At 44.0% G+C, this 72,089-nt stretch overlaps 1 protein-coding gene across 1 annotated transcript; it reads right to left on the bottom strand.

Moving 5' to 3' along the window:
* Nucleotides 1-2,026: 2,026 nt before the first annotated feature.
* LOC121531783 (fatty acid 2-hydroxylase) lies at nt 2,027-39,294 on the bottom strand. The gene is made up of 7 exons (XM_041837230.2): nt 38,678-39,294; nt 7,753-7,842; nt 5,725-5,867; nt 5,400-5,500; nt 5,106-5,278; nt 4,562-4,814; nt 2,027-4,179 (listed from the first exon to the last, which is right to left on the bottom strand). Exons 1-7 carry the CDS (start codon nt 38,957-38,959, stop codon nt 4,112-4,114), a joined length of 1,110 nt encoding a protein of 369 aa, XP_041693164.1. The 5' UTR covers nt 38,960-39,294; the 3' UTR covers nt 2,027-4,111.
* Nucleotides 39,295-72,089: the final 32,795 nt, after the last annotated feature.

The raw sequence follows: 72,089 nt of genomic DNA on the forward strand, positions 1-72,089 counted from the left end.
GACACGGCCCGTCAGTTCGTCGTGGAAGTGGATGCGTCTGATGTGGGGGTTGGCGCCATCCTGTCCCAGCGATGCTCCACTGACAGGAAACTCCATCCCTGCGCCTACTACTCTCGTCGTCTTTTGTCTGCGGAGAGGAACTACGATGTGGGTAACCGGGAGCTTCTCGCTGTGAAGCTTGCCTTGGAGGAGTGGCACCACTGGTTGGAGGGGGCGGAGCAACCGTTTATTGTCTGGACCGACCACAAGAATCTTGCTTACGTGCAATCGGCTAGACGTCTCAACTCCCGTCAGGCCAGGTGGGCTTTGTTTTTCGGACGCTTTAATTTTTCCCTGACGTTCCGACCTGGGTCTAAGAACGGCAAGGCAGACGCCTTGTCCCGGATGTTCTCCAAGACGGAGGAGAGTGGGGCCAAGACCGAGACGATTCTTCCCCGGAACTGTGTCGTGGGAGCAGTTATGTGCAGGATTGAGGAGGAGGTTATGGCGGCCCTTCGGACGCAGCCCGGTCCGGTATCGGTCCACCCGGTCGTTTGTTTGTGCCTGAGTCTGTTCGTTCTGCTGTCCTCCAATGGTCCCACGCCAGCTGCCGAGCCATTCTTGGATCTACCACTGCACCTCCACCAACTCATCTCCGCCGTCCGCTCTGTCCTCTGGATTATTCTACATCGGGTTTTGAATCTGTTAAATAAATACTCACCTTCGTTTCAACTCACCTTGTCCTGGTCTGCTTCTGGGTTCTGGCTTAGTAAACCGTGACAGCTTCAGTCTGTTTCACACCCACCAGACACTGGGAGAGGAATTCACCTTTCAGCAGAACAATAACCTATAAAACAAGGCCAGATCTACACTGGTGTTGCTTATTAAAAAGACAGTGAATGTTATTTAAGGCCAAGTTACAGTTTTGACTTAAATCTGCTTCAAAATATATGTAAAGACTTGAAAATTGATGTCTAGCCATGATTCCCAACATCGTGACAGAGCTTGAATAATTATGAAAAGAATAATGGGCTAATATTGCACAATTCAGGTGTGTAAAGCTCTATATGTTGACCACACCGCCTGTGTTTCGCGCGGGAGCTTTACAAAATAAATGTACACATACGGTACCAGTCAAAAGTATGGACACACCTACTCTCTCAAGGGTTTTTCACTATTTTCTATATTGTAGAATAATAGTGAAGACATCAAAACTATGAAATAACACATATGGAATCATGTAGTAACCAAAAAATTGTATATATATTTTATATTTGAGATTCTTCAAATAGCCACCCTTTGCCATTATGACAGCTTTGCACACTCTTGGCATTCTCTCAACCAGCTTCAACTGGAATGCTTTTTCAACAGTCTTGAAGGAGTTCCCACATATGGTGAGCACTTTTTGGCTACCTTTCCTTCACTCTGCCATCCGACTCATCCCAAACCATCTCAATTTGGTTGAGGTCGGGGGATTGTGGAGGCCAGGTCATCGGATGCAGCACTCCATCACTCTCCTTCTTGGTAAAATAGCCCTTACACCGCCTGGAGGTGTGTTGGGTCATTGTCCTGTTGAAAAACAAATGACAGTCCCCCTAAGCCCAAACCAGATGGGATTTCCAATTTGGAATTTCCAATTTGGACTCCAGACCAAAGGACACATTTCCACCGGTCTAATGTCCATTGCTCGTGTTTCTTGGCCCAAGCAGGTCTCTTCTTATTATTGATGTCTTTTAGTAGTGGCTTCTTTGCAGCAATTTCGACCATGAAGGCCTGATTTACACAGTCCCTTCTGAACAGTTGATGTTGAGAAGCTTAGCTCTCTGTTGTTTATGACAGCTGGAAGGTCCTCTGTTCTGAGACCAGTGTCTCAGGAGATCCTAGAGGATATGTACAGTATGATGTATGACATCAATCCTTCATTCGCAGCCATTACTAAGGCAAAGAATAACAGAATGATCTACAGTTCACTACTATAAAAAATAAACATAATAGTAGGTTTAGAAGACAACAATGGGCCGGCTCAAAAACAAAATACGACAAGTGATCATCAGAAAGATACAGGCATTTATTTACAGATATATCTGCATTTGCATAGACATTTAAAAACAAAGTTAAAATATATATTATGGTAAACAGATTTGGAAAATTCATTAAATGCATCATTTAGCAGAGATAGTTTCACTTGACAGAATTATAGCTTACAAGTTGTTTATAAATATTTATATGTAGTATTACTTTAACCCAACAGGTGGCACCTTCCTCAGCCAGAAGCTTGAGGGGAGGGCAGGGAAGAGGAGGGGGCATGGCAGGGAGGAGGAAGGGGACATCATCATCAACATTATCCTTATTTTCATCATTATTATCATTATTAACCTCACAACAATTGTTGGTTCTTTATCAAGTCATGTGAAAAGTTCATCATACAAAAGTCATCATCATTATCATAAGCATGAGTACAAATATTGGTTTGAACATGCATCATCTCAGTACTGTAATATGAGTCCTTTATGCTAATCTGGGTATTTTACTGAGCCTCCGCTGACCGTTCTCTGTCTGAACACAGTGTGAACACAACCCAACCCCGACCCCTGACCTGAGTTCCAAACAGACCACTCCCACCGCAATTTTTATACAGTTAAGTACATGCTGGATTATACATAATATTTTTGCAATGAAGAATTACTCTCATCTTATAAATCACCCCAATCAAGCCCCCTTGGAGGTGATAGGAGACTGTGGCCCCCAGAATATTCCCTTACTGCAGCTGTAGTGATATACTATCACTAACATGACCTAACTAATGGTTCAAATCACTGTCTGAGACCACATGGGCTTCGTGAGGAACAGTAGGAGTATTTGGGCTCGTCTGTAGTGGCTTCACCCAAGGGTTCAAACTAAAGAAAATCAAGAAGGGAATTAGGGAATGAACAAAAGCACAGAATGCAGAAGATGGTACAAAGGATAGAAACATTAGGATATAAAACAAGTAGTCAGAACAGCTGAGGATCGACCCGTAACTGAACCAAGGGTCTCCTACACTTTAGTCTGACGCTAGATCGTCATCCTACATGCAGGGAGGATAACGGGCACCTATAGTGAGGACCTAATCTAATCGGCCCCATCCTTTAGCTGTCACACTAGCCATGTGCTGCTTCCTACAGCAGGAGACCTGATAGACCGGCCTCATGCCCTCAGTGTTCTGTCTCTGTATCCATAACAGCACGTATCCAGCCATCCTTCAATTCATCCATCCTCACAAAAATCAGGATGTATACATCCGACTCCATCTCTCTCCACCTAGTAAAACATCAACTAATTCTGAAGCTTCATTTGACATGTCAACAACAAACCAGAGTGTATATGAGAGAGATGGAATGGGAAATGTCCCAGTTTAAGCAAGACACTACAGACTAACCATCATTGGATTCGGTGAGCATATGCTGTCAAAAGCGATTTTCTGTGGTTAGAGCATTAGTAACGCATGACCTCTAGAATAGAGGAGAGCATTCTACAGCATCAACACTCCAGGGATAGAGAAGGGACTTTCCTGAGTTTTCTTAAATGTAAATGTATAAACTTGGACAGCTTCTATAAGGACAAGTGTAATCTCTTTCACCTTTCACCCTCATAAACATCACTCATTCTCCTCTCTCTTCCACATTCACACTCCCTCTCTCACTTTCCAGTCTCTCTCTACTGTCGCTGGTGGGATGTTGACCGTTAGAACCTGGGACTGCATGTAAGTTAATCCTTACTGCATCATAGTCATATACAATCTTAATTGTATCCTTTTGTCCATTATAAACAAAATGTATAAACAATAAAGAAATATAAACATGTGCCCCATCCCCGACCCTCCCTCCCCCAGTTCTGAAAAGATATCTTCCTGCTTTGACTAGCAGGTGGAACATTATGGAGAAGTGTGTTTTGTTTTGTTTTGTTTTGTTTGGAGTGGAGAGTAGCACTGTAGCAGCGAAGCAGTGAACCAGACAGACAGACTGGTTTGTGGTAGTTTATAGGGACATGCTGGGGTCACAGGGTATATGGAGTAATTGAAGGGGTAAGTTGTCAGGTGTAAGAGGGATGGGGAAGGTTGCCCCCCTTTGGAGAGTAGATGAAGTTGGGTCTTCTAAAAGGTCTGTTCAGGGATCACTGTGTTGAACGGATGGTCCCACAATGTGGTGCTGATTCCAAAACCTGCAGAGGGAAACCAATGAATGTCATCATTGAGAGGACCGAGTCATAAGGTATAATAGATATAAGAACCATACACAGAGCTGAACTAATAATAATAATAATAATATGCCATTTAGCAGACGCTTTTATCCAAAGCGACTTACAGTCATGTGTGCATACATTTTTACGTATGGGTGGTCCCGGGGATCGAACCCACTACCCTGGCGTTACAAGCGCCATGCTCTACCAATTGAGCTACAGAGGACCACTACAGGGAATTACAGAGACGTATGAAGAGTCTGAGGTCATATACTTTACATTCTATGTCCCTCATTCTCTCCATCAGAAGTTACTATGCCAACAGAAGTATGGTGATACAAAGAGCTATTCTGGTCCTCCTTACCTGCTCTTTGGTGTTCAAAGTGGTGCTTGACGTGGTATGCCTTGAGGCTGTACAGGTAGGAGTTTCTCTGAGGGGAGCCGTAGTGAAGGTAGTAGTGGATCATATCGTACACCACGTACCCAAACAGCCCCCCCACAAACAGGGACACCCCCAGGGTCTCGGGGAAGGCCTTGGTCAGCAGCAGGTAGAAGCTGCCTATCATCACTGAGGCCAGGCCAGGAGGAAAGACCAGGCGGGAGCCATCATAGGGTGACTGGAGGGAGGAAACAGCAGGGTTAACCATGGTGTTAGTTCAGGAGCACATAGACATTGACTAGTTACTGAAAACGTTGGTTTTGTCAGTCAAGCATATGGCTTGGCCTAGATTTGGAACAAAAATTATATCCTTCTGCAGTTTCCCAAGTTTCTGAATTCCAAATGAATCATAAACAAAAGAGGCATAAAACACATGTAAGTACTTATCCGTTTACAAAAAGACATCAGTGATTTTTAACATTAGTTCCAGAGTATCCTTCACTCTGTTCTGTGTATGACTGTATATCACCTTATGATGCTGTCCGTGCAGCAGGAAGTGAATGGTGATGAGGTAATAGTTGTGGGCGGGTGGGCGCATGTGGAAGACGAAGCGATGGATGCAATATTCGATGAAGGTCCACATGACCATGCCCATTATGAACATGAGGGGAAAGCTGTACTTGTGCACCAAGATGGAGTAGTCTGCAGAGGGAGGTGGTGGGACAGATACACGATATAGATATCTACTAGACAATACATGAGAAAAAGCATGAATTTGCTGGATGGATAGGCAGACAGACAGACATGATTGTGTGTTTGTTACCTGTGCTGGCAAACAGTCTGGTTGTCTCCAGTGCCAAGGTGGTGTAGCAGTACCAGCAGAGATAGAACACCAGTGGCATCCACACAGCAGGGACCATGTACCTACACACAGACAATCAAATGACTTATCATCTAAACCCAAGCTTATCGTTCTGGGGTAAGTGCTTTTCTACACTGTATGGGCCGGTTTCCCAGACAGAGATTAAGCCTAGTTTGGGACTAAAAGTATGCTTCATAGAGAGTCTCCATTGAAATAGCCTTTTAGTCCAGGACTAGGCTTAATCTGTCAGGAAAACCGTCCCGAAGTGTACATTCATCTCTCTTACCAGGATGTTTTAGTGCTGGCCTCTAGAAACTCGTTCCCGAACAGGCGAATGGGCCGGTCCACTGGCTGGTGCACCCAGGTGTCATATTTCTCTCCCAGGTGGCCCACCTGCCAGGCCAGGGGCTTCCGCCAGTCCACCAGGTCCTGCGGGAATAGCAGAGGAGCCACAACTTAGGTTACAACACAGTACAGTAGCTTAAGCCTTACAGCACACAACACAACAGTACAATACATACATACAGCATCATACAATACAAGGTGATTATAATGTGTCAGAACCCCATTAGCACCACTTCTGCCTAAAAGCTTGAATTACTACATCAAACTACATATTTTTCATGTAGAATCGAAATCCAATGGAAATTGGACTGGATAACTTATTTCAGTCATAACTTTATGACAGTGAGATCACGTTGGCTTGGCCCTTCTGACTGATGGTGGTCTGTCCAGCAGGTGGCGGTAGAGAGACTGAGACAGATGTCCAGAGGAAAGAGTCTCCACCACACCACACTTCAGACCCAGGAAGTAGAGGCGTTGTGCAACTCCCTGATAAACATGTGATCCAATCTCTGTGAAGGATCTGCTGATCATATCTCTGTCCATACCCTTTTCTAAACGTCTCCTTTACCCTTTAATGTGACCTTAGAGTCATGGTCTCTTATGCACTGTAATTGATTATAGGGTGGGTCAGGTGGATATAGACTTTATGAAATATCTATTTACTATAGTAGACAAGGTTGGATCTATTTAGAGAAACAAAAATGTAAACAAACCATTCATTGAGGACATCCATTGTCTTGGTGTAGGAGGTTAAAAGTGAGGAATGTGGTTTCAGTCAGGTATGTGTTGAAAAGCAAACCGACAGTTCAATAAGATAACAATGAGTGACAAAAGTATCATGGTATTCATGCCACAGATTCCTCCACTGTATAAGTATGTAGGGCTGAATGAGCCAAGAGAAGAGACGCTGCACTAGGTATGTGACAAGCATCATGCCATCACTCAACGCATCACAATGACCAACACACACAGCTGGCCCTGGCCACCCCTGTTGCAAAGTAAAGGTGACTCGCTGCTATCCACTAGCGACTAGCTAATCCAAAAACATTCCTAAGGCCTGAGAAGGCCTGCCCCTGTTCTGTTAGTGAGAACAGAGGACCCTCTCCCTGCATACAGTAACCTGTCTATCTGTACTGAATACTGATAAACCTTCCACATATCTACATATCTACTAGAGATGGTCATAAGCTATGATTATGAATGCCTCAAAGCGGCTCCCACACTGTCTTCAATAATTAGCTGTGAAAACAGTTGGGCACACATTTTTTTAGCAAAGCTGGGTGAATGACTGAGCGTGGTCACCTCTCTATCCTTCCCAGCTCTCTCTTTCTCTCTCCATCTTCTCCCTTTATGTGTCAACGCAGGAGTGTACTGTAGCTCACAGGCCACAGTCAGAGCAGCAGGACTCTGAACTCAAGGGCCTTGGACCAGACACATTGATGTTGCACAACCCTGACTGCCTGCAACACTGCCTGCTCCTATAGAACAGCAACATAGTGTCACAGTGTTGGGCCAATGACGGCCCAGTACGGCTCTGGGATCTGAGCTCTACTCTGACTTGTAGTTAAACCCCAGAACCATTCCCTGATATGATCACCTGTCACTTCCTGCCTAGCTGACAGCCTGCAGTTGTTGGGTTTTGATGCTCAGCCTGATCAAAGGGAAGTCCAGAGGGCATCCTCTAGATCAGTGGTTCCCAACCAGGGCTACTAGGACCCCTGGGGGTACTTAGCCCATCCAAAGGGGGTACTTGAAAAGACTCATGAGACCATAGGCCTACTGGTAAAATGCACATGAGGGGGTACTTCAGGGGTACTCCGGGCAGAGCAAAATTCAGTTGGTGGTACAGTAACCGAAAAAGGTTGGGAACCACTGCTCTAGCTCTTTCTATCTTACTCTTTTCTTCTTCCAGTTTTTTTTCTGATTCTCTCTCTCCCGCTCACTTTCTCTCAATGTATTTTTCTCTCACCGTCTCCAGGTCGACTTGACTGCATTTGCTGAGGGGTGAAGGCTCCTCGTCCACGGTGTGCTCCTGAGTCTTCCTCCTCTCCCTCACCGTCTGTGGAACAACAGGAGACAGTGGGAGACAATGGTTGTGTGCTCCAATTCAAAATGCAAACATCGGCAGGATATCAATTAAGGCACTCATGCACACTGACACTCCGACACACACACAGAAACACCCACTTCATCTTTTTCCCACTCACACATAATATGCACATACATTTATACTGACTCTACACACACCACGTACACCCAGTCACATACAATTATCATATACACTTGTCAAGCAAATAACTGCCGCTCTCATGGTAATTAACCGTTAATTAACATAAACACATTTAGCATCTCCTGACTTCCACACATACCCTACAAGCAACTGATGCAGACCTTTGAAACATCTACATTGAAAAAAGTCTAATAAATCCATTTAATATAGCCTACACCTTTACATTTTCTTCATAAAAATGGATTTATTGTGGTCTTTTCAGAAGAACAGAATAGCATACTCTGAGTTGTCCTTATGTTAGGGCCTGATCTGGCTATGCCATATGGCTATGGGCTACACTCATTTAGCAGACAAGATTCGCTTAGAATTCTGTGGCATTAATTTATAGTATTTTATGGTATGAAGAATACAATTGAACCAAGCTGAATAAAATAGAAAGTAGATTTCTCCAAACGATTTGAGGGAGTGCACACATGCGGCTATTCTGTGTTGAGCGGTTAACAAAGAAACAGGTACCAGAGGAAAAAAACTCTAGACCACCTTTACTCCACACACAGAGACGCATACAAAGCTCTCCCTCGCCCTCCATTTGGCAAATCTGACCATAACCCTATCCTCCTGATTCCAGCTTATAAGCAAAAACTAAGCACCAGTGACTCGGTTAATAAAAAAGTGGTCAGATGACCCAGATGCTAAGCTACAGGACTGTTTTGCTAGCACAGACTGGAATATGTTCTGGGATTCTTCAGATAGCATTGAGGAGTACACCACATCAGTCACTGGCTTCATCAATAAGTGCATTGATGACGTCGTCCCCACAGTGACCGTACGTACATACCCCAACCAGAAGCCATGGATTACAGGCAACATCTGCACTGAGCTAAAGGGTAGAGCCGCCGCTTTCAAGGAGCGAGACTCTAACCAGGAAGCTTATAAGAAATCCCGCTATGCCCTCCGACGAACCATCAAACAGGCAAAGAGTATATACAGGACTAAGATTGAATCGTACTACACCGGCTCTGACGCTCGTCGGATGTGGCTCGCGAACTGCCCAGTGACACAAGCCTAACAGACGAGCTAAATCACTTCTATGCTCGCTTCGAGGCAAGCAACACTGAAGCATGCATGAGAGCATCAGCTGTTCCGGATGACTATGTGATCACGCTCTCCGTAGCCGATGCGAGTAAGACTTTTAAGCAGGTCAACATTCACAAGGCCACAGGGCCAGACGGATTACCAGGACGTGTATTCCGAGCATGTGCTGACCAACTGGCAAGTGTCTTCACTGACATTTTCAACATGTCCTTGACTGAGTCTGTAATACCAACATGTTTCAAGCAGACCACCATAGTCCCTGTGCCCAAGGACACTAAGATAACCTGCCTAAATGACAACCGACCCGTAGCACTCACGTCTGCAGCCATGAAGTGCTTTGAAAGGCTGTTCATGGCTCACATCAACACCATTATCCCAGAAACCCTAGACCCACTCCAATTTGCATACCGCGCCAACAGATCCACAGATGGTGCATTGTTTCTTGCCTTAAGCTGGGCATCATTCACAAGTGATAATTTATCATTCGCAAGTGATAGGCTAATATTGTCACCCATAAGACTATTCTTGATTTAATCTTGTCTTTACATATACTAAATAATAAACTCAGCAAAAAAAGAAACGTCCCTTTTTCAGGACCCTGTCTTTCAAAGATAATTTGTAAAAATCCAAATAACTTCACAGTTCTTCATTGTAAAGGGTTTAAACACAGTTTCCCATGCTTGTTCAATGAACCATAAATAATTAATGAACATGCACCTGAGGAATGGTCATTAAGACACTAACAGCTTACAGACGGTAGGCAATTAAGGTCACAGTTATGAAAGAGGCCTTTCTACTGACTCTGAAAAACACCAAAAGAAAGATGCCCAGGGTCCCTGCTCATCTGCGTGAATGTGCCTTAGGCATGCTGCAAGGAGGCATGAGGACTGCAGATGTGGCCAGGGCAATAAATTGCAATGTCCGTACTGTGAGATGCCTAAGACAGCGCTACAGGGAAACAGGACGGACAGTTGATCGTCCTCGCAGTGGCAGACCACGTGTAATAACACCTACACAGGATCGGTACATCCGAACATCACACCTGCGGGACAGGATGGCAACAACAACTGCCCGAGTTACACCAGGAACGCACAATCCCTCCATCAGTGCTCAGACTGTCCTCAATAGGCTGAGGGCTTGTAGGCCAGTTGTAGGCCTGTTGTAAGGCAGGTCCTCACCAGACATCACCGGCAACAACGTCGCCTATGGGCACAAACCCACCGTCGCTGGACAAGACAGGACTGGCAAAAAGTGCTCTTCACTGACGAGTCGCGGTTTTGTCTCACCAGGGGTGATGGTCGGATTCGCGTTTATCGACGAAGGAATGAGCGATACCCTGAGGCCTGTACTCTGGAGCGGGATTGATTTGGAGGTGGAGAGTCCGTCATGGTCTGGGGCGGTGTGTCACAGCATCATCGGACTGAGCTTGTTGTCATTGCAGGCAATCTCAACGCTGTGCGTTACAGGGAAGACATCCTCCTGTGACGAGTACTGAGGATACGAAGAGGCAGGACGCAGAGGCAGGAATCAACAAGGTAAAGGTTTACTTAACAATGAGAAAGAAAATAACAAGGAGCGAGTAAATGACACGACGCTAACAATTACACACAACAATGACTGAACAGTCCAGGGCTATATAGTGGTGGTGATGAGATGATGAGGTGCAGGTGCGCTGGAGGTGATTACTTTGCGTTGGGTTTCCATTCCTGTGGTGCTGAGGTGGTGCGCTCAGACCGGTGGCTCAGTAGACCGGCGAATCAGAGCGCCGGAGGGGAGCAACGGGAGGAGACGGGACAATACCCCCCCCCCCCAGATGCGCAGCTCCTGCTGCAGGACATCACCAGCCATGAGGATGACCCCGAGGACGAGGAGCGGGCCGGAGGGGTATTAGCAGGCGCTGGGTCCTCCTGAGCCACCAGGCGGATGTCATCGTCCACATCCCAAACGACAGGTGCAACGATGAGAGACAGGGGCAGGATAGGACCCACCAGATCCTTCCTTTCTCCGGTATGGTGCATCCTGGAGAGTGCGTCGGCTTTCACATTCTGGGATCCTGGGCGGTAGGACAGAATGAACTGAAAGCGAGTAAGAAATTGGGCCCACCTGGCTTGACGAGAGTTCATCCGTTTCACTGCCCGTATGTGCTCCAAATTCCGGTGGTCAGTAAGAATCTGGAATGGATGGACTCCGCTCTCCAGACAGTGTCTCCATTCCTCCAGAGGGAGGACCACCACCAACAGCTCCCTGTCTCCAACTCCATAGTTCCTCAATGTGGGGGTAAGCTTTTTAGAGAAAAAGGCACAGGGATACATTTTCTCTGGCTTACCTTGCCGCTGGGAGAGGACCGCACCCACGCCCTCCTCAGATGCGTCCACCTCCAGGATGAAAGGACAAGATGAATCTGGGTGTTTTAGGATGGGCGCTGTGGTGAACCTCTCCTTCAGCCTCTTGAAGGCAGCGTCAGCCTCAGGGTTCCAGGCCAGCTTCTGAGGTCCACTCTTAAGGAGAGAGGTGAGGGGGGTGGCTATGGAGCTGAAGGACCTGATGAAATGCCGGTAGAAATTGTAGGCCCTTCATGGTGGTGGGGCCCGGCCATGACCTGACGACGTCCGTCTTCTCTCTTTCCATGAACACCCCCTGAGGACTGATCCTGTATCCCAGGAAGGAGATGGCCTGTTGGTGGAATTCGCATTTCTCCCCCTTCACCAATAGGCTGTGTTCCCGGAGGCGGAGTAGGACAGCTCTGACGTCCCTGACGTGCTCCTTGAATGTAGCTGAGTAGATCAGGATATCGTCAATGTACACCACCACCTGTCTACTCAGCATGTCTTGGAGCATGTCATTGACGAAGGACTGGAACACAGAAGGTGCGTTGGCGAGGCCGTATGGCATGACACAGTATTCATAGTGGCCTGAGGTAGTGCTGAATGCCGTCTTCCACTCGTCTCCTTCCCGGATTCGGATCAGGTTGTAGGCATTCCTCAGGTCCAACTTGGTAAAGTACCGGGCCCCTCGTAGCTGCTCGATGGCCGACGGAACCAGAGGGAGGGAGTACCGGTACTTGGTGGTGACTGCGTTCAGCCCCCTGTAGTCAATGCACGGCCTCAGTCCTCCGTCTTTTTTGGCCACGAAGATGAAGCTGGCGGAGGTAGGAGAGGTAGAGCGTCTGATGAACCCCTGTTTCTCCCTATCTATAAGGTTCCCCGCTGATCCGGAATCTATCATTGCAGTGGAAATGGAAGAGAAGGAATAACCAGTCACCGTTATGGGAACTAAAAACAATGGTTTGGTGATAGGAGATGACGTAACGCTCACGGAGCGTTGACGGGAGTCATACCGCCTAGATTGGGAGCCGCCAGGAGATCTGTGGTCCGTGGTGGTGTAGGGGGTGCTGCCCAACTCAGATGGGATGAGCGACAAGGCTCCAGGAGGTTTTGGGAACGCCGTTTGTCTCTCAACATGTCGTCAAGACGGATGGATGTGGTGATGAGGGTATCAAGGTCCATCTCATCTTCCCGACATGCGAGTTCCGTCTTGATGTCCTCCCATAAGCCTCTCCTGAAGGCCGTGCGCAGAGCATGCTCATTCCAGACAGAAGACGCCGCCACCGTGCGAAAGCTCAGAGCGTACTCGGACGCGGGCCCCTCTCCCTGTTGTAGCTGGAGGAGACGCTCACCCCCGTCCTTTCCCTCCATGGGATGATCAAACACCGCCCTGAACCGAGCGAGGAAGGTGGAGTAGGGAAGCGCTGCGGCCTCACCTCCTTCCCAGACTGCCGTGGCCCAATCCAGCGCCTTTCCTTTAAGTAGCGAAACCACCAGCACTATCCTGGCTTGGTCAGATGTATATGCCCCAGGCTGACGCGCCAGATAAAGTGAAACCTGTAGCAGGAAGCCGCTACATTTAGCAGTTTTACCGTCATAGCGCTCCAGTAGGGCGAGGGGTCCCTCAGAAGTTGGTGATAGCATGGGAACAGGTGGACTGGGTGCACTCGCCGTTCACTGAGGTGGAACCGGAGCACTGGGCAGATTATGCAGAGTTTGGAGCACTTCCGGCATGGCGGCGTTCAACTGGGCAAGCTGGTGCTGGTCGAGGCTGATGGGATCCTCCTCTTTTTAATAGAGGCCATCACTCTGTTTTCTCACGCCATTAAATAGCCTATAGAAATGTTGTGCAACATGAGCTCATGGGCTCTCATTAAGTGTTTGATTAGATTTTCGATTACATTTGCATTGATGTTAGAGTGATTAGATGGACAAGAGAGTGCTGAGTACCAGGCAGTTAGCAAGTTTGGTAAGCTACTAATGACCATCGGCAGCATCAGAGCTTGGGGAAGCCCACCGTGACTAAACATAATTTGACTGCCTTCATGACTTGTGACTGCCAGTGTGGCGGTAATATGGTCACCATAACAGCCCTAGCTGCTACTCTGTTTATCATATATCCTGATGCTTAGTCACCCTACCCCTATACATACCTCTATCACTCCAGTATCCCTGCAGATTGTGAATATGGTACTGGAATGGACTGACCGTATATATAGTATGCTTACTTACTTTCTTGTGTTCTTCTTATTTCTTATTTTCATTTATTGTGTGTTTTTGTTCTACCTTATGTTCTTTTTTGTATTACATTGATATTGTTTACTGCATTGTTGGGTTTAGAGCTTGCAAGAAAGGCATTTCACTTTACTTGTGCATGTGACATTAAAACTTGAAACTAAGGCAAATTACCATGTGGACATACAATTTGGTTTAGATGTGTGTGTGGCTAATCATGACAGGTATTTGTTTCTGCACATCCCCATGGCTATACTCCAGATTATTTAATGACATTACAGTATCAGCGTTGCCAACTACTAGTATCAGTGTTGCCACCTGTATGGACTGAGTATGATGTCCAGTGTCCACCATTACACTCATGATGATCAGGTGTTATCTGTATTCACTCACAAACAGGCACGGTACATTCTCCTATTTATTGACTGTATGAGTCAGAGGCATAGAGCATTTAGATCTGCCTTTGCCATTTGCTCTGAAGAATGGGCAGTATGCAACATGGACACAGCCCTGATTATATCATATTGCACATTCTCTTCAGTTCATATGGTTTGATTATATTCCCTATATTAACCCCTGTCTCTCATTGGTACTTTGTGTGTTATTGTTTGTTGTCATTCCGGCAGTTCTTGTATGTACGGGTCTTTGTGCTTTCCTCCCTGTTTGGAGGTTTGTTGTTTTTTGTACGTTGATTTTACTGTGTTCAGTAAAACACGTTGCCAGCCGCTCTGTGTCCTGCTTTTGACTTCGCTACCGCATACACGCCGCGTGACACTTGGTGATATGTGATGTGAAGAGTTTGTACAATTAAAACAAATAGGCAGTGAGGCATGCCTCAGCTTGTAACACAATGCCCTGCATTGGTATTGACTATGGGTGTTGACTATTTACACAAAGTGACAAAGTAACTATTTAACACCTGAACACACCTCCATCCTTTACTATTCAACAATGACTTTTGATTCCATCATTCATTCTTATAAAATGGCATGCGAATATTCCAATATGAATCCCATGCTCATTTCTGAAGGTGAATTTCATAGCTCAAGTTACGAGTGGGGGGTAAGAGATGGTTTTATTGACCCTCTAGTCTAAACCCTCCTATCCCAGAGTTGATCTGTGGTTTCTTGAGCAACAAATTACCTTTTACCTACACTACCTGGTGAAGGTTAGCCTCCTTGTGACCTAGGGGTAGAACCTGTCTTTCAGTGTCATCCCTCCCACCATGTCTGTCCTGTGAGGGTCTTCCCATCCCCCTCCTTTCCCAGGGACAAGGCTAGGCCATCTCATTTCCTCTCCCGTGCATCCCCTCTCAGCTCTCCCTGGCCGAGCCATTTCCTGGCAACTCCTCTCAGAGTCAGAGAGGTGCAACATTAATCAGGTGTAAAGCAGCAGAGCGGCAGCTCTCTCCATCTCTACTCTCCAGCTATACAAATGATTAACCACAATCCTCCTCTACTCCCTTCCTCTTACACACACATCTGCATGGATACGCAACACCTCACATGGAAACCAACCCCAGCACTATCACGCTGTTGTGCCCTAAACGATATAACCACATCTCTCTCTCTCTCTCTCTCTCTCTCTCTCCTGACAACCAGGAGGCAAACAATTGACTATATACAAAATACAGTATATTCAAAGATATCTAAATATCCCTTTGAGCATGGTGAAGTTATTAATTAGGCTTGGATGGTGTATCAATACTAACAATCATAACTCAGTGGCCGGAGAGGAAAGAAACCGCTCAGGGATTTCACCATAAGGCCAATGGTGACTTTAAAACAGTTACAGAGTTGAATGGTTGTGATAGGAGAAAACCGAGGATGGATCAACAACATTGTAGTTACCCCACAATACTAACCTAAATAACAGAGTGAAAAGAAAGAAGCCTGAACATAATACAAATATTCCAAAACATGCATCCTGTTTGCAATATGGTAATAAAGTAAAACTGCAAAAAATGTGGCAAAGAAATTAACTTTATGTCCTGAATACAAAGTGTTATGTTTGTCACTGTCACTGAGTACCACTCTTCATATTTTCAAGCATGGTGGTGGCTGCATCATGTTATGGATATGCTTGTTATCAGGAAAGACTATGGAGTTATTTAGGATAAAAATAAACATAATAGAGCTAAGCACTGGCAACTTCCTAGAGGACAACCTGGTTCAGTCTGCTTTCCAACAGACACTGGGAGGCAAATTCACCTTTCTGCAGGACAATAACCGAAAACACAAGGCCAAATATACACTGGAATTGCTTACCAAGACGACATTGAATGTTCTGGAGTGGCCTAGTTACAGTTTTGACCTAAATTGGCTTGAGAATCTATGGCAAGACTTGAAAATGGCTGTCTAGCAATGATCAACAACCAACTTCACAGAGCTTGAAGAATTTTCAAAATATTGTACAATCCAGGTGTGCAAAGCTCTTAGAGACTTATCCAGAAATACTCACACCTGTAATCGCTGCCAAAGGTGATTCTAACATGTATTGACTCAGGGGTGTGAATACTTATGTAAATGAGATATTTCTGTATTTCATTTTCAATACATTTCAATAAAATACTTTCTGAAGACACTGTAAATGTGTTTCACGAGCTTACATACAGTGGGGGAAAAAAGTATTTAGTCAGCCACCAATTGTGCAAGTTCTCCCACTTAAAAAGATGAGAGAGGCCTGTAATTTTCATCATAGGTACACGTCAACTATGACAGACAAATTGAGAAGAAAAAAAATCCAGAAAATCACATTGTAGGATTTTTTATGAATTTATTTGCAAATTATGGTGGAAAATAAGTATTTGGTCACCTACAAACAAGCAAGATTTCTGGCTTTCACAGACCTGTAACTTCTTCTTTAAGAGGCTCCTCTGTCCTCCACTCATTACCTGTATTAATGGCACCTGTTTGAACTTGTTATCAGTATAAAAGACACCTGTCCACAACCTCAAACAGTCACACTCCAAACTCCACTATGGCCAAGACCAAAGAGCTGTCAAAGGACACCAGAAACAAAATTGTAGACCTGCACCAGGCTGGGAAGACTGAATCTGCAATAGGTAAGCAGCTTGGTTTGAAGAAATCAACTGTGGGAGCAATTATTAGGAAATGGAAGACATACAAGACCACTGATAATCTCCCTCGATCTGGGGCTCCACGCAAGATCTCACCCTGTGGGGTCAAAATGATCACAAAAACGGTGAGCAAAAATCCCAGAACCACACGGGGGACCTAGTGAATGACCTGCAGAGAGCTGGGACCAAAGTAACAAAGCCTACCATCAGTAACACACTACGCCGCCAGGGACTCAAATCCTGCAGTGAAAGACGTGTCCCCCTGCTTAAGCCAGTACATGTCCAGGCCCGTCTGAAGTTTGCTAGAGTGCATTTGGATGATCCAGAAGAGGATTGGGAGAATGTCATATGGTCAGATGAAACCAAAATAGAACTTTTTGGTAAAAACTCAACTCGTCGTGTTTGGAGGACAAAGAATGCTGAGTTGCATCCAAAGAACACCATACCTACTGTGAAGCATGGGGGTGGAAACATCATGCTTTGGGGCTGTTTTTCTGCAAAGGGACCAGGACGATTGATCTGTGTAAAGGAAAGAATGAATGGGGCCATGTATCGTGAGATTTTGAGTGAAAACCTCCTTCCATCAGCAAGCAAAAAAAACATGTAAACTCACATTATGGAAACTCATAATTACATTCATAAATAGAAGCACTAAAAAATACAAAGTTAATGATCTCCTAGGCAGGACTTTTATGGCACCAGAGGCAGACACACCATGTATATGTGAGCTTCTTCATGTTTCAATATTTGGTTCATGACACACCGATATTTCAATTAATTAGTGCAACTGAACTGATTAGCTGTTTTAACAACCAGTTAATTTAATAGCAAAAAATGCAAGATATCTGTTTCAAAATTGGCCTTTGAATATAATATGCTACACTACATTGCACTATTTTCACATTAGGCAACACACGTTAATAAAATAGAAAATCTAATTTCCATAATTTCTATCCCATGTGTGATCATTCACATTCATTGATGCACAAATCCTGTCTTGAGCATTTGGTCATAGGTTCTCACCGACATCGCAGTAAAGCACTTAATGTCCTCATTGTTCATGCACCTTGGGAAAAACCTTTTGGCATGGCGAATCCAAGCCTGACATTCGTTGTATTGATGTCATTGCATGCTTCATCCATGGCCTGAAGGAGTGTGGCATTTGTTTTTTTATAAAAAATAAACATGTCATTTTTTATTGTCACATACACTGGATAGGTGCAGTGAAATGTATTGTTTGACAAGGTCAGCCATAGTGGTATGCACTGGAGCAAATTATAATTAAGTGCCTTGCTCAAGGGCACATTGACCGATTTTTCACTTTGGGTATTTGAACCAGGGACTTTTCGGTTACTGGCCCAATGCTCTAACCGCTAGGCTACCTGTCTCCCAATCATACACATTACACCTTCCACCTGTATTGTAATCATGTATTGTATTTTACAGTATTGTATTGTACTTGTGTTCTATTGGTCCTATGTGGCTAAGTTAGTAATAGTATGGCACTAGAGTTGTGGGTTCGATTCCCACTGGGGTCACATATGAAAAAGTATGGACTCACTGTTGTCACTTTGGATAAAAGTGTCTGCTACGTAAATGGCATGTATTACAGTACTGTATTGGCCAATGCAATTTTACAGTAGTAAAGCAGTGTAACCCCCTCCCCCCCATACAGGGGATACATGTCTACTGTACTGGAGATGCATTCGTTACATACACTATATATCTGATCTTGTCAATATCAGATTTTTTAAAATATTGTCAAGTAAAATCATAATAGTCATCATCATAATAGTGTACATTACAGTATAACATACTTGTGAAAACTGCACCAAAGCGATATTTATTTATTTATTACAACACAAAAAATACCATTGAATATTACAGCTGGTGTGTTAGCATTTCCTGAAGAGGAACAGACCATATTATTTCCCAGAGAAGGCTTAAGAGAGTATTTTCATAAGACCACTGAGAAAGTGGAGAAGTATAGAAGCACCTATAGCAGCAATTTGGAGGCAATGACTATTCTGGGCCTGTTTTTATCACTCTGGGCACTGACTTTGATTTGAAACCAGCATGTGTGTAAATATGGCCACTCTTAACATGGACCTGAACTTTAGGGTAAGTTATTGTGAACCGAACACAGGCGCCAGAGCCAACAAGTGTGTAAATCAACTAGCTTACTGCAAGCCATAATATACTTTAATAAAAAAGGACAAAATTATCAGTTGAAGTTCTAGACTGTAAGCTGCTCCAGCAGAGCAGTGTCTCGGTGTGCACTGTGTCTGTGTAGGGCTCTGACCCCTCCATGTGAAATGGGAGAGGGCCTGAGGAGAGGAGAGAGCGGAAGGCTTTTATTTGCTCAGCCAAGTTGGGTACGTGAGGGATGGATACTGCTAAGAGAGAGGCAGGGCCATTAGGTAAGGTCATCCACACCAGACCAGTTTACCTCCCATCCACTGAACACACTCGCTCAGGTAGGCCTCACCATGGTAACACATCAACAGCACATCAGAGTAGAGGAGAGGACAGAGGGCCTCCCAACAGCTCATAGTGTAGAGTACAGTGTCCTCTCTCTCTCTCTCTCTCTCTCTCTCTCTCTCTGTGTCTCTCTCTCTCTCTCTCTCTCTCTCTCTCTCTCTCTCTCTCTCTCTCTCTCTCTCTCTCTCTATCTCGATGAGACATCTATTCAGTCTCAAAATGTGAGAAACAGACAGTCACACACACACACATTAGTTTCATCGCTTGAGGCGAGACACACCGGCATAAATCTGACTAGGTCTACTACACTGAATAGGGTTGAGCCTGTGTATACTCTTACTATGTGAACTAAGACACAATGTGTCAAACACAAGGAATATTGACAGAGATTACATGGCGTGTTGAATTATTGTTAGAGTTTGCAAATACTGTATTATACACTTTTCACAACCCTGGTCACAGCATTCAATTTAGGTTAATGAAAAACAGTTGAAGTCGGAAGTTTACATACACCTTAGCCAAATACATTTAAACTCAGTTTTTCACAATTCCTGACATTTAATCCTAGTAAAAATTCCCTGTCTTAGGTCAGTTAGGATCACCACTTTATTTTAAGAATGTGAAATGTCAGAATAATAGAGAGAGAATTATTTATTTAAGCTTTTATTTCTTTCATCACATTCCCAGTGGGTTAGAAGTTTACATACACTCAATTAGTATTTGGTAGCATTGCCTTTAAATTGTTTAACTTGGGTCAAACGTTTCGGGTAGCCTTCCACAAGCTTCCCACAATAAGTTGGGTGAATTTTGGCCCATTCCTCCTGACAGAGTTGGTGTAACTGAGTCAGGTTTGTAGGCCTCCTTGCTCGCACACGCTTTTTCAGTTCTGCCCACAAATGTTCTATAGGATTGAGGTCAGGGCTTTGTGATGGCCACTCCAATACCTTGACTTTGTTGTCCTTAAGCCATTTTTCCACAACTTTGGAAGTATGCTTGGGGTCATTGTCCATTTGGAAGACCCATTTGCGACCAAGCTTTAACTTCCTGACTGATGTCTTGAGATGTTGCTTCAATATATCTACATAATTTTCCTGTTTTTGCTTTGTCATTATGTGGTATTGTGTGTAGATTGATGATAAAAAACAAACAATTTAATCACTAAGGCTGTAACTTAACAAAATTTGGAAAAAATCAAGGGGTCTGAATACTTTCTGAAGGCACTGTACAAAGAAATGTCAATTGAAAAAAGGTCAAACAAAATGAAGTGCAGCTAGTTTGCAGTCTTTCCAGCTTCAGTTTGAAATGATTGTGTTAGCTGTATTGTTGGCTAGTTCCTCTGATGTCACGCCCTGACTCTGGGGACTCTTATTTGTTGAGTCAGCGTGTGTATTTTCTATGTGGTGTAGGTCTATGTTTTAAGTCTAGTATGTCTAGATCTCTGTTGGCCGGTGTGGTTCCCAATCAGAGGCAGCTGTCGCTCGTTGTCTCTGATTGGGGACCATACTTAGGCAGCCTATTGGCACTAGTGGGTTGTGGGATCTTGTTCTGTATAAGGTTTGTTGTGTTACCTTAGGACTTCACGTGTCGTTAGTTTATTGTTTTGTCGTGTGTTTATTCGTGTAAATAAACATGTTTGCATATCACGCTGCGCCTTGGTCCGTCCCGTCTGTGAACGAACGTGACATCTGAACAACAGTGTCCTGATGAGTGAGCACATTTTCTATGCCAGGCGAAATCGTGCCTCATTAGCTCATTGTTATGGATGTATCCAAATAAATGTCACTAGAAAACAGCTTAAACAAATGCAAATGCTACTACTTCGCTGTTAATCTGGCTGCACTTTTTGACGTGACTGTAAATTAGCCGTCGTTGGCTAGCTAGCAAGCAAGGGCTAAGAATGTTGCCAGCCATTATGGCAATGGAACATTTAGAACTAACGACTGGGTCGCATCCATAGATACAGAACAAAAAGACTGAATGACTGGATCACGTCTCTTGCAACCGAACCAATAGAATGAACGACCAGCCGGCTTGGGTAGCAACCCTAGATGTGTCGGGACTATATCTTGTGGAAGGATGAAATAGTATAAATACATTCATCAAAATAACGTTTTGAATGAAAATATGTCAAGCATTATTTTAATATGTTGGTAACCCGTTGTATAAAAGTGATAATGCCCTTGAAGCCGGTGTTTGGAGGATATATTGGCACGGTTTCACGGCATTATCACTTAAATAAACTGGTTACAAACATAATTATAACAGTAAAAATAAATGTTTTGTCATACCTATGGTATAGGGTCTGATATTCCATGGTTTTCAGCCAATCAGCATTCTGAGCTCGAACCACCTGATTTATAATTCCTTTTATAAACTGGGTGGTTCGAGCTCTGAATGCTGATTGGCTGAAAGCCGTAGTATATGAGACGGTATACCACGTGTATGGCAAAACATTTATTTTTACTGTTCTAATTACGTTTGTAACCAGTTTATAATAGCAATCAGGCACCTCAGGGGTTTGTGGTATATGGCCAATATACCACGGCTAAGGGCTGTATCCAGGCACTCCACGTTGCGTCGGGCATAAGTTTCGCATTGCCAGACATCAAACCATATTCTCATTCAAAAATCAGACGTGTGACCTTTTCTGGTGACTAAACCTAGAAGATGAATTATGAGAGATATCCTGCACTGTATGTTTCTATACTACTACAGTACTACCCCTATTGCTACTTCTACAGTACGGGTCTGACTGTTTCAAGGGAATGGGGGTAATTGTCTCTGGTTGCAGCTGGTGTGGAGGCATGCAGCTGGGAGAACTGAGCAGTTACATTTGAGTAATTTAGTCAGACAATAGAGCTTCTTAATTCCCGGTCATCTCAGCCCTACACTGAGAGGAGAGGAGGGGGAGCGGACGGTAAGAAGGCTCTCTGTGTGTCCTCCATCTAATAGGCTGGGAAGGAGAATTAAGGAAAGAATGAGTGACAAAAAACAAAGGAGATGGACAGAGGAGATCCTAGTCCAGGCTGGTACCATCAGAACAGGGTCCACAGTGTGTTGGTGGGGCCCTGGGCGGATGGGCGTGGCAGAGGAAGGCGGGGGCCCGTGGTTTGGGAGGGGAATGCTTGGTTTAGGATGGGGAATAGTGAGGTCACAGACAGGCAATATGAACAACTGCCCACCCAGCTGGCCAGAGCCACAGCACAATCCTGTGGAGCCTCTATTTCCCATTCTTTATAGCAGCTGAAGATGGCCTTGTAGTTTATTCTTTGTCAAGACAAATGCGGCAACCACTGGCGCTCACATAAGGGCACAGTACTGGACTAGTAGTAGGCCTACACAAATATCTAACCCACCACATAACAGGCTAGTGTTGCTCCTATCCAGAGAGCAGCTCTGATAAGGAGTGGGGTGAGTCAATGGCTGAGAAGAGGGAACAGGACACAATCTCAATACATGTTACGTCCAGGCTTTTGTGAGAGATTATGGATGGATAGCTTGTTGTATAAAGGAGCACTAAGAGAAAGCAGGGAGTTTCTTTTTAACAGTATCAAGCAGATTATTCTAGTGTTTGCCAACAGTTTCTGGGTTGGGCTGTATAGTCATTTCCAATGTGGGTACAGGTTCAAAGTTCACAGTCACACTCTTGGAGTCCTTGAACCCACACTGGAGGTCGTGATGGTGTAGCCAGAGTAGTTGGGTAACAAGAGGAGACACGACAGACAGACACATTCAGTATTATTCAAATACACGTGTACTCGAGTATATACATCATCATAAACATTAAGATATGAATCACTACCTAACATTGTAAAAAGCATTATTTGAACAAGGATATCTGAGAAGCAATAAGGGCCCAGTTAAAGCCTCTTTCAAGCTTATCTATCGTCATTATACTAAATATAAAATATAATGGTACAGTATCACCTGTCATTATATCACAGTAGGAGGGAAGTGGATTTTGTGTACGTGGAAACCACTGAAAGATCGTCAGTTAAAAAAGGCATATCCCAGATGACATCAATAGTTCCATCCCTGGTCACAGTGAAGAGGTCATGTGACTCATCTTGGTTAATGGTTAACCATCACTATCATATCTGTGCCGGGGTACACAGTCAGACGGGCTACAGAGTTTAGAGAGATACGTTTATTTCCCCTTCGCCACACACACGTACATATGAACCATTTACTGAGTTTCGTTGTCAGATCAGTCTCAATCTCATTCATACATCAGTTGACGTCAGTTGACGTGCTGAAATGTGTAAGAGCAGTCTCCCTCTCGCTCGCTCTCTTTTCTCTAATCCCTGAGCCAATTGGGTATGAAACTACCACCTTGTCACGTCTTGGCTTGTCACGTCTTGGCTCAAGTGACTAATTGCAGCAAGTGGGTAATGAAGTAATTAAAGTTGACTTAATTACTTAATTTAGGTCACTTACAGAACACACATTCCTTTAAGTCACAACAGTCACCTTGCACAAAAGTCACCTCAGCTGTTTATTAAACTATAAAAACGGTCCCATACAGGATGTTTTAACTTGCAGGAATATGTCAGCTATATAACGGAAGTGCATGAATGATTCCGTTCAGGGGAGTCACATGTTTTTACAAAACATTCAACTTTTTATTGTGACAGGGTGTGGAGGTGTGTGACTCCCTCTCATCTTCCTCTCCTTACACACACAGGCTAGCAGGATCACTCAGCCCCTATCAGTAGCAAAGCCAGTCAAACCTGACCAGCAAGAAATTAAAGATTACTCTCATTCTCACACACACACACACACACACACACACACGCAATCGCGCTCTCTTGTTCTCTTTCTTTCAGTTGGGCGGATATGGATGGTACTAAAGTCAGAGACAAATTGTAGCTGGAGAAGCTTGGGACCGAGTGTCCTGTTACTACAAACACAGAGTATGAAAAGACACTGCCATTATTTTACTACAATAAACCAGGAGAACCATGATAGATTTCAAACACGATATGGGCATGATGACCAGTGAGTTTTGACCTAGATTCAGTCTGAGTAGCAGGCAACCACAGAAAATCTCTTGACGTGGAAACTGGGCAGACTCTTCAATATGCAGATTCATAACCAGTGGCAGTTAGAAGTTTATAGCTCACAGATTGGGAAAGCCAGGTGCCAAGGACTATCCAAATATACAGGTTAGCACACATAAACATCGCAAATGACCAGGACAACACTGATATTAGGAAGTAGGCATAGAAAGATGATTTTATATGTTCTACGTGCTATTTTTTTTGGTGGTATTTTTGTATTTTTTAGGGGGTAGATCAGCTTTAATATTGCAGATAGATTGTAGCTTCCATCAATGTAATTGTCTGCATCACTTCCAATCCCCCATATATTTTTTTGCAACTACATACACTACCAGTCAAAAGTTTGGACACAACTACTCATTCAAGGGTTTTTATTTATTTTTACTATTTTCTACATTGTAGAATAATAGTGAAGACATCAAAACTATGAAATAACACATATGGAATCATGTAGTAACCAAAAAAGTGTTAAACAAATCAAAATACATTTTATATTTGAGATTCTTCAAATAGCCACCCTTTGCCTTGATGACAGCTTTGCACACTCTTTTTTGGTTACTACATGATACCATATGTGTAATTTCATAATTTTGATGTCTTCACTATTATTCTACATTCTAAAAAAATTAAGAAAAACCCTTGAATGAGTAGGTGTGTCCAAACTTTTGACTGGTCGCGTAATTTTAAAAACTGTTCGCTAGGTGTAGGCAAGACCATAAGCAAATAGGTAAACTGGGATATTACTAAAGAGTTAATCAGGGTGATTTTTCCACAAATAGACAGGTATTTACCGTTCCTCTGTAGCAAGATCTTATCTATTTTTGCTAACTTTCTATTCAAATGTATTGGAGTGAGATCATTTATTTATTTCGGGATATGTATACTGAGTATATCCACATCACCATCAGACCATTTTATTGGTAAACTACACGGTAATATCAAAGTTGTATTTTTTAGTGATCCAATATGTAATATAGTACACATATCATCATTTGGTTGTAATCCAGAGGTTAGAAAATGTATGAGGCTGTGGAGGGATCCAAGTTGTGGATTTAAGTGAAAACAAGAATCATCAGATTTATCTTCCTCTTAATCACTGATATTATTGGTTTAAGGAGTGTGTGGATGTGTTTAGAAGAAGAAGAAGAAGAAGAAGAAGAAGAAGAAGAAGAAGAAGAAGAAGAAGAAGAAGAAGAAGAAGAAGAAGAAGAAGAAGAAGAAGAAGAAGAAGAAGAAGAAGAAGAAGAAGAAGAAAAAGAAAAAGAAAGTAATGGAATGATAGGCTCCTATTCGTGTTGACTGTGATGGCTTTTCTACTATGTTAAAGGGAGAGGTACAGTAGCTTTCCCTCAAGTGGGGAATGGGTTAATCACCTTTTTTGAATCTGGTTAATAACCTCCCACCCAAGATTACGGTTACCCAGCAATCTCTGAGATATGCCTACCACGAGCCAAATGCTGGGCCAGGGTGTGCCTTCAGTCATTCACACCAAACTTGCTCACCCACCCTTAAACGGTATGTTTTATAAAACACGTTTTTGTTATAGCGCTACTACCATTTAGCCTTAGGCCGTTTATAAATACACATGACAGATAATTGGTATTAGGTGGCACTTGAACAATGAACTTGACTTGGCGTCGAGCTGGAGTTGACAGTTACAGTAGATCCTTCCTATATAAATACCAACAGACAGGCTCTAGTATAGTGGTCCTCAAGGCCCTGGAATGTGAGAGAGGCCTGGGTTAGAAATTAACAGAGCTATGGGAGAAATTATAAGGAGAGCTCCTTTTGTCCTCATAGTGGTTAACAATACTCATAGTGGTTAACAATGGTTAACAACTCAGTGACATGAAACTAAACACAGCAATTTGCCCTTTGGTTTTACCTCCATTTAACTCATCCGGCCCTGCCCTGATTATTGTCTTTATGCACCTGTCTACCATTGTGTCGGTCCTTGCTATACAATCTGACCTGTACAGTTCTCCTATTAACTAAACATGTTAGCAAAAACCTATTAGCTAAACAGCTACAGTATAATTTGTAGTGCTGAGAATTGCCAGGTCCCACACGATATGATATTAACATGATACTTAGGTGCCGATATGATATGTATTGCGATTCTCACAATTCTAAATGTATTGCAATTCGATACTGCGATTTTATTGCGATTCGATGTTCCAAACATATTGCTCATCATGTCTGCTGCAGAGGGACAAGAGAGTGCCATGAAAAAGCGAGTTCAGTCATGGAAATAAAAATGCTAAAAACATGTTGGCTCACTATTTAAAAAGAAGATGAAGAAATACCGTCGTTTTGACAAAGGTAGAGCCGACTAGCGAAAATAATATAGATATATTGTCAAAAATAATATAACTGTATCGATTTTTTCCCCCATCACTAATAAGTTGGTCTGCAATCATACAAACTGACGGCTGTGAATGAGTAACTGACTCTCCGTGGCTCTCCTTGTCTCTAGGAAGACTGATTTGGAGGGGTAAGGAGAATCAGGAGGCTGCAGAGACAAATAAAGCAACAGTGTGGCATGGCATCCCCCACCCCTCAGCACTGCCACAGGCAGCTGTCTCTCTGCCAGCCTTCAGGGCTCCTCATGGGTGGGACTACCCTGCCACACTAGCCAATGAGAACCCACCTGGATCTCTCTCTATCCTGGTGACGACAGTCTCACCTCTTCAACTCTGCCCCTGCTGCCTCTCCCAGGGGCCCATGCCACATCTTAATGCAATTACTGTGGCAGAGCAGGCCAGCCATCCTCATGCCGGCCATGTTTGTGTTGCGTCTTAATCAATCGGACCTCACAACCTGTTCTCTCTCCGTCCCCCCTGGCCCTCTCCAGCCCTCTCCTCCCCGCTTACATCATCCTATTCCCTCACCACCCTTTGGCTCGAACCGGCAGTTGTAGAGCATTCCCTGAGGAACCTACATATGAGGATGTGTGCTAATTGAAGGCTTGTGACAACTGTCTCCACGGCAGCAGTTTTTGCCTAATGATAAACTTAGGCCAACTGCAGCAGAAAAGGAGATGAGATAGAAGCTTCAAACTGAACATTTGAGGCACTCTAGTTTCCATCCCCTCAGTAGCCTGCTGCATAATGCTTGGTCCCTGGGAATGAGTGATGATAGACAATAAGGCCTTTGAGAGAAAAATGTGATTGATATGCATAAAGAGGAAACATTCCTTCGAGGCTGAGGCACCACCGACTGCCCTCACAAATTCCTCCCAAAAGGTTTTCATCAACCCACTGATGGCGTGCTTTCCTATCAGAGGGCACTCTGTCCTAAAGAGCAGTGGAGGGCCACATCAGGCCAGAGGGCCAACATTCACCATTCACAAAAGCCTATGCATACACACACACACATACTTTTTACACATGTTGTTATGTTACAAAGCGGGATTAAAATTGAATTAATTGTCATTTTTTGTCAACGATCCACACACAATACTCTATAATGTCAAAGTGGACAAAATATTCAACGATTTAAAAGATATGAAAAATAAAACAATAATATATCTTGATTAGATAAGTATTCAACCCCCAGAGTCATTACATGTTAGTTTTTGGGTATGTCTCTAAACCATGTTCACATTGGCAGTTTGAAGTGACTCAAATCCTATATATTTGCATATCCGATTTGAATCTGTTATTTTTCCTGCAGTCTGAAGAGCCAAAAAGCACATGGAATCGGATATTTCAAACCACATTTCAAACCACTTTCGTATGTGGTTAGAAGTCAGATACAAATCTGATTCCTGGCCATGGGACCTATTTGCCCTCAGGTGGTTTTTAGACTGTTATTTGGCATATCTTGTTGCTTGCCAGCTGCTCTGTTGACAGTTTAACAAGAACATGTGGTAGCTAACTAGCTTGCTAATTGTTTACAAACAAATTAGTGAATATGCTAGACAGCTACCTAGCTAGCTTGTTGACTGCAGTGGCTAGCCAAAAAGGACTTGTTTTGAAAGTTGGGTCATCTTATCCTTTGAGGCTTTAAAAGTGTTCTTACCCTAATGATTCTGAACATTCAAAGCAACTGGGAAACGTCCATGGCAGGCATTGTTGTCACCTTAGCTTGCTACATAACTTCTGAGTGATAGGAAGCACAAACACCACCACCAATCAGCCTACACCACTTCACACACACATGTCATTACTATGACAACTAGTGTAGCCTTGTCAGAAAATGACTACTGTCTGAACACACACACATTTGATTTGTGTGTGTTCAGCTTGCCCCATTCAAAAGAATTGGAATTGGAATTTTAGTGTACTTCCTGAATTGACTGAAATGTTAATGAAATTGACCACAATCCTGCAACAGACCCCACAGTAATAGCTTCCGGATCCCATTAACGCCATCCAATCAACCATTTACATGGATCATCCAATCAACCATTTACATGGATCATCCAATCAATCATTTACATGGACCATCCAATCATCCATTTACATGGATCATCCAATCATCCATTAACATCTTTCCCATGACCCACGGCAGCATTACGTTACTCTACCAGTCCCTCCGTCCTCTGCTACCTCGGAGAGACACGGAAGATGGGCTAATGGGCGGGTGGGATGATGTGAAGTGAATTGTCCTCTGGGTTGGGCTCTAATGTTTACATAAAGGGACCACTGAATAAGCAAGAGGCACATCACCAAAGCTGTTGTTTATACTATCAGCACTATAATCAATTTGCATGCAAAACCCTGACAGCACTGGAAACACAAGCCTGTCAATTAAAACTGAACCCAATGATTTGAATTGATACGTGATCAAATAAGACTTTGACAGAGAGGAGAATGCCATACTTAGGCATTAAGACTAGCATGAGGGAGCAGTTCAGTGTTTAACTGTGGTTAACAGGATAAAGACAGTGACACAGTGTTTAAATGCAGTTAACAGGATCAAGGCAGTGACAACCACATGCCTCCCTTGCCCCCTCTCCGCAACACGCACACTTTATGATGGGGATGTAGATGTCACGGTTTACTATGCCAGAACCCAGAAGCAGACCAGGACAAGGTACGTTGAGAGAAAGGTGAGTGTTTATTTAATAGATTCCGAGTGAGGCTGAATAATCCAGGGAACAGAGCGGGTGGCGTGGATGGGTTGTTGAGGGTGCAGTGGTTGGTCCGGTACTGGCTCGGCAGCCGCCGACCATCAGGCAGAGGTTGGGTGAAGGTTCCGGGTGAGAGACTGCAGACAGAACAAAACGGAGGTCAGTACACAGCAAGTCAAAAAGGTGCAAAACAACAAAACTAACACTAATGGCTCAGAGACTGATACGCTGACAAACATACTGTTCATGGCTAACGATCCGGCAGGAACTGGATGTTGGGCCAGAGCCTAAGAAGGGTGATGATCAGGACCAGGTGTGCAGATTGCTGATGGGATGCAGGTGCGGAAAACAAGAGCGCTCCCCGGAGCGTTCCCGAACCCTCGGGGAAACTGGAGCTTACGAACAGGAACACTAGTCACCAGACAGGACCCGACTCAGACAGCCGGGATCGTCACAGTACCCCCCCTCCGGCAGACGCCACCGGGCGGACTCCCGGAGCGCCAGGATGGAGGCGGTAGAAGTCACTGATGAGGTCCGCATCTAGGACCTGTCGCCGCGGAATCCAACTCCTCTCTTCAGGGCCATACCCCTCCCAGTCCACGAGATACTGGAAACCCCGGCCCCGCCGTCTGGAATCCATGATGCGACGCACCGTGTAGGCAGGACCACCTCCGATCATCCGAGGAGGAGGAGGAGGAGGCGGAGGAGGCAACAGAGGACTGAGGAAGACAGGCTTGAGGCAGGAGACATGAAAGGTGGGATGGACTCTGAGCGTCCTCGGTAGTTTGAGTCGAACTGCCACTGGATTGATCACCTTCTCCACCACAAACGGACCAATGAACTTCGGTAACAACTTCCTAGACTCAGTCCGTAACGGAAGATCCCGTGTGGCCAACCAAACCCTATCTCCGATGGTATAGGTGGGAGCGGGGATCCGGCGACGATTCGCCTGGAGCTGATACCGGTCCGAAACTCTAAGGAGTGCCTTTCTGGCCCGATGCCAGGTCCGGTGGCAACGACGAATATGGGCCTGAACAGAAGGCACTGAGAGCTCCTTCTCCTGAGAAGGAAACAGGGGAGGTTGGTAGCCATACAGGCACTGGAAGGGAGACATCCCAGTGGCAGATGTAGGAAGAGTATTGTGGGCATACTCAACCCAAGGCAACTGAGAGACCCAGGAGGTGGGGTTGGAAGAGACCAGACAGCGTAGCGTGGATTCCATCTTCTGGTTGGCTCTCTCCGCCTGACCATTGGATTGGGGGTGAAACCCAGATGTGAGACTGACTGTAGCTCCAATGGCCAAACAGAAGGACTTCCAGACAGCAGAGGTAAACTGAGGGCCACGGTCGGAAACGATATCACTGGGCAACCCGTGGACCCTGAAAACCTCCCTAACCAGGATCTCGGACGTCTCGAGGCAGAGGGAAGCTTGGCAATAGGCACAAAGTGGGCGAACTTGCTGAATCTGTCCACGATAGTCAGAACGACCGTGTTCCCCTCAGAAGCGGGCAACCCAGTGACGAAGTCCAGGGCCAGATGCGACCATGGTCGCCGGGGAATAGGAAGGGGGTGAAGTAGTCCAGAGCTGGGCCGATTGGTACTCTTATTCTGCGCACACACTGGACAGGCAGCCACAAAACCCCGAGTATCCTCGGCCATGGCAGGCCACCAAAAACGTCTGCGAAGAAACGCCATTGTCCGAGCCACGCCAGGGTGACAAGCCATCTTGCTGGCGTGGGACCATTTGAGGACAGCAGGACGAACCGACTCAGGCACAAACAACCGACCGGGTGGACCGTTACCGGGACCGGGCTGAGTCCGAAGGGCCGCCAGCACCTCCTCCTCAATCTTCCACATAACTGCTCCCACGACGCAGTTCCGGGGGAGGATTGTCTCGGTCTTGGACCCACTCTCCTCCGTCTTGGAGAACATCCGGGACAAGGCGTCCGCCTTGCCGTTCTTAGATCCAGGTCGGAACGTCAGGGCAAACTTGAATCGTCCGAAAAACAACGCCCACCTGGCCTGACGGGAGTTGAGACGTTTAGCCGATTGCACGTAAGCAAGATTCTTGTGGTCAGTCCAGACAATAAACGGTTGCTCCGCCCCCTCCAACCAGTGGCGCCACTCCTCCAAGGCAAGTTTCACCGCGAGAAGCTCCCGGTTACCCACATCGTAATTCCTCTCCGCAGGCGAAAGGCGACGGAGTAGTAGGCGCAGGGATGGAGTTTACTGTCCGTGGAGCATCGCTGCGACAGGATGGCGCCCACTCCCACATCAGACGCGTCCACTTCAACGACGAACTGACGGGCCGTGTCCGGTTGAGAGAGAATCGGTGCGTTGGTGAATCGCCTCTTCAAATCCAGAAACGCTCGATCCGCCTCCGGATTCCACTTGAAGGTCCTGATACTGGAAGTCAAGGCAGTTAACGGAGCGGCCACACGGCTGTAATCCCGGATGAATCTGCGGTAGAAATTCGCAAACCCCAAAAATCTCTGGAGCTGCAATCTCGTGCCGGGCTGGGCCCATTCCAGAACCGCTCTAACCTTCTCCTGGTCCATCCTAATCTCTCCCCTGGAGATGATGTACCCGAGAAAGGATGTCGTGTGGGCGTGAAACTCGCACTTCTCGGCCTTCACGAACAGGCGATTCTCCAACAATCGCTGCAGAACCTGCCGGACATGCTGGACGTGGTCGGAAGGTTCCTTCGAGAAGATCAGAATGTCATCCAGGTAAACAAACACAAAGAGACCGATCATATCTCTCAGGACGTCGTTCACCATACTCTGGAATACCGCTGGAGCATTGGTCAGTCCAAACGGCATCACCTGATACTCGAAGTGACCCATCGGTGTATTGAAACCCGTCAACCACTCGTCCCCCTCTCTGATCCGGACCAGGTGATACGCATTGCGTAGGTCTAGCTTGGTGAACACCGTAGCACCCTGTAAGGAGTCGAAGGCAGAACTCATCAAGGGCAGGGGATACTTGTTCTTGACCGTGATGTCATTCAACCCCGATAATCAATACACGGTCGAAGAGAGCCATCCTTCTTACCCACAAAGAAGAATCCTGCCCCCAGGGGTGATGACGAGGGACGAACGAGACCAGCAGCTAGGGACTCCTTGATGTAGGTCTCCAACGCCTCACGTTCAGGTCGGGAGATACTGTATAACCTTCCCTTGGGGTAGACAGCTCCAGGGACCAGGTTGATGGCACAATCATATGGTCGGTGGGGAGGGAGTGACAGAGCCTTCTGCTTACTGAAAACTTCCCCCAAATCGTGATATGTCTCGGGAACCAGGGACAAATCTGGGGGTTTAGCCTCAATCACCTGACTGGGAACCGAATGGGGGCAGGCAGTCTTGAGACAGTTAGCATGACAATCAAGGCTCCAACTCGTTACCTTGCCCGTCACCCAATCGAACGTGGGATTGTGTTCCTTCAGCCAGGGGTATCCAAGGACCAGAGGAACATGGGAAGACGGCAGAATGAAGAATGAAATCATCTCAGAATGATTCCCCGACAACCGCATCTTAACCGGTTCAGTCCTCATCGTGATACGTGCCAGACTACTGCCGTTCAGAGTGGTCGCTTCAATGGCTTCCGGCAATTGCTCCTTGGAAAGCCCCAGCTGTTCCACCAACTCGGCATCAAGAAAGCTTCCATCGGCACCTGAATCGATAAAAGCGTTAAGCGCTAAGCTCTGATTCCTGTTCACAAGGGTAGCCGGGAAACGGGGTCTGACAGAGGTACTGAGAGGTTGAAACTGGCTCGCTAAAAGTCCTCCCAACTTTAGCGAGCCGGGCAGTTTGACGACCGCCGGGAACAAGTGGAGATGTAATGTCCCGAGCTACCACAGTAGAGGCAGCAGTTGGTCTTACGTCTATGTTGACGCTCCTCCTTGGTTAACCCGTGCCGCCCCACTTGCATGGGTTCAGAATCGGGAGAGAGGACCTCTCCACTAATCCATTGTGGTGGAGAATGATCGACGTGTTCTGGTCCATCACCCGACCCGACTGGGAACTGAGAAGCTGATCGATTGGACGGACCCCATTGCTTCTCCCTCCTTCGCTCTCGGACTCGATTATCCACCCGAATAGACAAGGCTACCAAGCTGTCCAGGTCACTAGGCTCCGGATAGGAGATCAACTCATCCTTGAGCTGCTCCGACAGACCCTGGTAAAAGGCCGCTTGCAGAGACTCCTCGTTCCACCCACTCTCCACAGCCAACGTCTTGAACTCGATCACGAAGTCGGCCACGCTGCGAGTTCCTTGGCGAAGCGAAAACAGGCGCCTAGCTGCGTCCCTCCCTCGGACGGAATGGTCGAAGAGCTTCCTCATCTCGGCCGTGAACCCCTGGTATGAAGCCATGCAGGGATCCTGTCGTTCCCAAACGGCTGAAGCCCACTCCAGCGCTCGACCACGCAGCAACTCAATCACAAAGGCTATCCTAGCCTTGTCTGTGGCATAAGAGTAGGGCTGTAGATCGAACACTAATCCACACTGCATAAGGAAGGAACGGCATCTTCCCAGCTCCCCCTCATATTTATCCGGCGTCGGAACCTTGGGCTCACGGATGGACACAGCTTCAGAAGCGGCAGGCGAGATGGGTGAAACCGGTAGTGGATCCTCCACCGGACACTTACGTTGGTTCTGGACCTCCGTCAGACCGGTAGAAAGGTTCCGAACTGACAACGCGATCTCCTGTAGTACCGTGCTATGATGGCCCAACATCTTCTCCTGCTGGGTAATAGCATGGCGAACAGAGTCCAGGTCCGCTGGGTTCATTACTGGCCGGATCGTTCTGTCACGGTTTACTATGCCAGAACCCAGAAGCAGACCAGGACAAGGTACGTTGAGAGAAAGGTGAGTGTTTATTTAATAGATTCCGAGTGAGGCTGAATAATCCAGGGAACAGAGCGGGTGGCGTGGATGGGTTGTTGAGGGTGCAGTGGTTGGTCCGGTACTGGCTCGGCAGCCGCCGACCATCAGGCAGAGGTTGGGTGAAGGTTCCGGGTGAGAGACTGCAGACAGAACAAAACGGAGGTCAGTACACAGCAAGTCAAAAAGGTGCAAAACAACAAAACTAACACTAATGGCTCAGAGACTGATACGCTGACAAACATACTGTTCATGGCTAACGATCCGGCAGGAACTGGATGTTGGGCCAGAGCCTAAGAAGGGTGATGATCAGGACCAGGTGTGCAGATTGCTGATGGGATGCAGGTGCGGAAAACAAGAGCGCTCCCCGGAGCGTTCCCGAACCCTCGGGAAACTGGAGCTTACGAACAGGAACACTAGTCACCAGACAGGACCCGACTCAGACAGCCGGGATCGTCACAGTAGAGGTAGTGACAGTGTCCAAAAGTCAGATTCAACCAATAAAACGTAGTGTTATAAGGCTCAGTGGAGAGGTGAGAAATCAGGCAATAAAGTGCCATGTTACTCATTTGACAGCAAAACGCAGTAAGTTCTTCTCCAGCTGATTTCCAAACTCACCATGGACCACACTGTCATTTTGAGATCTACAAACATGCACACACAGATGCTAAATGGGTGGCTGGAGAAGATGTACTTCTTGCCACACTAGGTATTGGAGTAGAGAGAGACTAGGGTGAGGCTCACTTGGTGTCTCCTATTTTGGTCAAACAGATTTCCTAGATCTTAAAATAAAAATATATATTTAGAAATGTTCTGTTGACAACTTTTGCCAGAGCATTCTGAAAGACACAGATATCAACTCCCTCTACAACTAAACATTCATCAGTGGAGGCTCCTCAGAGGAGGAAGGTGAGGACCATCCTCCTCAGTGAATTTCATAAAAATAAAAATATCATTTATATATAAAATATACTAAATAAATAATAATAATATAATATGCCATTTAGCAGATGCTTTTATCCAAAGCAACTTACAGTCATGTGTGCATACATTTTTACATATGGGTGGTCCCGGGGATCGAACCCACTACCCTGGCATTACAAGCGCCATGCTCTACCAATTGAGCTACAGAGGACCAGATATATTCAAATGTCACCAAATAATGTATTAACACACTGTTTTGCAATAAAGGTCTACAGTAGCCTCAACAGCACTCTGTAGGGTAGCACCATGGTGTTGCCAGAAGACAGCTAGCTTCCGTCCTTCTCTGGGTTCATAGACTTCAATACAAAACCTAGGAGGCTCATGGTTCAAACCCTCTTCCATAGACTTACACAGTAATTATGACAACTTCCGGAGGACGTCCTCCAACCTATCAGAGCTCTTGCAGCATGAACTAACGTTGTCTACCCCATCAAAGGATCAGATAATTAATATAGTACTGAAATCATAAGCTACAGCTGGCTAGCACTGCAGTGCATAAAATGTGGTGAGTAGTTGACTCAAACAGAGAGAAAGACAATAGCTGAACAGTTTTGAACAAATGAATTTATTCAAAAATGATAGAGAAACAAGAGAGAGAGAACTATATTTCATATTTTTTCACTTTCACTTACAGTTGAAGTCGGAAGTTTACATACACTTAGGTTGGAGTCATTAAAACTTGTTTTTCAACCACTCCACAAATGTCTTGTTAACAAACTATAGTTTTGGCAAGTCGGTTAGGACATCTACTTTGTGCATGACACAAGTCGTTTTTCCAACAATTGTTTACAGACAGATTATTTCACTTATAATTCACTGTATCACAATTCCAGTGGGTCAGAAGTTTACATACACTAAGTTGACTGTGCCTTTAAACAGCTTGTAAAATTCCAGAAAATTATGTCATGGCTTTAGAAGCTTCTGATAGGCTAATTAACATCATTTGAGTCAATTGGAGGTGTACCTGTGGATGTATTTCAAGGCCTACCTTCAAACTCAGTGCCTCTTTGCTTGACATCATGGGTCTGGATCATCCTTGGGAGCAATTTCCAAATGCCTGAAGGTACCACGTTCATCTGTACAAACAATAGTACGCAAGTATAAACACCATGGGGCCACACAGCCGTCATACCGCTCAGGAAGGAGACGCGTTCTGTCTCCTAGAGATGAACGTACTTTGGTGCGAAAAGTGCAAAGCAATCCCAGAACAACAGCAAAGGACCTTGTGAAGATGCCGGAGGAAAAAGGTACAAAGGTATCTATATCCACAGTAAAAACGAGTCCTATATCGACATAACCTGAAAGGCCGCTCAGCAAGGAAGAAGCCACTGCTCCAAAACCGCCATAAAAAAGCCAGACTACGGTTTGCAACTCCACATTGGGACGAAGATCGTACTTTTTGGAGAAATGTCCTCTGGCCATAATGGCCATAATGACCATCGTTATGTTTGGAGGAAAAACAGGGTGGCTTGCAAGCCAAAGAACACCATCCCAACCGTAAAGCACAGGGGTGGCAGCATCATGCTGTGGGGGTGTTTTGCTGCAGGAGGGACTGGTGCACTTCACAAAATAGATGGCATTATGAGGAAGGAAAATTATGTGGATATATTGAAGCAACATTTCAAGACATCAGTCAGGAAGTTAAAGCTTGGTCGCAAATGGGTCTTCCAAATGGACAATGACCCCAAGCATACTTTAAAAGTTGTGGCAAAATGGCTTAAGGACAACAAAGTCAAGGTATTGGAGTGGCCATCACAAAGCCCTGACCTCAATCCTATAGAAAATGTGTGGGCAGAACTGAAAAAGCGTGTGCGAGCAAGGAGGCCTACAAACCTGACTCAGTTATACCAGCTCTGTCAGGAGGAATGGACCAAAATTCGCCCAATTTATTGTGGGAAGCTTGTGGAAGGCTACGCAAAACGTTTGACCCAAGTTAAACAATTTAAAGGCAATGCTACCAAATAGTAATTGAGTGTATGTAAACTTCTGATCCACTGGGAATGTGATGAAATAAATAAAAGCTGAAATAAATCATTCTCTCCACTATTATTCTGATATTTCACATTCTTAAAATAAAGTGGTGATCCTAACTGACCTAAGACAGGGAATGTTTACTAGGATTAAATGTCAGGAATTGTGAAAAACTGAGTTTAAATGTATTTGGCTAAGGTGTATGTAAACTTCCGACTTCAACTGTACTTAGCTAGCAAATGCAGCTAGCTAGCTAGCTAGTTTAGCCTACTCAAACACCAAGCTCTATCAGAGGGATGCTATGTTAGCTAGCTGGCTATGACTATCCAACACAACACTGGAACTCTTCCAAGTCAAGGTAAGCTTTGGGTTTTACTAATTTATTGCCACCGGGCCCGCCGGTGTAACTGATAAACTGCTTACTGAACTGCTTATTGACTGTACACTAACATTACTGCATGATTGTAGCGGGTTTACAAACACTTTAGTTATATTACCTATGTTGACTATGACGTTACTTTCGCTAATATGGTGACAAAGATGTAGGCTGTGTGTAGAGGTTATGACATGGTTTGGCTTGGAAAGGTTTTTTCACCTGGTCACGTACAGCTGATGTGTTGTGCATTGAAGTCCACAAGCGAAGAGAAAAGGTGAGAGGAGGAGAAAGCATAAATGTGAGAAGGAATACAACATGGCTGCTATGAAAGTGAACTGTGTGATCAGGGGTGTATTCATTCCGCCGATACTGTTGAAAAACTTTTCTTAAACGGAAGCAAATGGAATGAAACGGGGATAAACATACCTGAATTCGTCCAATAGGAACTCTCGTTTGCAACTGTTAGACTAATGATTACACCCCAGATCAGTTAGATGCAGGCAAGAGTGTGCAAGGCGGTATTGAATGTGTCATTGTCCAATTTTTCTCTCGGCCTGTGTGCAACTACATTGTAAACTTTCATTCATAGGCTAGATTGTAGCAACCTCATGATGGGCATAGGGAACATTTGAGTATCATGTAGTAGCCTAAACCTAGCAATGTTACATTGAACTGGGTGAATGGAATATGAATGACAGTCATCCAATATGCTGTAATAGAAAAGGCCATGCTCATGAAAAAACGAAAATCGTCAGCCCTCATCTTAAAGTGCACCGACCTCCACTGAGTCTTGCATGTAGCCTACAACCATAAGAGTGATGGAAAGCTTATCCCAAATCCACTGACTGTGTTAATAGGCAGATTGTTGTGCCATCATCATCTCCTATTTGTAAACCACATGCATGTGATTTACAAATAGGGGCAATGTGAGATTGTTGTTAGATGCAAATAGGCAATGTGTCTTAAATCAGATGTGAAAATCACACTTCCACGTACATCATGTTTTACTTTACTGTAATCTACTTTCAGTAACAGATAAGAAACTATGTTTGGGTTACATTTTAGAGTAGGCTATCTGAGAAAGAGTATTATAGCCTGTACCTGTGTTTCATCGGCATTACTGTCTCTGTCCAGTTCTCCGATGTAGTACTGTTCCATCCACCGCCGTGCGTTCTCGGAATGCCGGTGCGGGGGTCCCTCCATCTCCAGGCTGATATCATTCCCTGACCGGTGTAATATCAGAGCCTCTCCACCCGGGTGCATTCGAAGGAATCCCGTCACATCATAAACCCTCATCCCCAATAATACCCAACATGAGTCTTTTGTGCTATGACGAGCTACCTCCATCTCGGAGAAAAACCGAGGGGGCACCAATGGAGACATTGCGATGTTGAAGAGTCCACAAAAAAAACATAAACTAAAGGAGTGCGTAAAGACCCCCTTGGCAGGCCGACGACCGGGTACTAAATTCTACTTCGTCTTTCAGTCCTGACTGAGCTTACTCGACGTATTCATTAGCATATCATGAATTATTCATTGCTCAAGACTGCTCAAAGCTCAGTCTTTCATCTGCCTGTTGCTCGCTCTGCAACATCACAGTGCTCTAGCTTCTTTCTTTTTTTACCCCCAATGTTTACAGCTATGAGATCATTATTCCAATGTTAATTCATGTTTAGATGTGGTTGAGATCAAATGAAAAACTAACTTTTCAGACTAGTCTAATTACCTTCATAGAGAACCTGTTCAACATGATAGGCCAGCTGCCAGTGTGTGTTAGTTACTCATGGGCGTAGTTCTGTTTGATGTGTGGGCGCTTCTCAATATCAATAACCTATATCAGCGGTAACCAACCGGTCGATCTTCTAGGCATTCCCAGTGGATCACCAAACATTTCTGTTGAAAAGCCAACGATAAAGGCTTGCGTTCCTTTATTATTATAATTTTTTTAATTCGACTTTGCGCTTTTGCCGGAAGGTGCACTTGATTCAGAAACCCTGCCGCCGAGTAGGCAAATTGTTCCCATTTTTAACCATTTAATTTGTCTGAACTGAAGGGACAAACTTGTGCATAAATCAAGTACGCCTACTGCGTTCGCAAATCGAATAGATCAAATCACAGTGCCTAGTACTCCACGACCCCACAGCAAAGTTTGATACCAGCCTACTTGAGATGTATTAACTTTTAAAACCATGACCAGAGAGAAACTGTCAAAGAATACAGCAAAGAGCTGTATGTTTAAGTTTTTATTCAGCACCGTCAACACTGTTTTTATAAAACACTGTTTTTATAAAACATAAAACGTGCTTCTCCTGACTCGCGCTGCAGCTGCACTCAATTAGTAGCCAAGTGTATGGAAAAGCCTGCGTTTTTATTATTAGCAGTTCGTCACGTCTGTTTTAATATTGACGAAAAATTCACTTTCTCTGGTCATAGGAACAACATGAATTTGTTCATGAGGCAAAAAGAATGCGGTGCGACTCGAGTTTCGCCATCAGTAGGAGGTCGGTGTCCCCGGAGGAAAGGAGAGAGCAGGGACCGTGAGAGTCGGACCCTCTGCAGCTCTCTTCCTCCCTCTGCAGGTACCATAAGTCCAGTAAAATAAAAATGAAATTATTTCAATTGATGCTCAGCTGTGCCTCGCAAGTGATACAACAACTGATCTATTTTGTTATCAAAGCTCGAGTTTTGAAATATAATATGGTTTGAGAAGAACAATATTGGCAGGCCTAGCATATAGCCAATATGCTGTGATAATGTATTAGGCCTACTGCACAAACTTCATTCCTACAGACTGTTTTTATTAATGTTGCATAGGGTTACATGTTGTACATGTCAATCTGTGTATTGTGTATAGGTTCACCTTCCAACAGGACAACAACTCTAAGCACACAGCCAAGACAACGCAGGAGTGGATTCGGGACAAGACTCTGAATGTCCTTGAGTGGCCCAGCCAGAGCCCGGACTTGAACCCGATCGAACATCTATGGAGAGACATGAATATACAGTGGGGGAAAAAAGTATTTAGTCAGCCACCAATTGTGCAAGTTCTCCCACTTAAAAAGATGAGAGAGGCCTGTAATTTTCATCATAGGTACACGTCAACTATGACAGACAAAATGAGAAAAAAATTCCAGAAAATCACATTGTAGGATTTTTAATGAATTTATTTGCAAATTATGGTGGAACATAAGTATTTAGTCAATAACAAAAGTTTCTCAATACTTTGTTATATACCCTTTGTTGGCAATGACACAGGTCAAACGTTTTCTGTAAGTCTTCACAAGATTTTCACACACTGTTGCTGGTATTTTGGCCCATTCCTCCATGCAGATCTCCTCTAGAGCAGTGATGTTTTGGGGCTGTCACTGGGCAACACGGACTTTCAACTCCCTCCAAAGATTTTATATGGGGTTGAGATCTGGAGACTGGCTAGGCCACTCCAGGACCTTGATATGCTTCTTACGAAGTCACTCCTTCGTTGCCCGGGCGGTGTGTTTGGGATCATTGTCATGCTGAAAGACCCAGCCACGTTTAATCTTCAATGCCCTTGCTGATGGAAGGAGGTTTTCACTCAAAATCTCACGATACATGGCCCCATTCATTCTTTCCTTTACACCGATCAGTCGTCCTGGTCCCTTTGCAGAAAAACAGCCCCAAAGCATGATGTTTCCACCCCCATGCTTCACAGTACGTATGGTGTTCTTTGGATGCAACTCAGCATTCTTTGTCCTCCAAACACGACGAGTTGAGTTTTTACCAAAAAGTTCTATTTTGGTTTCATCTGACCATATGACATTCTCCCAATCCTCTTCTGGATCATCCAAATGCACTCTAGCAAACTTCAGACGGGCCTGGACATGTACTGGCTTAAGCAGGGGGACACGTCTGGCACTGCAGGATTTGAGTCCCTGGCGGCGTAGTGTGTTACTGATGGTAGGCTTTGTTACTTTGGTCCCAGCTCTCTGCAGGTCATTCACTAGGTCCCCCCGTGTGGTTCTGGGATTTTTGCTCACCGTTCTTGTGATCATTTTGACCCCACTGGGTGAGATCCTGCGTGCAGCCCCAGATCGAGGGAGATTATCAGTGGTCTTGTATGTCTTCCATTTCCTAATAATTGCTCCCACAGTTGATTTCTTCAAACCAAGCTGCTTACCTATTGCAGATTCAGTCTTCCCAGCCTGGTGCTGGTCTACAATTTTGTTTCTGGTGTCCTTTGACAGCTCTTTGGTCTTGGCCATAGTGGAGTTTGGAGTGTGACTGTTTGAGGTTGTGGACAGGTGTCTTTTATACTGATAACAAGTTCAAACAAGTGCCATTAATACAGGTAACGAGTGGAGGACAGAGGAGCCTCTTAAAGAAGAAGTTACAGGTCTGTGAGAGCCAGAAATCTTGCTTGTTTGTAGGTGACCAAATACCTATTTTCCACCACAATTTGCAAATAAAATCATTAAAAATCCTACAATGTGATTTTCTGGATTTTTTTTTCTCAATTTGTCTGTCATAGTTGTACCTATGATGAAAATTACAGGCCTCTCTCATCTTTTTAAGTGGGAGAACTTGCACAATTGGTGGCTGACTAAATACTTTTTTCCCCCACTGATATATATATATATATATATATATATATATATATATATATATATATATAATACCAGTCAAACATTTGGACACACCTACTCATTCAAGGGTTTTTCTTAATTTTTACTATTTTTTACATTGGAGAACATTAGTGACGACATCAAAACTATGAAATAACACATATGGAATCATGTAGTAACCAAAAAACTGTTAAACAAATCAAAATATATTTATGAGCCTTGAAGGAGTTCCCACATATGCTGAGCACTTGTTGGCTGCTTTTCCTTCACTCTGCGGTACTACTCATCCCAAACCATCTCAATTGGGTCGATGTCGGGGGATTGTGGAGGCCAGGTCATCTGATGCAGCACTCCATCACTCTCCATCTTCGTAAAATAGCCCTTACACAGCCTGGAAGTGTGTTGGGTCATTGTCCTGTTGAAAAACAAGCCCAAACCAGATGGAATGGCGTATCGCTGCAGAATGCTGTGGTAGCCATGCTGGTTACATGTGCCTTGAATTCTAAATAAATCACAGACAGTGTCACCAGCAAAGCACCCCCACACCATAACACCTCCCCCTCCATGCTTTGCGATGGGAAATACACATGCGAAGCTCATCCGTTCACCCACACCACGTCTCACAAAGACACGGCGGTTGGAACCAAAAAGCTTCAATTTGGACTCCAGACCAAAGGACAAATTTCCACCGGTCTAATGTCCATTGATCGTGTTTCTTGGCCCAAGCAGGTCTCTTCTTATTATTGGTGTCCTTTAGTAGTGGTTTCTTTGCAGCAATTCGACCATGATGGCCTGATTCACACAGTCCCCTCTGAACAGTTGATGTTGAGATGTGTCCGTTACTTGAACTCTGTGAAGCATTTATTTGGGCTGCAATTTCTGAGGCTGGTAACTCTAATGAACGTATCCTCTGCAGCAGAGGTAACTCTGGGTTTTCCATTCCTGTTGTTTCACTTTGCTTATTTGAGCTGTTCTTGCCATAATATGGACTTGGTCTTTTACCAAATAGGGCTATCTTCTGTATATCCCCCCCTACCTTGTCACAACACAACTGATTGGCTCAAACACATTAAGAAGGAAAGAAATTCCACAAATTAACTTTTAACAAGGCACACCTGTTAATTGAAATGCATTCCAGGTGACTACCTCATGAAGCTGGTTGAGAGAATGCCAAGAGTGTGCAAAACTGTCATCAAGGCAAAGGGTGGCTATTTGAAGAATCACAAATATAAAATATATTTTGATTTGTTAAAATTTATTTGGTTACTACATGATTTCATATGTGTTATTTCATAGTTCACTATTATTCTACAATGTAAAAAAGAGTAAAAAATAAAGAAAAAACTTTGAATGAGTAGGTGTGTCAAAACTTTTGACTGGTAGTGTATATATCATTAGGCTGTATGTATTTTTAGATATAGGTTTTTGTAAATGTGCATTATTGTAGCGTCGTCATCTTTATTGCAAAAATAAATACAAATACACACATAACTTTAAGCTACATATTCATTTGACAGAGGTAATGAACTGTCCATTGATCAGCACAGCAATTGATAAAACACAACCATGTTTGCAAAACAAGTTATTCTGAGCTTATGTCAATATTACACAATTAAGCTAACGGTTACAGGAATACAGACAGGCTCTATAAACCTCTATATCTATATGAATGACAGTGTCAAACACACCATCTCCTGTTGTTATGTTGGGTACCTTTTGACCAAAAAATATGTTATGAAATATATTTATTTTTCAATGACATGTATTGTTAAAATAAAGATTTAAGGAAATACAGGCAGGCACCCCATTACTACAAGACAAAACAGCTCACTCAATCAAGCCTGATGGTGTTGTAAGTATAAAAGCAAAGCTTGCTCTAATATGTAGCAATGGTGGTTTAGTATGGTTTAAAAACTATGGATGTAGTCTAGAACCGAAGCGGTCTACAAAGTTAGAATAGCGTATTTATTCAATATTATACAGGCTTTTTCCATACGTTACAGTATATTGAACCCAGGGACAAACTGGTCCGTCTGGTGCATGTTTGTGTACTGAGGAAGATGTAACTTAGTTCCAGAAGAAAGACACTTTCAGTTTCCTTATGTTGGGGGCTTTCATCAAGGTACAGTATGTGTTGCCTGGTGTAATGTGACTACCATGACTGCACTTTAGGTTGGGGTCAGGTCCAATATTGGCTATGCACCCAAGAGGGAAAGAGGTTGGGACATCCTAGAAATGTTTTAGAGTATGACATGACAAGGTTATAGATGCTTTGTGAAGCCACAATTTAACATGATTTATAAAGCCTTTATTAAGCAGTGCTTATGCCACCCTATAAAAAGCACATGTTTATGTCACATTTGACATTGATGGTTATATCACACAGTTAGGACCCATTTATGAACCCTTTATAAAGCATGGCATACGGTTATAGATGATTTGTGACACATTTATGTAGTGCTTATGAAGCTTTATGAATGCTTTATGAAGCCTTCATAAGTTGCACTTCGTTTAAAGCTGGACCACTTGACCTATGCACAATCTAGGTTTTCCAGGCAGCACAAGTGATCACACTGGTCAGTTTTGCATAGGATTTGTAAGTCGCTCTGGATAAGAGCGTCTGCTAAATGACTTAAATGTAGCAACCGTGGAGGCCCAGTCTACTGGAAATCATGATAGCCTAGCTGACTACTAATGTTTATTATGCCTTATGTTTGAACCACAAGATGACATAAAACAAAGATGACATTAAATGGAAACAATGAAACAAAATGAAATTAAATGAAACAATAATGATTCATTATTAATATTATGTATTCTACCATATCTAATCATGTTGAAATATGATAATACAAATAATAGCCCAATGTATTCAACATCTTGCTGATCATCCCCCTTTACCCTAATTACTATAACACACCCCTCACTGTGTTCATTGGTTGCACTAATTGCACTCTTTGTCTGCATAACCTGGTTCAAGCATTCATTATGTAACCCTGAAGAAGGCACTGCATTGCCGAAACGTTGGTTATTAGCTTTACTCCAATCAAGTTGTAGAAACATCTCAAAGATGATCAATGGAAACAGGATGCACCGGAGCTCAATTTCGAGTCTCATAGCAAAGGGTCTGAATACTTATGTAAATAAGGTATTTCAGTATTTTATTTTTTATAAATTTGCTAAAATGTCTAAAAACCTGTTTTTGCTTTGTCATTATGGGATATTGTGTGTAGAATGATGAGGGAATACAAATATTTAATCAATTTTAGAATAAGGCTGTAATGTAATAAAATGTGGAAAAAGGGAAGGGGTCTGAATAATTTCCAAATGCACTGTGTGTGACTTTCTTTTTTTCTATTTATGCGAATGCAGACTACCTGTTCGTAATATATGTCAATGAGGCTACCATGGCCAAGTTTTTAGGTCCATTTCTGGAGAGGTGTTATTGATGGTCCACCTGGAGCATGCACTCTTTGTGGGAAGAAACTGGAGTCAGTGCAGTTCCAGGTAGCCTAGATATTAAAGATAGTCTCCAGTACTTTTCTATACTTTTTAGCCAGTAGTTCTGAAAGTAGCTCTCACAAGCCAAAAGTGGTCCCCGAAAATTGCATCTGTGTAGATACAGTATATGCACCACGTCATTTCTCTCTCTCTCTCTCTCTCTCTCTCTCTCTCTCTCTCTCTCTCTCTCTCTCTCTCTCTCTCTCTCTCTCTCTCTCTCTCTCTCTCTCTCTCTCTCTCTCTCTCTCTCTCTCTCTCTCTCTCTCTCTCTCTCTCTCTCTCTCTCTCTCTCTCTCTCTCTCTCTCTCTCTGCTGTGTGCACTGAGCCGTTTGGCCTGCCCTGCAACCTCATTGGATAACATGGGACTGGCCTCTTGCTAGCTTTCACTCAAATGGCAAGGAGCTGAATCTCATTGGCTAGAACTCGATTTGCTAGGGGGCTGGCGCATGTGGTCCAAGCTTGCAGTACTCAAAATAACACGCACAGCTCCAGAAAATAGTCACTTTCAAACTTGGGATTTCGTGGCTAATTGAGGCAAGACAGTAATTCTGCCCATAGATGATGCATGTATGACTACACATTGACATGTGTTTGATGTATTTGATACCTCCCCAATTAAGGTGCCACCAACCTCCTGTGTGTTAAAGATTAAGCTTTAGCATTCAGTACCTTTTGCAGGTGGTGTGATGGGTGGTGTGGTCGGGCTAGAGATCTTCTCATAGTCCAGACAGGGCCTACTGCCTCTGCTGTGGTTGCCTGGTTTACAGCGGCACACATTATTATGCTAAGTGAAACAGTGAGACGCATACTCCAGCTCTACAACAAAACACAAAAGGCATGTCATGACTATTCCATTTTCACAATGATTATCTTTTTGATTCTAAGAGGAGCTGTGATAACTAACTACAAACATGAAGGGCCCATAGCATTCTAAAAACACTCATCCATGTAGTCAGTTTTATAACAATTCAAGAGTCTCCCTGTAGGTGGCAGAAGAACAGTGGAGAGTATTTTCCTCACCCATACAGTAGCATGCAGTAGGATGGAAAATAACCAGTCATTTTCTTGGAGGATTTTTCCATTACTTAATTGAGCTTCATATCATAAGACTGGAATCAAATTGGATTCAACTCAGTAATTCAACACCGCCTCTGATGGCAAAATTCACTTACTTTACTTAACCCCTTGGCTTCTACAGTAGGAGCATAGGCCATTGACGAATGTACTCCATCTTACTCGGTTAGGGGCAAGTTTTTCCAGGCCACACCAGTTGAGACCGCTTTCAGTCATTTCTGCATGGACGTCTCTCCTTCAAGTGTTTCTGGGTCGCCCTCTATTTCTTTTACCCTGGCAAAATAAAGTTATTATAACCTGGCTTATATATAATCATGATGAATTGTAAAGAGCAGGTTTGATGGACCTAAAATGAGGTGTCCCATTTGTCAATGTGAGTGTGTGTGTGTGTGTGTGTGTGTGTGTGTGTGTGTGTGTGTGTGTGTGTGTGTGTGTGTGTGTGTGTGTGTGTGTACGTGCATGCTCCGGTATGTGAATAGTGCTGTAAATGGGATGTAACATACAGTGGGGAGAACAAGTATTTGATACACTGCCGATTTTGCAGGTTTTCCTACTTACAAAGCATGTAGAGGTCTGTAATGTTTATCATATGTACACTTCAACTGTGAGAGACAGAATCTAAAACAAAAATCCAGAAAATCACATTTTTTTCAAGTAATTAATTTGCATTTTATTGCATGACATAAGTATTTGATCATCTTTCAACCAGTAAGAATTCTGGCTCTCACAGACCTGTTAGTTTTTCTTTAAGAAGCCCTCCTGTTCTCCACTCATTACCTGTATTAACTGCACCTGTTTGAACTCGTTACCTGTATAAAAGACACCTGTCCACATACTCAATCAGACTCCATCCTCTCCACAATGGCCAAGACCAGAGAGCTGTGTAAGGACATCAGGGATGAAATTGTAGACCTGCACAAGGCTGGGATGGGCTACAGGACAATAGGCAAGCAGCTTGGTGAGAAGGCAACAACTGTTGGCGCAATTATTAGAAAATTGAAGAAGTTCAAGATGACGGTCAATCACCCTCGGTCTGGGGCTCCATGCAAGATCTCACCTCGTGGGGCATCAATGATCATGAGGAAGGTGAGGGATCAGCCCAGAACTACACGGCAGGACCTGGTCAATGACCTGAAGAGAGCTGGGACCACAGTCTCAAAGAAAACCATTAGTAACACACTACGCCGTCATGGATTAAAATCCTGCAGTGCACGCAAGGTCCCCTTGCTCAAGCCAGCGCATGTCCAGGCCCGTCTGAAGTTTGCCAATGACCATCTGGATGATCCAGAGGAGGAATGGGAGAAGGTCATGTGGTCTGATGAGACAAAAATATAGTTTTTTGGTCTAAACTCCACTCGCCGTGTTTGGAGAAAGAAGGATGAGTACAACCCCAAGAACACCATCCCAACCGTGAAGCATGGAGTGGAAACATCATTCTTTGGGGATGCTTTTCTGCAAAGGGGACAGGACGACTGCACCGTATTGAGGGGAGGATGGATGGGGCCATGTATCGCGAGATCTTGGCCAACAACCTCCTTCCCTCAGTAAGAGCATTGCAGATGGGTCGTGGCTGGGTCTTCCAGCATGACAACGACCCGAAAACACACAGCCAGGGCAACTAAGAAGCATCTCAAGGTCCTGGAGTGGCCCAGCCAGTCTCCAGACCTGAACCCAATAGAACATCTTTGGAGGGAGCTGAAAGTCCGTATTGCCCAGCGACAGCCCCGAAACCTGAAGGATCTGGAGAAGGTCTGTATGGAGGAGTGGGCCAAAATCCCTGCTGCAGTGCGTGCAAACCTGGTCAAGACCTACAGGAAACGTATGATCTCTGTAATTGCAAACAAAGGTTTCTGTACCAAATATTAAGTTCTGCTTTTCTGATGTATCAAATACTTATGTCATGCAATAAAATGCAAATTAATTACTTAAAAATCATACAATGTGATTTTCTGGATTTTTGTTTTAGATTCCGTCTCTCACAGTTGAAGTGTACCTATGATAAAAATTACAGACCTCTACATGCTTTGTAAGTAGGAAAACCTGCAAAATCGGCAGTGTATCAAATACTTGTTCTCCCCACTGTACATACTGTAGCTTCTACTGGCAATGACGTGAAGCATAGCATAGATAAGGCATACTTTCATACAGCAGATCACCTTTATGCTCAATGGAAGCATTCCTCTGGGTACAGAGTAGTGAAAGAGTCCTCTCAAGTGGTCTAAGTCAAGCATGAGCACCAGGGGCCCAATTCAAACAATGAAATTATGACATAATGCGTCCCTCCTACTAAGCTTGTCATCCTATTCTTCTCCCTCATCATTCCCAGAATTATACTTATATGTTCCCACCAGGGGTTGGAACCGGTTCAGTGAACAGAACCAAAACCCGAAAAATTAAAGAATCAGAACAGAATCAGAAACGGGAATGAAAGTGATCTATACTGTTCTGGAACAGAACAGTTATTTTAAAAGCATGGGAACCGGTTAATAACGTTACTTAACGTACCAGGTATTTTTTTTCAGTCCCACAAAAAAAAAAAACAAGGCTCCTATGCTAAACCCTCCCTCTGTCGAACAGAAACTTCTTACAGTGTCTGCCTGCCAGCTGAACATCTTTGCCAGTGTGTGTGTGTAGACTACCTGCCTCTCCCCCTCCGAAGCTTAGCTGTAGCCTACTGACATTACAAGCGTGATTCAGAAGATAGGGAGAGAGATTTTTTATTAGAGCAGAATGGATTAACTTTTTCAATGCTAGTTAGGGATACTATATTTATCACATTTAATTTATTAACTACAAAAAGGTAATATGTTTTTAATTCTGGTGCCACTCTACACACACAAACTTGTTAGCTAGCTAGCTTCTCTGGTCCAACGTTAAGCCATCTCTGAAGTTCAAAGACATTCAAAGTTCCTCCGTAGAAGCCGCTCCTCCGTAGGTATAATTATGTAGGCCTAATTCAGATAATGCATGTCATCACAAGATGCCCTTTAAGCTAAGCCTCCTCCTCCACCCTCTCTCGCTCTCTCCCCACCCGCAAGATTTCAGTAGCATTTCGGGCCTGACACATGTCTTTCCATCACTCATGTAAATAACTCACTGAGCTATAGAGTTCGCCAGCTTGTAGTCCTAAAAAACGTGAATGAGTTACCTCTGGTTCGTTCAGACATTCCTATGGGGAAAATGAATGGGGAAAGAATAGGGTTTTGGGATAAATGTTGAAAATAAGGTCTGAAGTTAACACAGGCTTAGGAGATCTTATATGTTTTGTTCTATGAGATAATATCAGTTAGTTGACATGACCTTTATGAATTATGAAGCCTTTATGTGCTTTATGTGCTTTTTCTGATTACATAAATGCTTAAAAATTCACAAAAAGTGACATTAGCTGATCTCATAGAACAAAATGTATAAGTCTCCTAAGCCTGTGTTTACCACAGACCTTATTTTCGCTGTTTATCCAAAAACCTTACAAAAACTCTATTCATTTTCCCATAGGCTTTATCCAACGAACCATGGCGGAGTTAGTGCCTACAAAAAGACGCCATTACTATTGCTCTCTATAGAGTACCACAGTATGAGTCATAATACCCATAAAACCTAGCGGTCAAACAAAGAAATGGTTCCAATTGTTTTTCCACCATTCATTTTTCCCATAGGGGATTTTAGAAACATTTCAAATAAGTGTTTCGTGGAGGCTTACCCTGGCGTGACGTTTTGATAACCATTTAAATCTCTATCGGACAAGGTATTTACCCCCCAAAAATGATATGCTAATTAGCTGCTAATGTGGCTATCATACAGAACTATACATTCCTGTCTCAAGCTTCACGTCACTCACCAAGGCCATGATGATCGGGAGGAGACTGCCGAAATGAGGCAAAGGTAAGAATCTCTGGATTAAATATGTTAGCTACATTTAGTAATGAATAAATTGGCTACATTTGCTTGAATTGAGAATTCTGTGAACTGTCTTGGGCAAATAAAAAATGTACACAATACCTGTTGTCTAGCCATGCATGAGAAATTCATGGATTTTATAAACCAACAGTCTAGCTTGCTAGTTAACTTGCTAGCTAACTTACATGGTGAAGCTAGGTGTTCTTGATAATGTTTGTTTGTGTCTGTGTGTGAGGGGTGGGTAGCATATTTCAAGTAACTACTTGACTTGTAGCTACCCTAGCTAGCTTGACTTGTAGCTCCCAAGTGGCGCAGCGGTCTAAGGCACTGCATCTCAGTGCTTGAGGCGTCACTACAGACCCCCTGGTTCGATTCCAGGCTGTATCACAACCGGCCGTGATTGGGAGTCCCATAGGGCGGCGCACAATTGGCCCAGCATCATCCGGGTTTGGCTGGTGTAGGCTGTCATTGTAAATAAGAATTTGTTCTTAACTGACTTGCCTAGTTAAATACATTTTTTTATTTTGGTCTGGATTTTTGAGAGGTTTCATAGATGGACTGATTAGCATACTTTCTTGAGTCAACAGTGTGCTTACTTCACTGCGGGAAGATATTTATCTGTTTGTTGTTACACTCTGTACAGCAGATCATTAGTATAGCTAGTAAGCAAGGTAATGTAACCTTATTTAGTCCTATGCTATGGTGGGTTTTACACATTAATTGGTATTCACACGTTTGTTTTTGAGGTAGAATTACTGTAATTTTATTGATGATACATTTCTAAATGTATTTACACCTTGTCTATCCCAGAACCAATGGGTGTGCCTGAGTCTTATCAGATATTAATATTAATTAAAGGCATGCTCCACTCTCAAGTTGAAGTTGAACTTGTTGACTGATGCCAAGGCGGCGGCTGCTAAGAAGAAGAAAGGAGCAGCTGCGGACCAGAAGACTGCAGCCAAGGCAGCACTGGTCCACACCTGCCCTGTCTGTCTGGTGAGTGGTATTGGTTGGTACTGTATGCACCTTCAGGTTCCTCTCTATGTGTAGGCTATTCTACTGGCTGGTGTGGTACAGTCTTTCATGTGTGTAGTAGTTTGTTGCATCATATTGCTTAGTTTATCATTTGTGTTAACTTTGAATTCAATCTAAGCCACAGATTGTTAAGTGTCCAATGGTCCCAGTACTGGTTTATGTGCAGACCTAAGTGGCCACACACACTCAAATGGACCTACAGCTGGGGTAAGATTCTTACATCATTTACACACAGTAGACATAGTGTAAACCACCATGTTGTCAACAAAATGATGTCCTCGATGCTTAAGTTGTATTGTGTATGGCTCAATTTGTGAAAATGCTGTGATCACTCATCATCTTTAATGTTGTGATTCACAGAAACACGATGACCACGATTTGAATGCAGCAACTGAGACGGAATGACGTCCAGGGACACGTTGAGAACCCGAGTATGACTGGACATGCCCGGATATTTGTGACCTAAAAGGGATACAGAAGCACACCAGCACCCCATTTTATGTTTATTCCATGTCCAACCATCCGTATAGCTTCCGCTTATTCCACACTATGCCTTTTATGCCCCATGGTCCTGTAATGAATACTCGGACAGAGAGGTAAGATCCAATTGCAGAATAGCGATGCTTTATTAGAGTACAGACAAGGGAATAGCTTAATCGTGGTCGGGCGGGCTGTGGTCAAAACCGGGCCAGGCATAGACAGGCAGAGGTACCAATGGAGCGGGCTTAGTCGTAGTCGAGGGCACAGGCACAGGATCAGAGGACGGTAATCACTGGGGTAGACAAGCAGAGGATTAAGCAATTCGGGGAGTCAAACAACAAGGCACAGGTCGGATACACGGGTAATCAAAAACAACAAACTCTCTCTCTCTCGGAACAAAACGCTTAGCAAGTCACAATGGAACAATACCTCGCACCGACTGAACTTCTGAGCACACCTTATATCCTGCCCTAATTACGGACAGGTGTGCTCAGAACTCAGGTGAACCAGATCGAGTCTGATGACTCCCCCTCTCAGTAGATCGGGGAAGTGTCAGACTCTGTCTAGACCCAGCCAACCCCCGATCCCTTACAGTATCCCCCTCCCCAGGGCCGGCTCCTGACGGCCTTCTACCTCTACCGGGTGGTCTTCCTCTGGGTCGGGGTCCGGGATGATCTGGGTGTTCAGCGTGGAAAGTGGCCTTGAGAGCGGGGTCTAGTATGTCCTTAGCAGGGACCCAGGACCGTTCCTCAGGTCCATATCCCTCCCAGTCCACGAGATATTCGATGCCCCCTCGTCTCCGTCTTGACTCCAGTATCTCGTGGACTGTATAGGTGGTGTCCTGTTCATCTTCCAAAGGTGGTGTAGTAGGTTGTTGAGCGATTGGTGGGTACATCGGGCTATAATGGACAGGTTTCAACAGGGAGACGTGGAACGTAGGGTTTATCCTGTAGTGTGGAGGGAGTAACAGACGGTAGGTGACAGGGTTAATACGTCTCTGTACCTTGAAAGGACCAATGTACCTGGGTTGGAGCTTCTTGCAGCTCCGTCGGAACCGCAGGTCTCGGGTAGACAGTCACACTCGTTGCCCGGGTTGATAAGTGGGAGTAGGTCTCCGGCGTCGGTCGGCGTAGGTCTTTTGCTGTTGTGAGGCTTGACTGAGATGTTGATGGGCCGTCTCCCAGACCTGCGCACTCCGACGGAACCACTCGTCCACCGCCGGTACCATCCCTGATGCGGTATCCCACGGGAACAGGGGTGGTTGATACCCTAGAACACACTGGAAGGGCGTTAGGCGTAGGGAGGTGTGAATGAGTGAGTTCTGAGCATACTCTACCCAAGGAAGGAATCGGCTCCACTCTTGCGGCTGCCGCGAACATTGTTGCCGTAGATATTTCCCAATTTCCTGGTTGAGCCGTTCTGTCTGCCCATTGGCCTGGGGATGATATCCGGAGGTTAGGCTAACCGAGATGCCCAAGCGTTCGCAGAAGGCCTTCCATACCCGGGATACAAACTGGGGTCCCCGGTCGGAAACAATATCCTCCGGGACACTAAACTGCCGGAACACCTGGGTAAACATAGTCTCAGCCATCTGAGTGGCGTTAGGCAAACGGGTCATGGGTACTAACCGGCACATCTTGGAGAAACGATCGATGACCACGAGAATTACAGTATGGCCCTCTGATTCTGGTAGGTCGGTAACAAAGTCCATTGCAATGTGCGACCAGGGTCGTTGAGGAGTTGGCAAGGGCATCAGCTTACCCTCCGGTAGTGCACGAGGTACCTTGGACTGAGCACATACTGGACAGGATAAGACATAGTCTCTGACGTCATCTGTGAGGGAATCCCACCAGTATTTTCGGCTGATGAGTCGTGCAGTTCGAGTGATTCCGGGATGACCAGATCCCAGCGACGTGTGGCACCATTCCATCAGTTGAGGTCGAAGCGGCGCTGGTACAAACACCTTAGACTCCGGGGTTTCTGGAGGGGCTGGTTCCGATTGTAGGCTCTCCTGAATAGTGTCATCGATAGCCCACCTCACAGGACCAGCACGGCAACTCCTGGGGAGGATAGGTTCTGGTTCCACGGGTCTTTCCGCGCGCTCGAACCGTCGGGAAAGCGCGTCCGCCTTACCATTCTTGGACCCGGGGATATAAGAGACAGTGAATCGGAAACGGTTGAAGAATAAAGACCACCTTGCCTGTCGGGAGTTCAGTCGTTTAGCACTGTGAAGATACTCCAGGTTGCGGTGGTCCGTGAGCACTTGGAACGGATGCTCTGCTCCCTCCAACCAATGTCTCCACTCCTCCAGTGCTAACTTCACGGCCAGTAGTTCACGATTACCCACGTCGTAGTTCTGCTCGGCCGAATTCAGTTTCTTTGAAAAGAAAGCACAGGGTCGTGATTTAGGCGGCTCACCTTGGCGTTGGGATAACACGGCTCCCACTCCAACCTCTGAGGCGTCCACTTCCACGATAAACGGCAAGGTAGGGTCCGGCTGACATAAAATAGGAGCGGTGGTAAAGCGTTGCTTCAACGTTTCAAACGCACGCACTGCCCCCTCCGTCCAGTTCAGACCGCGACCCTTGTAGCTGGTCATCGCCGACAGGGGAGCTGCGGTGGTGCTGAAATTACGCACAAACCGTCTATAGTAATTGGCAAACCCCAAGAATCTCTGGAGCTCTTTCACCGTCTGGGGTTGAGGCCAATCTTGTACCGCTTGTACTTGGGTGCATCCAGTTTAACCCCGTCGGGAGTGAGTATGGCCCCAAGGAAGGAAATCGTGGTGACATGGAATTCACTCTTTTCTGCCTTCACGAACAGAGAGTGGTGTAGGAGCCGATCCAGAACCTGTCGTACATGGGACACATGTTCACTCAGAGAGTTAGAATAGATTAGTATGTCATCAATGTACACTATCACAAAGCGATCAATCATGTCCCTGAAAATGTCATTCATGAACGCCTGGAATACTGAGGGCGCGTTGGTAAGTCCATAGGGCATGACACAATATTCATAGTGTCCTCGATGTGTGATGAAGGCGGTCTTCCATTCATCCCCTTCTCTAATGCGCACCAGATTGTACGCACTCCTGAGGTCCAGTTTACTGTAGATAGAGGCCTGCCCCACCTGCTCGAGGGCTGCTGGGATCAAAGGAAGAGGGTAACGATTTTTTATGGTAATATCGTTCAAACCTCGATAGTCTATACAAGGACGCAGTCCGCCATCCTTTTTCTTAACAAAGAAAAAACTGGATGCGGCGGGAGACGTAGAGGGGCGAATGGCCCCTTGCTGTAGTGCCTCATCAACATACTTGCTCATCGATTCTCGTTCCGGCTGTGACAACGGGTAGATTCTTCCACGAGGAGGTGTAGCCCCGGATAGCAGATCAATCGCACAGTCCCAGGCCCGATGAGGTGGTAATACGGTAGCCCTCTCCTTGGAGAACACCTGCGCGTAATCCTGGTATTCTGTTGGGACCACAGTAGACACTGCACCCTGCGCATCCTCCACAGTAGACATTTTGCACGGTAAATTGAGGCACTCTGCCATACATACCTCACTCCAAGCTGTGATATCGGCAGATTTCCAGGAGATGACCGGATCATGGAGGACGAGCCAGGGGTGGCCGAGAACTAGTGGCTCCCGTGGAGCGGAGATGACAAAAAAAAAGATGTTCTCCTGGTGTATGGAGCCCACTTGTAACTTGATTACCTCTGTACGGTGCGTAATGAACCCAGTGCCCATGGGTTCACCGTCTAGCGCGTTGACTCGCAGGGGAGGTTGAATTGGGATAAGTTGAACTCCCAACTCCTCAGCAAGACCCATATCCAGAAAGCTGGCAGCCGCTCCAGAATCAATAAGTCCTTCCAACCTGCGCACTTTCTCTCCGACAGATAAGGTAACTGGCACATACATTTGTTTCGATGTAATGTTCAAAACTTGATTCTCACTCACCGGTTTGGCAGTTCCGAGGCGATATCCTGGTGTACGGTTAGGTCGTACCGGACATTGACGAACGAAATGCCCCGACTGACCACAATACAGGCATAGTCCGTCTTGCCGACGTTGTTGTCTCACCGAACCTTGTAGAGGTGACCGTCCCAGTTGCATAGGTTCCTCCTCAGATTCTCTCCTCCGCTCTGTCGATTGCATAGGACCAGTGATCGAGGACTCCCGGACTGTGGATGCCTTGTGTTGCACTATAAGATTATCAATAGAGATGGCTATTTTGATAAACTCATGTAGCGCAGTGATATCTCCTCGACAAGCCAACTCAGTCTGTACGTCTTTGCGCAGCCCTCTTCGGAAAACTGTGAGAAAAGCAGTCTCGCTCCATCCGCTACCGGCTGCTATAGTACGGAACTCTAAAGCGTAGTCGGCTACTGTGCGACGGCCCTGCTGAAGTTCGCATAGTTGGTCTCCCACACTACGCCCAGATACTGGGTGGTCGAACACCTCTTGAAACAGTCTCTTGAACTGAACTTCCGCATTCAACTCGGGGACCTCAGCTGCCCAAAGCGCAGTAGCCCAATCCAGTGCTCTTCCCGTTAGCAGAGAAATCATGAAATCCACCCTGCTACGGTCATCGGAAAACATAGTACGATTATACGACATATACAGGGACGTCTGGAGTAGAAACCCCTGACATTTGCCAGGTTCCCCGTCGTACCTTGTAGGTAGAGAAATCGGAGGTGCATGACGAGGACTGACCGTGCTCGGGGTGGTGCCTTCAGCCGCACCAGCGTTGAGTAGCTGTAGGAGTTCATCCATCCGTTTCTCCTGTATCTCCCATCGCCTCTGTAATTCCGCTGGATCCATGGTAATGGCGAGGTATTCTGTAATGAATACTCGGACAGAGAGGTAAGATCCAATCGCAGAATAGTGATGCTTTATTAGAGTACAGACAAGGGAATAGCTTAATCGTGGTCGGGCGGGCTGTTGTCAAAACCAGGCCAGGCATAGACAGGCAGAGGTACCAATGGAGCGGGCTTAGTCGTAGTCGAGGGCACAGGCACAGGATCAGAGGACCAGTGGCGGCTCCTGAAAAAATTCTCAGGGGGGGCAATTTTTCTGATGATTTAGGTGACCTACACACATTTTTAAAAAGATATGTCCAGCAACAACATGAAGACAGGGGCAGCATATAAGTCAATACCAGAAGCATTTATTGACTGATCTCAAAAGTGTTGGCTTACAAAATCAAAATAAGTTATCACAGTAAAAATAATCAAAGGGTGTTCTTTCACATTCCTCAACACTGCATAAACAATATGCATTTCCATAAACAAATGAAATATCAGCTGAAAATACAGCATCTTGGTATTTGTTCAGATTGCAGGATCAACAAGAGCTTTTACCACATTTTTTGCCTCATGGTTGAATTGGAAATATGTGCACCTGAGCATAATTCACAACAAGCAAGCAGGAGCTTTTGATAGAGGCTACTGAAAACATTGATGCAAGTTATTGGTAATAAGACATTTTTATAGACTTCCATATTCTGCCCTCTTGTATAGATTTGTGAAAATGAACAGTGATAGACATTTTGCTTGAAAACAGAATTTGAAAGTAATTTCTAGAAAAGGTAAACACAGCTATCTGTATGGCTTTGTAAAAATGAACAACCATATTCTGGCCAATTGTATAGATTTGTAAATATGAACAACCATATTCTGGCCAATTGTATAGATTTGTAAAAATGAACATGAACAGATATTTTTTTTGTTTTACTTTTTTTAAATGAAAAATAACTATTTTAAACAACATCAACTGTGAACTGATTTGGGCGTGTGTGTGTTAAAGAGACAGGGAGGGAGGGACAAAGAGAGAGAGAGGCTACATTACTTGTACTGAAACTGTTCTCTTCTCTGTTTCAATACAGCAAAGCGTTCAATGACTTTCTCATTGAAATCAGGCATGCTGAGGACTAGTTCCCTCTCCATGGAAAGCATGGCCAGTGCATTCAGACGTTCCTGGCCCATTGAATTTCGCAGGAATGTCTTAACTCGTGTCAAAGTTGAGAAACATCTCTCAGCTTCAGCTGTTGTCATGGGAGTAGTTATGAGGATGTTCAACAGAGTCACAGTCTCAGAGAACGTCTCCTGGAGGTTGTAGCTCATGAGAACCTGGTACAGTGCCAGTGCACCACAGCCTCCCTTGAATTCAGGATTCTCATAGATCAGAGATAGTTCTGTCTTGAGCTTTGCCTTGCTCAGCATGGGGTATGCATTCACAGTGGCATTCAGAGCCTCATCAGGAAATGAATGGCAGTACCTTTCAAACATGTCTGCTTGCAGTAAGGTAGCACTCACAAGGTGGCCAGAGAAAGAGAACCTTTCTTTGATGTGATCCAGGATGGTGTTGCAGACCTCTTCAGACAGCCTCTGCTTCTCCTCTTCTCTCAAAGCTGTTCTGGGTCTTTTGGCTCCTGTTGCTTCTTGCAGCTGCTGTTGAGAGGAGTCCCTGAAGGCAAACAGACCAATGTGTTTGTTGGCTTTGTACAGTATTGTTGTCTATGTGATGCACAGGTATATGCAATGTATCCATGATGTATAGTACAAATACTTCAGTTCCACTTAAAATGGGCAGGGATGCATAAAGTCTTTAGTGTTTAAGTTAGCCTTTGTGTCTCACATAGCCTGGATGTTCAGCACAGTATACAGTGGTGCTCATAAGCTTATGATCCCATGCTAAAGTTGACTAAAAAGAGGAATAAAAAAGAAAAGAAAATTGGTGTCCATAAAGGTTGGATTTTCCAACTTTTTTAATTAAGTCATTAAGATAAATTTCCAAAAGATTATTTTTTTATTTTTTTATTCCTCTTTTTAGTCAACTTTAGAATGTGTTCATACACTTATGAGCACCACTGCACAGTACACATAGTATATAAAATAAAATAGATTACACCACTGGCCATATATAATGAGAATAATGTAATTTCAAACACAAATGCAGTCTCCTTTCATGCATACATTTTCAAATAAAGCTCTGCTTTGAGAAAGATCGAATGATATTGTTTAATCTTACCTTATGGCCTGCACACTGCTTGTGAAGCTGTCGAGGGCACTTTTGATAAAGACAGCATCGATGTCCTTCTTCTGTAGCTTCTGGTACAGAATGTCGACGTGGGGCATGATTTTGTGAAAAAGCCGCAGGAAAAAAAATAAAATCTTCATCATGCAGCATCCTCACGTAGCCAGATGCCTCTCTCACTGTGCCCTGGTCAAATGAACCCAATGAACCCGTCCGGATGGCTTCAAAACATTCTATTAGGTCGTCTCGATTCTCGTAGACAGTGTTCACGACTCTGCTGTTGAAGTTCCACCGTGTGGATGAAGGTCTGGGCAGTCTTCGTGCAACAGTCTGGTCAAGAATGCTGGTGCGTTTGGGTGACCGGGAAAAAAAAGTTGTAATCCCGCTCAGATCGGAAAAGAAAATGTTCACTTTTTTGATGCGAGAAGTAGCTTGCTGCATGATCAAATTCAGCTGATGCGCATAGCAATGCACGTAATGGGCATTCTTGAAATGCTCACGCACCTTTTTCTGCACACCAGCCTTCTCTCCCCTCATCACACTGGCTCCATCGTAAGCTTGCGCAATGAGTTTGACTTTTCGTCATCGGCAAAAAGACCGTTCAGTCTCTCCAAAAGTACACTGGCGATTGAGACTGAGGTTGATTCCGAGATGGGAAGGAACTCAAAAAATCGCTCCTGCACTTTGTGCTTGCTATCTATGTACCTCAGCACAAGCACCAACTGTGTCTGTGTAGAAACGTCCGTGGTCTCGTCAGCTTGGATAGCTACGAAGTTCGCAGACTTCACCTCCTCCACAATATGTTCCCTCGTGACCGCTAGCATACACTCCAGTAGCTCGTTTTGAATGGTCTTTGATGTGCCCTTGAAAACTTTAGCATTTTTAAGATGGTCATCAAACACCTCATCTAATTGTGCCACAAAGTTGACAAGTCCAAGAAAAATACCAGGGTTGGTGGAGCCCTCAGTTTCATCTTTGCCTCGCAAAGCTAACTCAAACACGCCGCAAAACTTCACACACTGGATTAGCCGGCTGAGGATATGGCGGTTCTTGCTAACCTCATCGTTGTGGCGGCGGACAGCTAGCCTGTATCCCTCATCCAGTTGAGTGGCAATATTCACTCTCCCCAAAGCAGAAATTCTCAAACAGCTATCCATGTGGGTCTTTGACAGCTCATGTTTCTTAATCTTTTCTGAAAGATGGTGCATGTCGGTTACACCAGTCGCTGTCCAAGCGGTGCTGTCTGCCGTGCCGCCTTCAGGGTGAATGAGTAAGCAGGGGTAGCAGAAAACTGCATTAGCTACATCGCAGCCTGCTAGCCAGGTTTTTCGTTCATACCAATTTTTGGAAAATCCTCGGGTGTAGGACTTCCCCCTTTAGTAGAAACCTGTTGAATTATTAAATTTGGTCTGGGAGGTCCTAATTGTTTCGTTGCCAATTTATCTTCATTTGTTCGCCGACAAAAAGGAAATTCTTTCAAAGACACAACCGAGTTGCACTGAAGCCTAGCCATGTTGATAGTAGTAGTGAATTGATTGACGCTGCTACCCTCTCTTTTCTTAGTTACGTTCATGTGACGAAAGCGCGTAAGTGCAAGCCCACAGACACCCATTGAGATTGTATTGAAGGCTCTGAAATTTGAAAAAATAGATTTTACATGGGAGTCTATGACAGAAGTTCTGGGCGATTTTCAATCTGACTGAAATCGCCCCAAAAGGGGGTGGAGCCATTTGAAGCACGACTTTAGCCTGATTCGACATTTAGTGGCAGTGTGGCACTGTGGCAGATCAGACGTATAGATTACAACACTGATAACTACTGTTGCCGTGATATAATTGATTAGGAAAAAAATCCCTTCCTTTTCCCGTTTGGCAGTGCGTCGCCCATATCGCCCTATTGAACAGGCCGTCCCTGCAGAGGACGGTAATCACTGGGGTAGACAAGCAGAGGATTAAGCATTTCGGGGAGTCAAACAACAAGGCACAGGTCGGATACACGGGTAATCAAAAACAACAAACTCTCTCTCTCTCTCTCTCGGAACAAAACGCTTAGCAAGTCACAATGGAACAATACCTCGCACCGACTGAACTTCTGAGCACACCTTATATCCTGCCCTAATTACGGACAGGTGTGCTCAGAACTCAGGTGAACCAGATCGAGTCTGATGACTCCCCCTCTCAGTAGATCGGGGAAGTGTCAGACTCTGTCTAGACCCAGCCAACCCCCGATCCCTTACAGGTCCATCAACTTCGGACACTTTGGAACTCCCCATCTTATCTCTATAAACCCACCCACCTACCTTCACCCATTTTCCCTATGCTGCTTCCTTCACTTGTTCTTCTCCTGATTGGACAACATCTAAACTCAGTAACACATTTTAAACTGTTATGGTGTGCTGTTTTTGATATCTTTTTTTCACCTGTGTAATGCTGTCCTCCTCCTGCTGATTCTGGGGTTTAGACTGAATGCAGTGGTAAATGGGCTGCTCACATCTGACAGCAGCAACATAGACCTGTTGAATTGACAAGAAGGGTGTTGCTATAGCTGCGTTTAGGCATGGCTTCCTTGTTTTGAGTCTGATAAGTGTGTTTCTCATTGTGCTGGAGTTGACCTAGTATTTTATATAAACCTACCTTACACATCCAGTTGTTTCTCCATTGTAACTCACCCACCAAACATCACAATATGCTGCTTTACATTTTCTGTTATGTGTGCTGGTCTATTTCCTGAAATGGAAAAGCAGAAGAGTCTGTGCGCTCTTGGATAGTGATAAAAGTTAATATGGTGATCTTCGATGTCTCAGGTTTGTGGCATTGATTAATACATCATTTAATCTTTACTTCAAAGTCAGATGTTTATATGTTATGTATAAAAGGCATATGTATGCATTTTTTACTATTTTGATTTCTTTAAAACAATGTAATTGTTGGAGTTCAGATGTTTGACGTGATTGATGGGTGACTAGATGCATTCTTGTCAAATACAGTGCCTTTAGAAAGTATTCATACCCCTTGACTTATTTCACATTTTGTTGTGTTACAGCTTAAATTCAAAATGAAATATATTTTTTCTCACTCATCTACACAAAATAACACATAATGACAACGTTAAAACATGTTTTTAGACATTTTTGAAAAAAAAGATCTAATTTACATAAATTCACACTCCTTTGCGATGACACTCCAAATTGAGCTCAGGTGCATCCAATTTCCTTTGATCATCCTTGAGATGTCACTACAACCTGATTGGAGTCCACCTATGGCCATTTCAATTGGCCACAGGTGGAAATGATTTAGAAAGAAACACACCTGTCTATATAAGGTCCCACAGTTAACAGTGCATGTCAGAGCAGAAACTATACCATGAGGTCCAAGGAACTGTCCGTAGATCTCCGAGAGAAATGTGATGAGGCATATATCTGGGGAATGGTGACCAAATGGTGACCAAGAACCCAACGACCACTCTGACAGAGTTACAGAGTTCCTTGGCTAAGATGGGAGAACCTGCCAGAAGAACAACAGTCTCTACAGCACTTCACCAATCTGGGCTTTATGCGAGAGTGGCCAGACAGAAGCCACTCCTGAGAAAAACGCCCATGACAGCACGCCTGAAGTTTGCAAAAAGGCACATGGAAGACTCTAAGAGCATAAGGCAAAATATTCTGTGGTCTGATGAGACACAAATTTAACTATTTGGCCTGAATGCAAAGCGCTATGTCTGAAGAAAACCAGGAACAGCTCATCACCCGTCTAACACCCTCCCTACCATAGCATCATGCTATGGGGATGCTTTTCAGCGACAGGGACTGGGAGACTGGTAAGGATAGATGGAACAATGAATGGAGCCAAATACAGGCAAATCCTTGATGAGAACCTCCTTCAGAGTGCAAATGACCTTAGACTGGGGGCGAAGATATACGTTCCAACAGGACAATGAACCCAAGCATACAGCCAAAGCAATGCAGGAATGGCTTCAGAACAAAAATGTGAAAGTCCTTGAGTGGTCCAGCCAAAGCCCAGACCTAAATCCCATTGAAAATATGTGGAAAGACTTGAGGATTGCTGTTCACGTCCACTCCCCATCTAATTTAACAGAGTTTAAGAAAATCTGTAAGAAGAATTTGATAAATCCCCAAATTCAGATGTGCAAAGCTGATATAGACATACCCAAACCTGTAATCGCTACTAAAGGTGCTTCTACAAAGTATTGACTCAGAGCTGTGAATACTAATGTAAATGAGATATTTCTGTATTTCATTTTCAATAAATTTGCAAACATTTCAAAAAACATGTTTTCACTTTGTCATTATGGGTTATTGTGTGTAGATGGGTAAGAAAAAATATATTTAATCAATTTTGAATTCAGCCTGTAACACAACAACATTTTGAATAAATTAAGGGGTATGAATACTTTCTGAAGGCACTGTAAATATGCTTATTCTTTCATGATTATGTAAACATTCTGCAATTGTAAAATAAGGGTATGTTGCTAATAATCATCTAGGTACAGTTGAAGTCAAAGGTTTACATACACTTAGGTTGGAGTCATTAAAACTTGTTTTTCAACCACTCCACAAAGTTCTTGTTAACAAACTATAGTTTTGGCAAGTCGGTTAGGACATCTACTTTGTGCATGACACAAGTCATTTTTCCAACAATTGTTTACAGACAAATTATTTCACTTACAATTCACTGTATCACAATTCCAGTGGGTCAGCAGTTTAAACACACTAAGTTGACTGTGCCTTTAAACAGCTTGGAAAATTCCAGAAAATGATGTCATGGCTTTAGAAGCTTCTGATAGGCTAATTGACATCATTTGAGTCAATTGGAGGTGTACCTGTGGATGTATTTCAAGGCCTACCTTCAAACTCAGTGCCTCTTTGCTTGACATCATGGGAAAATCAAAAGAAATCAGCCAAGACCTCAGAAAGAAAATTGTAGACCTCCACAAGTCTGGTTCATCCTCGGGAGCAATTTCCAAACTCCTGAAGGTACCACGTTCATCTGTACAAACAATAGTACGCAAGATAAACACCATGGGACCACGCAGCCATCATACCGCTCAGGAAGGAGACGCGTTCTGTCTCCTAGAGATGAACGTACTTTGGTACGAAGTACAAATCAATCCCAGAACAACAGCAAAGGACCTTGTGAAGATGCTGGGGGAAACAGATACAAAAGTATCTATATCCACAGTAAAACAAGTCATATATCGACATAACCTGAAAGGCCGCTCAGCAAGGAAGAAGCCACTGCTCCAAAACCACCAAAAAAAGACAGACTACGGTTTGCAACTGCACATGGGGACAAAGATCATACTTTTTGGAGAAATGTCCTCTGGTCTGATGAACCAAAAATAGAACTGTTTGGCCATAATGACCATCGTTATGTTTGGAGGAAAAATAGGGATGCTTGCAAGCCGAAGAACTCCATCCCAACCGTGAAGCATGGGGGTGGCAGCATCATGCTGTGGGGGTGCTTTGCTGCAGGAGGGACTGGTGCACTTCACAAAATAGATGGCATCATGAGGAAGGAAAATTATGTGGATATATTGAAGCAACATCTCAAGACATCAGTCAGGAAGTTAAAGCTTGGTCGCAAATGGGTCTTCCAAATGGACAATGACCCCAAGCATACTTCCAAAGTTGTGGCAAAATGGCTTAAGGACAACAAAGTAAAGGTATTGGAGTGGCCATCACAAAGCCCTGACCTCAATCCTATCGAACATTTGTGGGCAGAACTGAAAAAGCGTGTGCGAGCAAGGAGGCCTACAAACCTGACTCAGTTACACCAGCTCTGTCAGGAGGAATAAGCCAAAATTCATCCAATTTATTGTGGGAAGCTTGTGGAAGGCTACCTGAAACGTTTGACCCAAGTTAAACAATTTAAAGACAATGTTACCAAATACTAATTGAGTGTATGTAAACTTCTGACCCACTGGGAATGTGATGAAAGAAATAAAAGCTTAAATAAATAATTATCTCTACTATTATTCTGACATTTCACATTCTTAAAATAAAGTGGTGATCCTAACTGACCTAAGACAGGGAATTTTTACTAGGGTTAAATGTCAGGAATTGTGAAAAACTGAGTTTAAATGTATTTGGCTAAGGTGTACGTAAACTTCCGACTTCAACTGTATGTAGGTAGGTTGCTAGATAGCTAGCTTCTTTGCAAAAAATTTGTCTAGTATTCATGGAACATTGTAAATATCTGACTGCCACTAGGATAGTATTCTGTACAAGAAACAAAAACAAATGCATAAATAAGACAAATATTAGTTAAATAAAATCTGGAACAATATATGAAAATATGAAAATATACATTTCGTTTTGAATCAAGGTAGCTAGTAGCTAGCTAGCTGACAGCAAAGGTGTCCGCTAGAGATGACGTGCAGGAGTTTATAGGGATTTATAGTCTTGCCTGATGTCTACTTTTATGTTAATTAGCAGTTTTCGAATCTGAGAGTAAATAGACCCGAATATATTGTTAAAAGTCACCTTGTCCGAGAAAGATTTACACGGTTATCAAAACGTCACGCCAGGGAAAGCCTACATGAAACACAGACCTTGTTTGAAATGGTTTTAAAATCCACTATGGTGAAAATGGATGGTGAAATGTCACAACTTCCGCCGAGCCTGCCTCCCCTCTTTGTTCGGGCAGGTTTCGGCGTTCGGCGTCACTGGCTTACTAGCTACTGCCGATCCATTTATCATCACTCCATTTGTCTTGTCTTCAATCACACACACCTGGTCCTTATTCCCTCATTAGTGATTGTGTAAGTGTTCCCTCTGCTTCCTTGTCTGTGTGGGTGATTGTTTATTGTGGAGGTTAGTGAAGCGCGGTGGAGCTTGTGAATTTTGTATCGACGGGAGTTTTCCCGTGTGCCTTGTATTTTCCAGTGCACCTGTTTTGTGCCCTGGAGTGTGTTTGACGCATTTCTGCGTAAACCTGTATTTTGCGGATTAAAGCCTGTTATTCTGTGATTTACTCTCCTGCGCCTGACTCCTTCAACACCACCTCATCACATGAAAAAACAATTGGAACCATTTCCGTGTTTGACCGCTAGGTTAAATGGGTATTACGACGCGTCTACTCTGGTGCTATATACAGTTGAAGTCAGACGTTTACATACACCTTAGCCAAATAAATTTAAACTCAGTTTTTCACAATTCCTGAAATGTAATCCTTGTAAAAATTCCATGTTTTAGGTCAGTTAGGATCACCACTATATTTTAAGAATATGAAATGTCAGAATAATAGTAGAGAGAATTATTTATTTCAGCTTTTATTTCTTTCATCACATTCCCAGTGGGTCAGAAGTTTACATGCACTCAATTAGTATTTGGTAGCATTGCCTTTAAATTGTTTAACTTGGGTCAAACGTTTCGGGTAGCCTTCCACAAGCTTCCCACAATAAGTTGGGTGAATTTTGGCCCATTCCTCCTGACAGAGCTGGTGTAACTGAGTCAGGTTTGTAGGCCTCCTTGCTCGCACACGCTTTTTCAGTTCTGCCCACAAATGTTCTATAGGATTGAGGTCAGGGCTTTGTGATGGCCACTCCAATACCTTGACTTTGTTGTCCTTAAGCCATTTTGCCACAACTTTGGAAGTATGCTTGGGGTCATTGTCCATTTGGAAGACCCATTTGCGACCAAGCTTTAACTTCCTGACTGATGTCTTGAGATGTTGCTTCAATATATCCACATAATTTTCCTTCCTCATGATGCCATCTATTTTGTGAAGTGCACCAGTCCCTCCTGCAGCAAAACACCCCCACAGCATGATGCTGCCACACCCGTGCTTCACGGTTGGGATGGTGTTCTTCGGCTTGCAAGCATCCCCATTTTTCCTCCAAACATAACGATGGTCATTATGGCCAAACAGTTCTATTTGTGTTTCATCAGTCCAGAGGACATTTCTCCAAAAAGTATGATCTTTGTCCCCATGTGCAGTTGCAAACCGTAGTCTGGCTTTTTTATGGTGGTTTTGGAGCAGTGGCTTCTTCCTTGCTGAGCGGCCTTTCAGGTTATGTCGATATAGGACTGGTTTTACTGTGGATATAGATACGTTTGTACCTGTTTCCTCCAGCATCTTCACAAGGTCCTTTGCTGTTGTTCTGGGATTGATTTGCACTTTTTGCACCAAAGTACGTTCATCTCTAGGAGACAGAACGCTTCTCCTTCCTGAGCGGTATGACAGCTGCGTGGTCCCATGGTGTTTATACTTGCGTACTATTGTTTGTACAGATGAACGTGGTACCTTCTGGCGTTTGGAAATTGCTCCCAAGGATGAACCAGGCTTGTGGAGGTCTACAATTTTTTTTCTGAGGTCTTGGCTGATTTCTTTTGATTTTCCCATGATGTCAAGCAAAGAGGCACTGAGTTTGAAGGTAGGCCTTGAAATACATCCACAGGTACACCTCCAATTGACTCAAATGATGTCAATTAGCCTATCAGAAGCTTCTAAAGCCATGACATCATTTTCTGGAATTTTCCAAGCTGTTTAAAGGCACAGTCAACTTAGTGTATGTAAACTTCTGACCCACTGGAATTGTAATACAGTGAATTATAAGTGAAATAATCTGTCTGTAAACAATTGTTGGAAAAATTACTTGTGTCATGCACAAAGTAGATGTCCTAACCAACTTGCCAAAACTATAGTTTGTTAACATGAAATGTGTGGAGTGGTTGAAAAACACATTTTAATGATTCCAACCTAAGTATACGTAAACTTCCGACTTCAACTGTAGATTGCCCGCTCCATAGCAAGCTGCTCTATCTGCACTGCATGATTGGTGAAGTAATTTAATGTCGAGATAAATGTTACAAAAATATAATTTCAGAGATTTAAAAAGGAACAGAAAGGAGCTATATAAACGGGTACTTTTTGGGGGGTTCGATCTGGTTCAGAACTTTATTTTGCTGGTCGGAAGAGTGGAATGGAACAAAAAAAAATTGTTCTGTTCAATAACAAAATTATTGTAAAATTATTTTGATTCCAAACCCTGGTTCACACCCCTTTGCTTCTACATTTACACACAGGGACAAAAGCCTTCTTAATAATTAAGAGCTTGTTTGTGGTTCTCTGAAACATGAGACATCCTCTTTGCTGTGTTCTGTGTGTGTAGTGGGGGTTCATAGGGAGCAGTGAGCTCACTTGGTGATGTCAGAAGTGGGCAGGTCTGTTTTGTATTGGCTGTAATGTAGTTGTCCGTACCCTATTCAGCATCACTGTCTCAGAAGCTATACGAAGGTGGCATGTCCGCAGAGTGGCTCAAAGTTACCCTCCCACCTGAACCACAGCACTCCATCTCAGTCCATGGCAACTGTAGTGCCTGTGAGTATTTCTGTCTTTGGGTTTGGTAAATGTGGGGAATTGATGGATGATCCTCAACAGAACTGGATCAGCAGAAGAGTTTTGATGAAATTATGGTTATTATGTAAAGTTAATGGATAAATGTGGGAGATTACAAGGTGGAGAACTACCTAATCTCACTTCATTTAGACAAACAGAAATAGACTACATACTTTTTTGGACAGGAGCCTCAGTTGATAATCTCCGATATGTCAGTGTACCCATGGAGGGGCTTCAGTTCAGCTGTGTGTCTGTCTGTAGCAGACTAGGTCAGGTTGTCTGGCAGTCAGAGTGAGGATGTTCAGCCAATGTGCTCATTATGATCAGGTGTCAAGTAAAATAATCTGGTCATCTGGAGTCTCACTATGAGGTAGATGGATGGATCCAGTGATAGATGGAGCCTGTGAGTGTGTGCTGGGCTTGGGTTTCTGATGGAGAGGGTGATTAAGAGGCCAGTGGCGGCTCGTATGCAAATTAATTGGGTGTGATCTGACAGTGTTAATGTTCTGTATTTATTTAATATCTCTTGTTCACATGTGGCCTGTTTTTTTCTGAACTGTTTACTGAAATTCTGGGCAGAGACAAAACATTTTGCACTGTGTGAAATCGATGAAACAATGTTCATTGTTAGAAACTAAAATGAACAAAACTTAACATAATGCTGTTTTTTTCTTTTTGTGTTTTTGAAAACATAGTAATTTTCATTGACGAGGTTCTGAATTAGTTTTTATTTTGGCACTAAAATCCAGTAAATAGACTTGACATTCTGTGTTGTTTTAGAATGCTAGGCAAAAAAGCTTTATTTGTCTCTCCACATGTATCCTCCAGTTTGCCTCCTGTTATGGAAACAGCACTCTCCATCAGCCTCTCCAACTCTTTGGGAAGGGCCCTAAGTGTGGCTACATGTCCCTCATCGCCTACCGTAGCCCTTGTAATGTCCCCCGCCCACGTCTGGCATGCAATGCCCCTAAATTGACTCTATGTCAGATCTGCAGAATGCTGCGTGTGATGCGGTTTGAGGCTGCTGCTGCAGCCAACAACAGGTGAGGCCGAATCCCCATGCTGCACTCCCCTGCAACATCTCTCTAGATGCATTGTGTCATCTCTCTAGATGCATTGTGTCATCTCTCTAGATGCATTGTGTCATCTCTCTAGATGCATTGTGTCATCTCTCTAGATGGATTGTGTCATCTCTCTAGATGGATTGTTGTCAGTCTTATTTCTCTTCATGCCCTGTGTGTGTAGGTAGAATATATATAATCTAGCACTGTCAAAATGTGTTATATTGGGGAGAAGTGGTATGGTCTGAAATTGTCAATTCAATTTTTACAAATCACATGGTCTGAATATTTTTGAGAATGTAAATTAATACCTCAATATACTGTATATATCACTGACTGATGGTCAATCTCTCTGGGTTTCAGGAAGCAAGCATCTTCTCCTCCACCACCTGTCTCTCCGGCCAAGTCAGACAGGAGATGTCTGCCTTCCTGCTTTCGCCGCAGACTTAATACTACTAACGTAAAAAGATTTGGATGATAATGGACCCCAAAGAGCCCACCCCCTACCCTTCCAACAACCCTTACCCAGCCGATGGGAGTGAGTCCCCTTACGTTTCCACACAAACCAGTACTTCGTGGGCGCCCTGTTTTCCGTTTTCCTTAAGGGTTCCAGGATAGAGCTGGAGGGAAGTTCAGGAACAAACATAATGATGGGGAAAAACATGATGAATTGTTGTGCAGTTGAAGTTCCATTGTTTAATTGAGTAAATGAATCCAAAAGACACCTATGAATGATTATCTTTCATATAGAGGCAGACAAATGAAAGGCAGACAGACACAAAGAAAGGAGAAGAATAGGTAAGTAGACACACTTAAAATAACTCTAGACACTAGACACTTAAAATAACTCTAGACACTTAAAATAACTCTAGACATTTAAAATAACTAGACATTTAAAATAACTCTAGACACTAGACACTTAAAATAACTCTAGACACTTAAAATAACTAGACACTTAAAATAACTCTAGACACTTAAAATAACTCTAGATACTTCAAATAACTCTAGACACTAGACACTTAAAATAATAAAAGACACTGGACACTTAAAACAACACTGGACACAACAGACCTAAAATAAGCCCTCCCATCAATTCCAAATGATTCATATGGTTGTTAAATGACATGGAAAATCCCATTCACACCCCTGTAAACACTGACTCCTGTTCTCCCGCTTGACTAAAGCCATGCAGACCTGACCACAGCTGACCGGACACGGGCGCCTGCTGATCTGACAAGGCCCCTGCTAAAACTTTGATGGGGAGAGATGTTTTCTGAATGTGAGGAGCAGAGGAGTCAGGTTGTAGGACAGGAAGCTCGCTCTCAGGTTTCCTCTTGGGGAGGAAGTTGATATTTCAGCCTTGCTACCCTGGGCTTACTCACATGCATCTACGCTAAGCTGCTACTGTGTGTGCAGGTGCATGGAGCAAACACCTTCTCCTTCACTCAGGGTGAATTCTCATAGATACAATTATCTTAGCTAACACATTCAGAATTATGGAACATTAGGATTTCACACCAAAGCTCAACTCCATAGTCCAGCCACCACTGCCTTGCACAGAATAGTGAACAGGGCCCTGAGGCCGAGTTACACATTCACAAACAAAAACAAGACGTGATGCAGCTGCACACGCAAAATCTAAAATAAGGCCCGATTGCATGGCTAAACTTATAGTGTCAAAAGCAAACTCCTATGGTGTAGTTATACACAGTGGTGTAAAGTACTTAAGTAAAAATACTTTAAAGTACTACTTAAGTAGTTTTTTTTGGCATCTGTACTTTACTTTACTATTTATATTTTTGACAACTTTTACTTCACTACATTCCTAAAGCAAATACTGTAATTTTTACTCCATTTAGTTCCCTGACACCCAAAAGTACTCATTACATTTTGAATGCTTAGCAGGACAGGAAAATGGTCAAATTCACGCACTTATCAAGAGAACATCCCTGGTCATCCCTACTACCTGATCTGGTGGATTCACTAAACGAAATGCTTCGTTTGTAAATTATGTCTGAGTTTTGGAGTGTGCCCCTGGCTATCCGTAAATTTAAAAAACAAGAAAATCATGCACCTTGGCTTCAGCACCATTTACAGTACTTATTTACAATTGGCCTCCGTTTCCTTGGGTGGAGACATACTAATGGCCAACGGACCCCCTATACAGTACATGCCAATGTAGTTAATTATATAAACAAGCCTAGTTATGCAAGGTGGGGGTGTGAGAGACAACTGACTGAAAAAGGCTACAGGTTGTTCTTACTCCTGTATTCTGATATCAAGGTCAAACAATTAAGGAGCCAATTAGTATGTACTGGTACAATTTCATCTCAAAGTGTACTGCATGGTGTCTATAACACTTACCAAGATTACACAACAATACCATTAGACTACATGCATCAAGCTTGCCTCATCATTACAGACGTGAGAAAGAATAAGGGACTCGGATTCTGATAACTTCCACCAGTTAGG

This window comes from Coregonus clupeaformis, chromosome 19 (genome assembly GCF_020615455.1).
Source record: "Coregonus clupeaformis isolate EN_2021a chromosome 19, ASM2061545v1, whole genome shotgun sequence".
NCBI lineage: Eukaryota > Metazoa > Chordata > Actinopteri > Salmoniformes > Salmonidae > Coregonus > Coregonus clupeaformis.

Excerpts from the sequence above, each read along its gene's own strand:
- LOC121531783 (XM_041837230.2), bottom strand. The coding sequence starts at position 38,959 with ATGTCTCCATTGGTGCCCCCTCGGTTTTTCTCCGAGATGGAGGTAGCT. Across the intron at positions 5,868-7,752 it reads GTCAAGTCGACCTGGAGACG|GACCTGGTGGACTGGCGGAA; the intron begins GTGAGAGAAAAA and ends CTATTCCCGCAG. Across the intron at positions 4,815-5,105 it reads TGCACGGACAGCATCATAAG|TCACCCTATGATGGCTCCCG; the intron begins GTGATATACAGT and ends TCCTCCCTCCAG.